At 40.8% G+C, this 72,089-nt stretch overlaps 2 protein-coding genes across 2 annotated transcripts in view; one reads left to right on the top strand and one right to left on the bottom strand.

Annotated features, from left to right (window-relative positions):
- Positions 1–38,935: 38,935 nt before the first annotated feature.
- On the top strand, positions 38,936–43,238 carry LOC110925303. The gene is made up of 2 exons (XM_022169259.1): positions 38,936–39,706; positions 43,119–43,238. The coding sequence occupies exons 1-2, from the start codon at positions 38,936–38,938 to the stop codon at positions 43,236–43,238; spliced, it is 891 nt and encodes a 296-aa protein (XP_022024951.1).
- Positions 43,239–71,024: 27,786 nt separating this feature from the next.
- The window catches only part of LOC110921425 (DELLA protein GAI1), a 2,331-nt gene continuing 1,266 nt past the window's right edge, over positions 71,025–72,089 (bottom strand). Inside the window, exon 1 of the mRNA XM_022165748.2 lies at positions 71,025–72,089. This exon is cut by the window's right edge and continues 1,266 nt beyond it. Within this exon, the coding sequence (XP_022021440.1) occupies positions 71,356–72,089 (734 nt within the window). The 3' untranslated portion in view covers positions 71,025–71,355.

The raw sequence follows: 72,089 nt of genomic DNA, 5'->3' as shown, positions 1-72,089 counted from the left end.
AGATTTTATGTCAAAACCTTATACCCACTGTTATACAATAATATTTTGGGAATTTTAAAGATTTTTATTTATTTTTAGGCTAAGCATAACTTAAGGTTTTAAGCTTAATTCGGCTTATGCCGGTTTTGCCATTTTCAGCCATAAAATGAGTTTTACAAAACCTTTTGACCCCTTTATTATGTTAAATATATTATTTTGAGCCTTCTGGAATTATAAAAATATCAGCTTTTCTTTTAAAACCCGGAAAAGGCTCCAAATCGCCTTTTTAGGCATTTTTACGATATAGTATATGTCAAAACTAGTTTTTATACTAAAGGTCTAATACCTACTGATATATTTAGTAAAATTTCATGTTATAACAGTAAACTAAGGTTGAGGACTCAGGTTTCCCGTTTTGACCTTTTAAGCCTATGTAAAATTACCAAAATACCCTTATGAGGCGTAATTGGAGTTTAAAATCATTCGGGGCATAATGGGACATACCATACTGATATTACAACATACTTGGTGCATATAATCTCAGGAAACATGTATATGATTTATATGGTTAACCGTTATGCACTTTCGCGTTCGGATCGACTTATGTGACTAGTTTACGCACATTAGCCGAAACGGGTCAAACCGTAACATCTTAGTCTCTAAATTCAGAATGTGTTTAGTTTACCCATCTTATACAAGTATCCAAGCTTGTAGGGTCTAAGTCACATTCCTTTTCGGTTTTCGCTTTCCTCGCGATTAAGCCATATTTATTCTTCGAAACTAACCGGTCTAAGCTTAGGCTATGTTAAAAGACCCGTTAGGATTCTAATAGGTTATTATAAACCTTCGTTCCAGAATAGGAGCCCAGTAAAAGACACTTGCATTTTTGCTTTTGTGGTTTATACATTGCTCAGGTAAATACTTTTAACTTATTTTCCCTTATACGGGCTTGGGGGTACGGTATATAAAATACCGCTTGGTCGGGCAATTGACCCCAACTCATTAGTAGTTGGGTATTATCAATGTGACCCGTTTGAAAACTAGTTTTGTTTGTTTTACGCCTTTGGGAGCTTAATGACCATGTTCCGGATATCCTTGGCATCATTTTTGGCCACGAACTTGACACCCGGGTGTAGGCGTACACCCGGTAATATGTCCATATTATTAAGGTATAAACGTTGGCTTCCCGCCGCGGACTTATACTGAGTGGTGTGTCAATTAACCTTAAACCCGACACGACTCGGGCGACTGAACGCATAACGAACATGTAATTCTTTTACAAGTTTAACTTTGATTAATTATTCCCAAGTTATAAAATGTTTTGTGCCTTGTGCATTTAAATCAATTTTAAAAACCTTTTCAAAATGAGTCAGTTAAATTGTATTTACCAGTGTAAACTGACGTATTTTCCCCAAAAAGATTAAGTGCAGGTGCTACACGTAATAGGCTGGTTTCTCCTTAGCATCATAGAGTCTCGCAAGCTTTGGGATGCATATATCTGTTGAACAATTTTCTTCTTTTTATTCCGATCCGCCTGTGGATCTATTTCGACTACTTGTGATACTTAAATATTACATTTGATGGTTGAAATAAATCTATTTCTATTGCTTCCGCTGTGCATTATAATTTGTGTTGTTTGACAATGATGGTATCAACTAAGTCACGATACTCCCCCACCGGGCCCACCGGTGACACGTGGAAAATAGGGGTGTGACAGGTTGGTATCAGAGCCAACACTGAGTGAATTAAACACTAGCCTTTGTGTTTAATCTCAGTGCACAAATTGCACATTCTTCGAGTTCCAAGTCTAGACATTGAACATAGGACCATCTCTGTTTTGTTTTATTTTGAGTCTTTTTGTGGTTGTTATCTAAATCAAGTATGCAGGTCATCATGCCACCAAGATTTCTTCGCGGTCGAGGCAAGGGACCCGTCACGGGTCATGATCACGAAGCCGGGCCTTCGCATCGGCGTACCCCATCCATTACTATGAGCACAAGCCCGCAAGAGCCATGGAGGCTCTATGTTGAACCTGGAAGATGGTCTGTCTCCCTTAGCTCTTCACCTTCTTACCAGCATTCCTTTGGGCCCCAATTGGAAAACGAGCCCAACAACCAACCACCAGCCTTCATACCGCTACAGAGATCCAACTCGCACCATGCGTATGGCGATCCCACTCCGATCTTTCAGAGCCGATTCAACCCGGCTAACATCTTCCCTGAACTTGTGGGTCATAACCCACTTGGTCCTGAGGATCATTTCCCAGGCGAACACGCTGATGATATGGATGAAGACACGGATCCAGTGGAGCCCGCGTCCGGAACACCCAATCACCCGATAGAGATCTCTGACGGGTCATCATTTCACGGATCACCTTAGCGTGGTCCAGATAGCTTCCAGGAAAGGTTTAACCAGTATGACTGGTACTTCACCCCGTCCGAGCACTCGTCGTCCCATCAGCAGCACCAGCAGCAGCAGCAGCATCAGCAGCAACAGGATCCTTCCCAGGATTCTCGATTCAGGACAGTTACGCCACCACCGCCACCGCCAGTAGAGCAGCAACCGCCTCCGGAGCCACCGAGGCGGAGAAGGTCGAACGCACGGATGTCCGTGCGAGGAGGAGTTCGATTCAGTACTCCCCAGCCTTCAAGTGGCAGCCATTACCCGCCACTTCAGGAAGAGGACCCATAGATGGGAGGTCCATCAAGCCCTATTCCAGAAATCAACTCTGTACCTGTGGCACCACCATTGGGGTTCGATAACCCAATTCCTGCATACGCTGGATCAGCGGCGTACAATCCCTTCGAGCAGCCGGCGCATACCCACTACAACTACAATTATGCTAGTGTGGACCCGTACCAAGAGGCATGGGACTACAACGCTAGTCACCCTGAGGGGCCTTATGGAGGACTCTGGACTACTGGTTACCCGACTTTTGGGTACCAGCATCCGCCACCTCCTCCACCTGTGTATCAGCCGCCGCAGCCACAGATTATTCCACCTGAGCGCCAGCAGGAAGTCCTTGAGAGACTAGACCGTTGTGAACGGGAAATTCAGACTGAGCGCAGGCACAACAGAGGATTCTTCAAAGGACTATCAGATCTGATCAAGGGAAAGTCCAAAAGGAGGGACTATTGAAGATCCTTGTTATTTTTATTTAGTTGTAATTCAGTCCCTGCGTGGACTTTTTGCTTCAGTATTCAGCTCCTGCGTGAGCTTGTCATTTTGTACTCTGCTCCTGCGTGAGCAAGTTTGGTTAGTTAACCCCTGCGTGGGTTTGTTCTTGATTTCCGCCCCTGCGTGGGCATTTATTTTTGGTAGAAGTCCCGTTTTGGGCAAATATTGTACTTGTTTAAGACAATTTATGGGATGTTCTAGTTAAGTTTTCATTTTTGATAATTATATGCATAAAATATGAAAATAAATGAAAATTTAAAAAGATCTGCCATTATATTAAATTGGTAAAATCTAAAGAGAACAAAGACCTAGCCTTATGATTTATAAAACAAGGCCAAGATGGTAGTTCCATAATTAGGTTAAGATCCATAATTAACATCTCAATTTAGGACTATTTTGCGTTTATTATTAAAGAATCTTGGAGGTAAAACCTAGCCTTTATGTTATCGCAAACATGGCCAAGATGGTGTAACCCACATAATAGATTCAAATTATTAACGTCTGTTAGTATGATAATAATCTTGGCAAACTGTGAATCAGTAAAGTCACACAGGCCATCCATCATAAAGGGTTAATCTTAAATTCCCTTAAATTAATTAACCACTTCTTTGAAGTGAAGTGCCTGTGGGCAATAATTATATGTCCTCCGTGACTAAGGACAGTGGTAGCTTATGACTCCCTGTTAATAAATGATTTAACCTAAAACACCTAGATACTATAAAATCTTGGTTTATTAAATATCTTAACTGTCCTTTTGACTAGGCCTTATGTGCTAGTAATAAAGTATCATAGGATAATAATAAAATCCTAATGTTCTAACGAATTAACCTAAAATGGCAATTTAAAACCTTGGTTAATAAAACATAAAATACTATAAGAGCCTTTAAGTTAAAAACCTTGTCCATCATTTATATGTAGCAATTGAAGCTACACGGCTGGATCAGATGAAGTCAATAGCCATCCGGTAGGGAACCGTGATGATGCTAAATTCCTAGTAACTGGTGCTGAGTTAAAAGCAATTGTGAATGATGCGGTTGCAAAAGCCTTAGAACGGCAGTACGGTGAGTACAGTGAGACCCGCAGTAGAACCCTATCTACACCACATGCTAAACCAAAGAATCATTCTGAGGCTCACAACAAACTACCACCCACTCCACCCAAATCTAAGAAAGATGATGACCGACACTCTCAAATGAAAACAGTGTTCACCCCAAGAAGATTGTGTTTGATGAAGCCCCACGTGCTAAGGGTTGCACGTATAAATATTTTGTATTTTGTAAACCTCGAGAGTTTACTGGAGAAAAAGGGGCAGTAGACTGTATGACATGGATTGATGAGATAGAGACAGTGGTAGACATCAGTGGTTGTGCTGAAAGGGATATGGTTAAGTTTGCATCCCAGTCTTTCAAGGGTGAGGCTCTAGCTTGGTGGGGGGCGTTGATCCAGGCTTCTGGAAAAGTTGCCTTGTACAATATGTCTTGGAAGCAATTTGTTGCTCTTGTCAAGGATAACTACTGCCCTCAGCATGAGGTTGAACGAATAGAATCTGAATTTCTATCTCTGGTTATGAAAAACCTAGACTGCCAGGCATACCTCACCAGTTTCAACACTTTGTCCAGAATGGTTCCTTACCTGGTAACCCCGGAACCCAAGAGAATCGCACGCTTTATTGGGGGTTTGGCCCCAGAAATCAAGGGCAGCGTGAAGGCCTCTCGACCTACCACATTCAGATCTGTCACCGATTTATCTCTGTCTCTCACTCAAGATGCAGCGAGACAAAGAACATTGAGAAATGCGCATTCTGACAAGTGGAAACGTGAAGATGACAGTTCACGTCGATCAGGCAAGAAACATAGGGGGGACCATGATAGTAAGAAGGGGTTTGAAGCCAGGAGGAATGAGCAACAGTCGGGCGATAGGCCCAAGTGCAAGGTCTGTAGGAAGCACCACTTTGGGAGGTGCAGGTATGAACAGAAATCCCAGCCCAAGGCATGTGGGATATGTAAGTCTTCTGAGCACCGAACTCTTGAGTGCAAAAAGATGAAGGATGCAACTTGTTACAGTTGCAACGAAAAAGGGCACATCAAGACCAATTGCCCAAAGATTGTCAAGAAAACCGAAGAAGGGAAGAAGACCAATGCTAGGGTCTTTCAAATGAATGTGCAGGAGGCCATCCAAAACGACAACGTCATAACTGGTACGTTTCTCATTAATGACGTTTACGCAAGAGTATTGTTTGATTCTGGAGTGGATAAATCTTTTGTGGATGGTAAATTCTGTGAACTGTTAGGATTGCCTGTTAAAGCCTTAAGTGCAAATTATGAGGTAGAGTTAGCAGATGGGACTTTAGAAACCGTCTCAACTGTGTTAGATGGATGTGCTATATCCATTAGGAACCACTCTTTTCCTCTATCCCTGCTACCCTTTAAGTTAGCCGGTTTCGATGTAGTATTAGGCATGGATTGGTTATCGCATAACCGAGCCCAGATTGTATGCAGTAGGAAGCAAGTAATAATCAAGACTCCATCTGGTGAGTTTCTCACCATTCAGGGAGATACACATCATGGACTGCCTGAGCAAGTGTCTATGCTCAAAGCATCCAAATGTTTGAAGAATGATTGTGTTATCTATATGGCACAAGTGACCATTGATGAGTAGAAGCCCAAGATTGGGGACGTTCCCATTATATCGGAATACCCTGAAGTTTTTCCGGAAGAACTGCCTGGTTTGCCACCAGACAGGCAAGTGGAATTCAGGATCGATATCATTCCTGGAGCTGCACCTATCGCTAGAGCGCCTTATAGACTAGCACCAACGGAGATGAAGGAATTGAGAACGCAGCTAGACGATTTGCTAGCCAAGGGTTTCATTAGACCTAGCTCGTCTCCTTGGGGAGCGCCGATCTTATTTGTCAAGAAGAAAGATGGCTCGATGCGTTTATGTATCGATTACCGAGAGCTTAACAAGGCTATTATCAAGAATAGGTATCCTTTGCCCAGGATCGACGATCTATTCGATCAACTTCAAGGGGCAAGTTACTTTTCCAAGATCGATTTGAGGTCAGGATATCACCAATTGAAGGTTAAGGATGAAGATGTGCACAAGACTGCGTTTAGGACTCGTTATGGTCATTACGAGTTCCTAGTGATGCCTTTTGGACTCACTAACGCACCTGCCGCATTCATGGATCTCATGAATCGCGTCTGCAAGCCATATTTGGACAAATTTGTCATCGTCTTTATCGATGACATTCTCATTTATTCCAAAAATCAAGCTGATCACGAGAAGCACCTCCGTTGCATTCTGAAATTGCTTCATCAAGAAAAGCTATATGCAAAGTTTTCCAAATGTGAGTTTTGGTTAAGAGAAGTCCAATTTCTTGGACATGTGGTCAGTGAGCGTGGTATTCAAGTGGATCCCGCTAAAGTTGAAGCTGTCATGAATTGGCAGGAGCCAAAGACACCAACGGAAATCCGCAGTTTCCTAGGTTTAGCAGGATACTACAGGAGATTCATCGAAAATTTCTCAAGAATTACAGCACCCCTGACTTTGCTGACTCGCAAAAATAGCAAGTTCAATTGGGGACCTAAGCAGCAAGAGTCATTCGATATTTTGAAGCAGAAATTGAGTAACGCTCCCGTGTTGACGTTACCTGATGGGATTGATGAATTTGTAGTTTACTGTGATGCATCACACACCGGGATGGTTTGTGTGTTAATGCAGAAAGGCAAAGTTATTGCCTACGCTTCAAGACAATTAAAGGTGCATGAGAAGAATTTCACCACCCATGATTTGGAGTTGGGTGCCGTTGTATTTGCACTAAAGTTGTGGAGGCACTATTTGTATGGTACTAAATGTGTGATCTATTCGGATCACAAAAGCCTCCAGCACCTGTTCAACCAAAAAGAATTGAACATGAGGCAGCGACGTTGGATGGAAACTCTGAACGATTATGATTGTGAAATCAGGTACCATCCAGGCAAGGCCAATGTAGTCGCAGATGCCTTGAGCAGAAAGGAGAGAGTGAAACCAATCAGAATCAATGCCAAAATCATTGAGGTCAGGAACAGTCTGAACGAAAGGTTGTTAGCTGCACAGAAAGAGGCAGTATTAGAAGCTAACTACCCTAATGAAAAGCTAGGAGTAACTGAAGAACAGTTATCCTATGGCAAAGATGGAATCCTTAGACTAAATGGAAGAATATGGGTTCCTGTTTATGGAGGACTTCGAGACGTCATCCTTAAAGAAGCCCACATTTCCAGATATTCCGTCCATCCTGGAGCGGATAAGATGTACCAGGATGTAAAGGCAAATTATTGGTGGATAGGCTTGAAAAAGTCTATAGCCACCCATGTGGCTAAATGTCTGACGTGCGCTCAAGTTAAGGCTGAGCATCAAAAACCGTCAGGTTTGCTACAACAGCCTGAAATTCCCACCCGGAAATGGGAAATGGTAACGATGGATTTTATCACCAAGTTACCTAAGACGCAGAAAGGAAATGACACTATTTGGGTAATAGTCGATCGACTGACTAAGTCAGCACATTTCCTACCCATTAAAGAGACTTTCAGTTCCGACATGCTAGCCCAACTGTACGTGGATAAGATTGTATCCCTGCATGGCGTACCAGTATCTATCATCTCTGATAGGGATACCAGATACACATCTCATTTCTGGAAGAGTTTCCAAAAGTCTCTGGGTACGCAATTAAATTTTAGTACAGCTTATCATCCTCAGACGGATGGGCAAAGTGAGCGTACTATTCAAACCTTGGAGGACATGCTTCGTGCATGCGTGATTGATCTAGGAGGAAGTTGGGATAGGCACCTACCTCTGATTGAGTTCTCCTACAATAATAGCTACCACCCCAGCATTAAGGCTGCGCCTTTTGAGGCACTATACGGTAGAAAGTGCAGAACACCCATTTGTTGGGCAGAGGTAGGAAAAGTTCAATTATCAGGACCAGAATTAGTCCTGGAGGCAACGGACAAGATTACCCAGATTAGTGAGCACCTAAAGGCTGCCCGTGATAGGCAGAAGAGCTATGCTAATGATAGGCGAAAGCCCCTCAAGTTCGAGGTTGGCGATAAAGTTTTGCTCAAAGTATCACCTTGGAAAGGGGTAATGAGATTTGGCAAGAAAGGTAAGTTAAGCCCAAGGTACATTGGACCATTCGAGATCATCGAATGTGTAGGATCGGTGGCTTATAATTTGAACTTACCAGAGGAGCTTAGTGGTATTCATAACGTGTTCCACATCTGCAATCTGAAGAAATGTCTAGCTGATGAATCGCTAGTCATACCGCATTCAGATGTGCATATAGACGAAAGCTTAAAGTTTGTAGAAAAACCTGTGTCGATTGAGGACCGACAGGTAAAGAAGCTTCGGAGGAAGCATGTACCCATTGTCAAGGTCAAATGGGAGGGCCGCAGAGGTCCTGATTATACGTGGGAGTTAGAATCCACGATGAAAGAGAAATACCCTCAATTGTTTCAATAAATCTCGAGGTCGAGATTTCTTTTAAGGGGGTGAGGATGTAACACCTAAAAAATTCATGTCCATTAAAATAAAGACACGTGTCACGTTAGACAGAGGTGTCAGAAAAACCGGATTATATAAAAAGATGTTTGGTAGGATTTTATAGGGCGTCATGTTATTTAAAATACCTCTGAACGACCCAAGGGCGACATGTTATTAAAACACCTCTGAGCGACCCAAATTGTCATAAATCCCAAGATCCTTAAATCATTAGATAATCATCTTATATGATAACCGACTGCTCTCAAATAAATAAAGTTGCATCTTTATTAAGGACTTTGGAATTATAGGTTGTTACTACTGAAAATGTTAAATAAAATCCTTGTAAAAAGGAATCAATATAATTAATTTCCTTGGCCAACTATTATGAGAATCCAAGACTCATTCTTGGTAATCTCCGTCACTTTGCAAGACCCTCGTGAGTTGAAATTGAATGGGAAACATGTAAGAGCATGCTAGGCATGCAAAGGCTGATCAAGATGGTCCCACATATGAAAAAGAGGGACTGATTTCGGAGTTGGTTTGATTGCATGGTTAAGACTTAAAAGCTCACAAAATTTTGTCCTCTGGCCATCGGTTACGGACCGCAAAGCCTTAGGCTTACGGTCCGTAAGGAGGGTATCTGGGCATGTTTTCAGCAAGGTCGGTTACGGACCGTAACCATTTCAGCTTACGGTCCGCAAGAGGTCCTTACGGACCGTAAGGCCTCAAGCTTACGGTCCGTAAGACCGTCGCTGGCAGCAGATTTTGGACAGCTGCCTGTCCAGCCCGTTGCACCGACTTTGAATGATGGTTTTTGAAATCAGGGGCTTGCTAGGCAGTATTTAGGCTCTTAGGGACACCTGGGGTGATCTTGTAACTATCCTAGACTTCCATGTCTTGATCCTAGAGCATCTTGGTCCCTATATAAGGAAGTGAAGTGGTGAACTTTGATCATTCATTGTGTCACTCACTTGGAGCTTATTCTCTGGAACTTCCTTGGACAGCAACAAGTGCTCATTAAATCCCTAATCCTATTTAGGATCCTTGTAAGTAACCTTAACCTCCCCTAATCCATTTTAACTTAGTTAATTAAGTAAAAGTCAAACCGTCGTAATTAAGGTTTGACTTCGTGATTAATCATAATGTGCTCTGTCAAATCACGAATTAAAGATACCTTTAAGTAGGTAATTAAGTGGGTAACAAACCCTTAAAAGGGTATTTCCAGATTCCCACTCTAAGCATGTTAATTGTCGAGTCAAAGTTAACTATAAAAAGTCAACAGAACGCTTAAATTCAAATTAACTTATAATTAGCAATGTAGGATGCATGCAACCTGTTTTATCACTAATATAATTTGGTAAATGATGTAAGAACATGTTCCAACATGTTCAACTCGACAATTTTCTGTTTAGACTCGGTTCGGAACCGAAAGTCGCATAGTTTGACTTTCGCTTTGACTTTCAGTTCTGACCCGTTTTAGTCAAAATTAAGATTGCCTTAGAGCTTCTTTTGGACCTAATAACATGTTAGTATATCCTCCTGTGATTATACAACTTGGTTCATTAGATATCTTGTTCACATGCATGTTTCCGTTAAATGCCCATATGTTGACCCTTATGCCCGAATGTCTAAAAATCATGATTTTTGAAAATGTAAAAGGGTAGACATCTTAGTTACTGAATTATAAACTTGTCCCCAAAATTTGACATCAGTTTAAAGTCTAGGTTGAGAGTTATGCTCATTAGCGTAATTAGAAGCTTTCTTAGTGAATAATTAGCGTAATTAACGCATAGCCTAATTAAACTTAGATTTTATGTCAAAACCTTATACCCACTGTTATACAATAATATTTTGGGACTTTTAAAGATTTTTATTTATTTTTAGGCTAAGCATAACTTAAGGTTTTAAGCTTAATTCGGCTTATGCCGGTTTTGCCCTTTTCAGCCATAAAATGAGTTTTACAAAACCTTTTGACCCCAAACCCTTTCCTACTAATTTATTATGTTAAATATATTATTTTGAGCCTTCTGGAATTATAAAAATATCAGCTTTTCTTTTAAAACCCGGAAAAGGCTCCAAATCGCCTTTTTAGGCATTTTTACGATATAGTATATGTCAAAACTAGTTTTTATACTAAAGGTCTAATACCTACTGATATATTTAGTAAAATTTCATGTTATAACAGTAAACTAAGGTTGAGGACTCAGGTTTCCCGTTTTGACCTTTTAAGCCTATGTAAAATTACCAAAATACCCTTATGAGGCGTAATTGGAGTTTAAAATCATTCGGGGCATAATGGGACATACCATACTGATATTACAACATACTTGGTGCATATAATCTCAGGAAACATGTATATGATTTATATGGTTAACCGTTACGCACTTTCGCGTTCGGATCGGCTTATGTGACTAGTTTACGCACATTAGCCGAAACGGGTCAAACCGTAACATCTTAGTCTCTAAATTCAGAATGTGTTTAGTTTACCCATCTTATACAAGTATCCAAGCTTGTAGGGTCTAAGTCACATTCCTTTTCGGTTTTCGCCTTCCTCGCGATTAAACCATATTTATTCTTCGAAACTAACCGGTCTAAGCTTAGGCTATGTTAAAAGACCCGTTAGGATTCTAATAGGTTATTATAAACCTTCATTCCAGAATAGGAGCCCAGAAAAAGACACTTGCATTTTTGCTTTTGTGGTTTATACATTGCTCAGGTAAATACTTTTAACTTATTTTCCCTTATACGGGCTTGGGGGTACGGTATATAAAATACCGCTTGGTCGGGCAATTGACCCCAACTCATTAGTAGTTGGGTATTATCAATGTGACCCGTTTGAAAACTAGTTTTGTTTGTTTTACGCCTTTGGGAGCTTAATGACCATGTCCCGGATATCCTTGGCATCATTTTTGGCCACGAACTTGACACCCGGGTGTAGGCGTACACCCGGTAATATGTCCATATTATTAAGGTATAAACGTTGGCTTCCCGCCGCGGACTTTTACTGAGTGGTGTGTCAATTAACCTTAAACCCGACACGACTCGGGCGACTGAACGCATAACGAACATGTAATTCTTTTACAAGTTTAACTTTGATTAATTATTCCCAAGTTATAAAATGTTTTGTGCCTTGTGCATTTAAATCAATTTTAAAAACCTTTTCAAAATGAGTCAGTTAAATTGTATTTACCAGTGTAAACTGACGTATTTTCCCCAAAAAGATTAAGTGAAGGTGCTACACGTAATAGGTTGGTTTCTCCTTAGCATCATAGAGTCTCGCAAGCTTTGGGATGCATATATCTGTTGAACAATTTTCTTCTTTTTATTCCGATCCGCCTGTGGATCTATTTCGACTACTTGTGATACTTAAATATTACATTTGATGGTTGAAATAAATCTATTTCTATTTCTATTGCTTCCGCTGTGCATTATTATTTGTGTTGTTTGACAATGATGGTATCAACTACGTCACGATACTCCCCCACCGGGCCCACCGGTGACACGTGGAAAATAGGGGTGTGACACAAACATCCATACCTTATGCATCCATATCCCAAAATCCTCCCTTTTACTCCATTCCCAAAATTAACCATTTTACCCAGTTTTGAAACAAAGTTACTGAGTAAGCTCCTGTCTCCAGTCATGTGCTTGGAGCTTCCAAAATCGCAGTACCAGATCTGCTGCACATGATGGTCTTGAAATGGAAAAATTAGAGGGTTTTTGGTACCCAGACTTGCTTGTGTCACACCCCCAAAATCCACAAGCGGAGTACTACCGCATGGAGGCGTGACTGACCAGGATCAAGCCACCAATCATATTGAACAACGTAATTAAGTAAATAAAACCAAACCCAATATAATTGGTGTTCAAAAGAAACCAAACATGTTTAAGTAATCAGCGGAAGCATAGTAATGTTTAAATAACCAAAACATAGTTTTAAGTTTAAATGTTAAGCACGGGACATAACAGTCCATATCCCACAACGTCCTCTCCTCCTCGTGCAAGCTCCATAAGTACCTAACGACCTGCAAGGCATGTAACAACGAGTCAACAACAAAGTTCAAACGCTTCAGGTCGGTTCAACGTGATACGGATAAAATGTAATCATTTCATCAAATAGTAACACGTATGATTTAAAAAAAATGAAACGAACAGGTTTTTACCTCAAAGTTACGGGTTGTCACAGCTTGGATACTCTTTCTGATGAGATTTTAATCAAATTGTTTTCTCTTGATGGTCTTTCATCAGAATATCTGTTACATGCTGATCCGTGAACAGATTTTTCACTTTTCTTTTGGTGATGGTGTTGAACCAGCTTCAGTATATCAACACACATACAAGAATCTTTATCAGAATTTTCTGATATCTTTTCTTGTGATGGAATGAGTGGATAATTTTGAAAAAAGAGTGAAATGCTTCTGGAATGTTTAAAGATTTTTGTTTGATTTCACTCCTTTTTGCTTTTAAGTTGGGTTTTGAAATTTCAAAAGAGTTCTCAGAACTGGTTGATCTGCATGATTCAGAATCAGATTCTGATGTGTTGCTTTCACAAAGATGATGGGTTTAATTTAACTTGTTTTTACGTACCCTAAACCCTCTCCTTTGTTCTTTAGTGTGGATTCAATAAAGTTAATGAATTCTTTAGCTTGTTGAAAACCTCTTACATTGATTTTCTTATCATGAATTTTCTTGTAAAGATCTCTTCTTTCTTTTTCATAAAATTCAATTTTAGCTCTGTGATCTAAGCTTTCTTCTATTAGTAACTGGTTTTCAAGTATAACTTTATTCATGGTCTTTTGCAACTCATTAGATTTTTTACTATCTGATTTTTGTTTATCTTGCAGATTTAGAAAATCTAACATGAGTTTGTTTAACTTGTGTTCAAGGTCAAGATTATCTAAATTTACATTCTGTTCTGAAGTTTCTGGTAATTCATCAGAAAGTGCCATAAGGCAGAAATTTTCCATCTCTTCTTCTTCTTCATCAGAAGAGTCATCAGACAGCCATGCATCTGTCCCTGCAATCAAACTGACTTGTTGTTGCTTCTTTGCTTCTTTGCTTCTTCCAGCTTCTTCTCATAATATGCAACATCCTTCAGTTTCTTGGTCTTGCACTTTGATGCATAGTGACCCTTTTGTTTGCATTTGTAACACACAACTTCAGCCTTTCCCTTATCCTTAGATCTACCTTCTTCCCTAGATCTTCCATCCATCCTCCATCTGTCACTTTTCTGGTATCTTTGGCCTCCTCCCCTCAACCTCTGCTCAAAGGTTTTAGTGAGCAGTGCAATTGCTTCAGCAAAAGCTGAAAAATCTGATGATTTATCATAAATTTCAAGATTTTGACTGTTTGAAGATTGTGGATCATTGGTAGGTGTTCTTTGTGAGTTTGAGATTAAAGCTAATGATCCCCCTCTTTGAACTGATTATTCAAATATTTCTTCTTCTCTGGGGACCAGAATGCTATATAAGTCGTGAAGACTCATATTATCTAGTTCTAAGGTTGGGGACAAAGTCATGGTTAGACTTCTCCATTCAGAGGTGAAATTTTATGTTTCTTTCATCATTTGATTTAGTTATCCCAAATTTCTTTAGCTCATTCAAAAGTTTTGTGAATCTTTGATATGTTTCATTTAGTTTTTCATTTGGTAAACTTTTGAATCTATCATATGAGGAAACATTTTTTGTTCTTTTGTTTTTTTTTCATCTTTTCTCCTCCTTCACAAAGATTTTCCAACTGATCATATATTTCCTCGGCCGATGCACATGCATCAACTTGAGAAAATATGTTATTAGGGATAGCCATTATTAAAAGTTTTGCCCTTTCATCTGCAGCCACCAGATCCTTGTCTTCTTGGCTCCTAAGTGTTTCGCTTTTGGGAGCCCTAGAAGCAGGGATTCCTGGTGATTGATTAGTTGCTGGAATAGCTGGTATTTCAGTTATTGGTACATGTGGACGCCTTTCAATGGATTGAAACAAAGCTCGGTCATGTCCATTAAGGAAGTTGACCATCCTGATTTTCCATTGTGGGTATTCCTCTCTGACCAGAGTCTGAGGTTTAGACATAGAACTAATATTGAAAGCATTATTCCATGTTTGAAAGCTGACCATGTTTAGAGAAAAGAAGATGAGCGATTGATCGTTTAAAAATGATTTATTCAATCTGCTCTGATATCAATTGTTGGTCCCAGTTTGGACTTAAAAACTTCTTTTCACGTAATATGGCAAGTGATTTCAACAAATGTGAAAATAGTGTGCGGAAATAGAAATCAGACTTTCAAGAAACAAGACATACAGAATTATCAAGTTTATATCACTTTGAAACAAAATGGTTTACAAGGTGATTGTAAGATTATTATCTGTTACAAATGAATACTTGTGAATTCTGAGGTGAAAGGACAATGGAGTTTGTAGTATGTATTGAATGCTAGGCTTAACTCATTGTTCTCTGTTTGATGAGCGTTCTATTTATAGACGGCTTGAATACATGAGTAAACATTTGTTTATTCATGTATATTCCCTGCATAAAGTAGCTTCTTGACATATTCATTGAATACAATAATCAAGTTGCCTTTGTCATCATGATATCCAATAATGTCAAGTTGCTTCAGTTATTATATCAGGATAGAACTGATTTCTAGATAAGTGGGGTTTTATCAGAAAATCTGATGATCAAAATCGTCAGAAACTGATGATATTTCATCAGAAATATCATCAGATCCATCAGAAAGACCTTCTCTGATAATCTTCTTCAGCTCTTGATCAACTTATGATACTTTAAAGTAGATATTGTTCTTTTCAGTTGTCCTATCCGATCTTCTTCTTGTTGTATTGATCTTCAGGACTTTTATCTTCTTCATAGATCAAGCTGAATCTGATTTTCTTCAATACTTACAAATAAAGTTTCCTAACAACAATACATTCTGGATTTGAAACTTGGTGAAATTTTCTACCCACCGAGCTCACAACTAAGTCCATAGTTGTGGGTTTGTGTTGAGGTTGATTTCCACCAAGAATTGAGATCAAAACAGAGAAAAGTAGTACGAACCAAACTCTATCGCACGAACCAGTCCCTTTGTACGGACTGACTTCACTTCTACGACTGAGTCCATTCACACGAACTGATAATATGTTATTTTCCCTTCATACAAAATTCCTAGTGTTGAAACCGTCCAGGATTCACCATCCTCAATATGGATGAACCTGTGTTTAGGGGTGAGCAAGTTTAGGTCTGGACCAAAAATAACCGAGAACCGAACCGAAAATATACCCAACCCGACCCGAACCCAAGTACCAAGGTATTTAGATCGGTTCCAATTTTTCATATACAATAGAGTCGGGTCGGGTCGGTTCTCGGGTTCTTTTCTTGGTGAAACCCGACTTGGACCTATGGACCAGAACTGACCCTATATTTAGGGTAGTGAATTGGTTCTGTATTTTATGTTTGATCAGTTCCCGAGTCGGGTCGGGTAATGGTCGGGTAGGGTCGAGTTTTTCCTTTTGCTCACCCCTACCTGTGTTTTGGTTGAAGTGTGAACCGTGGGAGCTCTGACTTTCCAAACTAGTTCCACTACCTCACTTGTGTACCTTGTAAACGAATACCCAAGCAGTTTCCTAGAATCAAAGTAAGTTAACCCCGCCTCGCCTTCAACACTTGCAATGTTGGGTATGACACGCCCAGGTTATCCTTATTTGACTGCTTGGTTAATTTAGTTATTTATTTATTAGTTATCCTTATTCATGACCAACCGGGTTTATCAACTATGTTGATAAACTTTGAGCTTTGGTGAATCATACAATGAGGTGTTCGTACCTCCTTACTTGAGTTCCATGAAATCTGTGACAATACTGGACGGATAATACCTAATCTATAAAATATAAAATATACGTACATTAGCCGAAATCATAATATTAACCACTTTATGGTTAAGTGTCACTAAAGTACTGATCCCATTCGCACGAACATGCCCCTTCACACGAACAGACCCTTTCGCACGAACTGGAATCCTTTCGCACGACTGACACCTTTCGCACGGATGAATCCTCACCTGCACGGACAGTGTTATGGACTTCGGTTATCTTTTTATCTTCGTTCTGAGTTCCTCGTTGATGATTCTAATGGGCAAGTCAGGACCATGAAATCACACGAACTTAGTGTCTGAAACGAGTGCTTAGACGAGATACACTTTCGTGTTTATATATATACTTTTTGTACTTAAATTCCAATCTGGATCCTTCGTCCAACTCCGTAAACTCACACACCTCCGTTTACCCATTGTAGGGTAATCTCAATGTTCCAACTCTCGCCATCATCAACTTGCGGATTTTAAAAAAGGAAAGCTTTGCAAAACCATGAATATACTCAATACCCTTTTTACTTTTTACACTTTTGGGTGCAATACATTCATGCCATCAAACTCACACAAACACACATACTTCATGCTTAAACACAAACAAACAATTCGTTATACATGCTTGATACGTTATGCTTGAATTGGTGTATGCTAGAGTATTCTTATGCTTTATACATGTCATTAACTTTGTACAAGCCTCCCTTAACATATAGCGCTATAGGAGTAACGCACCGCCCGTATTCTTGAGGTCATGTTAAGTTAAACAAAACAGTCTATTCATTGTTGTAGTTGCATACTAGTATAGTACGTTAATTCTAGATAACAATTATGCATGTAGATTTGTTTAAACTTTTGTTACTTATGCTAGTAATTAAACTTGTATACTCGCTAATACCTTTGTATTGAGCTATACTTTGAAGCATGTTGTAGGAATTTGATGATGATGAAATCTAGTAGGATTGACTAGAAACTCATTTTAGAATTTTAGTATTTTTGTTGTATTCGTTTCATGTACTTGTATTTTTCATGAACCTCGTTGTATTTTGTATCAAATGTTGTACTTGAATCTTAGAAATGAATTGAAATTCTGTTTTATTAAATATTGTCGCAAAATAGTGTTATGAAGTCTCTTACAATCTCGTTTTCGTCTCACTCCGATGTTTCCGCCATCAGTTGGGGTGTGACATATAGGATGGGGTTTGGCTACAAAGTCTAATCTTCTAAAAAGTGTACAAAGTCATTAAACAACGTAATTTCCGCCCTAAAACATACACCTAAAATAACGTAGTGAAGATTACTAAAAACTATATTTAAACCCTCGTAAAACTATGAATATAAAACATAACATGATAATTAACATAAAACACATAATGTTATTCATTGGATAATCAGAGCCTTATCATCCAAAACACAAAGCAAAACCCATAGATATTGTGTTTTAGTAATCTTCATTATGTTATTTGTGAGTTTTGGGTGTGTATTATAGTTGACATTATAGTGTCTTATGACTTTTTACACTTTTTATGAATTTTGAACTTTGTAGCTAACTCCTAGCCTATATATATATATATATATATATATATATATATATATATATATATATATATATATAGGGAAAGGTTAACATACAAAAAGGCTTATCGTACATTAACGTAGGCGACACGCGTAACCGTTGGATCAATACCCTAATCACGCATAAGACACAAAAATAACGCATGGGATCCATTTTTTGGTGATAATTACGCATGGGGTGATAATCACGCTTGGAAAAGTATAATAACGCACGTTATAAAGGTTAAAAAAATCACGCACGTTATCATGTTTGTCGCGTACGTTAATGTAGGTTAAGCATTTTTGTACATTATACTTTCTATATATATATATATATATATATATAACATAACATAACATAATTCAATTATAAACACAAAAGTTAGACTTGGACCAGTGGTTGTTTCGTCAGCAATCACATAACGCACCTTGGTTCGATACATGGCGCGTATATTTTTCATATTTGTTTTGGGATTATATCAAGCATTGATTGCTTTATGTGATAATTTATTATACACTAGGTTAAGTATTCGTGTGCTACACGGGCTTATCAAGGGAACAGCTTTTAAATGATAAATGAATAACAAAAATATTCAATCGTTTTAAAACAGTTGTCACACCCCAACCGATGGCGGAATCATCGGGGCGCGGCGCTAGGCGAATCAGATTGCTCAAGAGAATCCATAACAACTATATTGCGATAATATTTATTACATTTGTCATCCCATACTAACAAACAATACAATCACGTAAGTTATCACAGATTTCTTGTCCTCTCGAACAATCCAAATCCGACAACCTAGATTTTAGATGAGTTTCTAGACTTCCTAGCTTGATTCGATGTAAACTTCGGCTAAACCTGCAACATACGTTAAAACTTTGTCAATACAAAAGTATTGGCGAGTATACAGGTTTGGTATGTGTAGTATGATAGATTAAAAGTGCTGCGAATTTCCACATGCATAAACGTAATACACGACATATATACTCACAAAACTGATACTACCAGCTAAGTCCTCGATGCTCGACTCTTGATGGCATAACTAGACCCCGTCGGGCGAAATAGTACTATACTAGTCTTGGTGGGACGTCACGAGTATAAGTCCTAGCATACATGTACTAGCATCACGTATATCTATGCAAACAGTTATTCGCAAGTGATAAATAGTCCAATTAAATCATTCGTTTGATAAGTTTGGTTTTTATGGAACGTATGTTACACCCAAAATTCGATAAAAGGGGTCAAGTATACTCACAGTGCGTATTCGATTAGGTTAGCGGAACCGGTGCCGGAGAATATCCTGATTTCAGATAATTTACGTGAGTGATAGGTTACTATGCGTTAAACGGTATCGATTTGCGTGAAATCGGGCGAAATTGGGTTAAAATCGGACAAAATAGTGAAATTGGGCTGGCCCAGTCGAACAGGCCACTCAATCGAGTGGGCCTGGTCGGTCGGACGGATGTGCCTGATCGATCGGACGGATGGGCCTGATCGATCGGTCGGCTTGATCGATCGAATGGGCCGTTCGATCGAATGGGCCACTCGATCGATTGGCCTGTTCGATCGAATGGGCCACTCGATCGACTGGTCTGTTCGATCGATTGGGCCACTCGATCGACTGGTCTGTTCGATCGATTGGGCCACTCGATCGACTGGTCTGTTCGATCGATTGGGCCACTCGATGGACTGGTCTGTTCGATCGATTGGGCCACTCGATCGACTGGTCTGTTCGATCGATTGGGCCACTCGATCGACTGGTCTGTTCGATCGATTGGGCCACTCGATTGGCCATCCTGTTCGGCTGTTTTCGATGATTTTTCGAGCGTTTTTCGGCGTTTTGGGTTAGGACGTTACGATGAGGTGTTAAGCAACTGAAATCCCGTCGATTCCGACCTGTTTTAACGGCCGGGAATCACCCCGTTCGTCGGAACTGGTCGTTTTTGTCGGTTTTTCCGTGTTTAACTCGAAATCGATCATTTTATCACTAGATCTGATGTAAAAACCTTGATTTTACTTAGGAAATGCCCTAGATCTAAGTTGTTCTTGATGATATGAGGTTAACACTTTGAAGTTCATAAGAACTTGTGATGAAATCAGTCAGAACATCTCAGATCCATGACCATCTTAATAGGAAAACACTGATTTGGTTGAGATTCATGAAAAATCGTATGTAAATCGTCCGAATCTGAGTTGTTCTTCATGGGATGACATCACCTTTGAAGAACTTTGTGGTGACATCACCTTAGAACAGCCCAAATCCGTTGATTTCACGGTTGAAAATTGGGATTTGAAAGATAGAAAGATGAAGGATTGCATTTGGATCAAGAAAGTACAAGATTCGGGTTGAAAACTTACAAGAATCGGAAGAAATCGAGAGATTTGAGGGCTGGAGCGTCTTGGTCGGTTAGGAGCAGCAACACAAGTGTTTGGGAGTGAATGGAGGGGTATTTATAGGCAAGGAAGGGGAAAGGAAGGCAAAACAGTGACTGGATCGGCTGGCCCAGTCGATCGGCTGGCCCAGTCGATCGGCTGGCCCAGTCGATCGGCTGGCCCAGTCGATCGGCTGGCCCAGTCGATCGGCTGGCCCAGTCGATCGGCTGGCCCAGTCGATCGGCTGGCCCAGTCGATCGGCTGGCCCAGTCGATCGGCTGGCCCAGTCGATCGGCTGGCCCAGTCGATCGGCTGGCCCAGTCGATCGGCTGGCCCAGTCGATCGGCTGGCCCAGTCGATCGGCTGGTCCATCCGATCGGCTGGTCCATCCGATCGGCTGGTCCATCCGATCGGACTGGCCTATCTGATTGGGCCGGTCTGACCAATTGGACTAGTCTGATCGAATTGATCCGTTCGGAAGCCTTTTGATCCCGTTTTTGGTGCGATCTCGACGGTTTAAGCCATATTTTTATATATTTATATAATTATTAATTTATTTATTATAATTAATCACAAAAGGGCCGTATATACGTATTTATGTATCCAATTCTCAGTGCGGTGATCGAGTTACGCGTGCCTTCGAGTGCGTTCTTCGATGTGATGTGCCACAATGATTATCGGGGCACCACTTACTCATATTGCCATCATCGTCATGACGGTTAGAGTCATAGTACTCACCCGATAACCCTCGTTAGCGTTGATTACTCACATTTTGACACCTCACGCTCATCGAGAAGGGTAGTTTAGGCCCATATTCGACATCATCGTGAGTGTTATGCAAAATAGGTTTGTAATAGCGATAGATTATGCGTAATTATTCGATTATACTTCGATTTAGCGATATAACTGGTATGATTTCATTATGATCCGAATCTCCGGTGCTAGGCGTAACGAGTGTGTCGAGTAGTAACAACGCACGAAGGTGCGGGTTGTTACAGTATCCCTTCCTTTAGGAAATTTCGTCCCGAAATTAATCCAATAGTAGGGTCGTAAGAGTTGATGCGATTGAGAGTAGAGATTAATAGCGTCTAGATAACGAGCGATCGATTAAGATTTGACGAGTGAGAACGGAGAGAAGATACGATTCGATTAGTTAAAAGTGATAACACACACAAAAAAGCAATTCCATAGCGTTTTAAACTTACCAATACTCGATTAATTTCCGAAGTTAATTAAGAAAAATCTCCTCATGGCGCGGTGTCGACCGTTTTGATGTCCACACCAGCGCTATGTGGAGGGTTTTGTTATTTGATAACAGGTTTTGAGTTTTACATTTTAAAAGAATCAGGTGGCAAAATAAGTTTTAAGAAAACTTTCCTACAACGTGGGTTCGAGCAGAACTCGACGGCCGAGCCCTCGTTCTCGGGAAGATTCCTGTCGGTCATTGCAAAGGTTTTTAAGAAAAGAATTGGACTTATGAAATTTTCATTGGGCACGGAGCCAAACTGATTCAATGTTTTCTCCATGTTGTAAGGAATTTCATTTGTCCAACGGTTTTAGTAAAAATTTTATAAAAATAGGTTTTCCTTAATACTATGGAAAAATAACTTACATCGGGCCCCACGTGGCACCTTCCCACAAAAGTTCGTTAATATGGTTAAAACACTTATATATAGGAAGTACCAGCGGCGTATCCACCATGCTTTACCCATATTAACTCTGTTTCATGAGGCAGTGTCATGCGTGCCGATAAGACACAGATAGAATTTCGATTCCCTTGATCCTAGCGATGAGGTGCTAGACCGAGTTTTGAATAGAAATAAGTTGGATGCAAACCAAGCGTAGGCAGCGGGTGCGAGTAGTCCGGTCGCACAACGCTGATATGGTATGCTTGGTTGGGCAACGAATGACACGATTTTGATTCGGGTAAATGAGATTTCGATTTGATTCCACACGAAGTTCGCATGGCACGTTTCCACAAGACTTGCTAATATGACAAACACCATGTTTCCATATTAGTTTTATCTTGTGAAGCAATGTCATGCACCCTAACATTACACCACCTGCGATGACTTCCAAGTAACATTCGAACATCGATAGACAATAGATTTCAACAGATTGATAAGCGACGATTGTTGCGTTGCGAGTGATAGACGATTGATTGAACTGATTACACCACGAATAGTACTAAGGCTAGCCCACACGGCCTTTTTCCACAAAGTCAACTAATATGGTCAAAACATCACCATGTTTCAACCTTGTTAGTTTCGTCTCGTGAAGCGAGGTCTTGTGCGCTAACATGACACGTAGAATGCGTGCATTGATAAGTAATAGCGAACCACGTTAAGAGTATCGAGTTGATGGATTAGGTGCGAGGCGCGTTAATAGTGGAAGGCGGCGAGTGATTGTCGATACTCGTCTAGCGAATCCACAATAGGCGATCCACACCAGCTGATAGAGGTTCACACAATTGACAATAACTAGCGTTAGAGATTTCTAGACAAACACATGATGCGATTGCGATTTCGAGCCACTTATCGAATGATTTGATTGCGAGATTGATCCGGCAAAACTGCGATTAAGTTGCGTTCTAGACTTTACGACCAGTCTCGCGTTGCTCCAATTGCTCTTCGGGGTGAACTTACCTAAGTTCATCGATGTGGCAATTTGTGTACGCGGACTTACGAGAAGCCTCGCAGTGACGCGGTTTAGTTTTGTTACGCCTTGTGATTGATGGTAGAGTGTCAAATTAACCATAATAGTATAATAGGTCTAATAACGTCCAACTCCACATGGCACTTTCTTCACGAAGTTTCGGTAGTATGGTAAAGCGTACCCCCGCGTCACCCCTACTACTTATGCCCCGTGCTTTGGTGTCACACTTTGTTGACACGGCCTTGACCGTGCTTTTAAACGTTATGGCACCATTAGAACTTCACTACGATCTCCGTGCACTGACCAAGATAATCCCGTGTGCACCCGTGATTAGTTGTCCCTTGCACGTATACCGTACCTCGTTCTAAGAGTGTTATAGGGATAAAATACATAATATAGTACATAGTGCTAGCGTCTAGATAGTGCTCGATTGTAAGAGAAATAGAATCCACACACGATGATATATGAAATAAGTTCCAGAAATGATAGCGATAAGTCGGATTATTACAACAACATTAGGATCAAAATAACGTTGTTGTGGATACTTGCGGAGACGGCGGTTGCTGATGACTTCCTTCCAGGTCACGGTCCTGTACGGCACTGCGACGTATAATGCCCATACCAGTTGCAATTTGCGCAATAGCGACATTTTGCTTCTAGCGGGTGATGATACGTGCATGTGAAACACAGGGGATGAGATCCATTGTAAGCGCGTTGTGACTGAACTGGGACTGATCGGAGAGGTTCGGGTTGCGGCAGTCCAGTTGTTGAAGAGTCTGGGCTCACGGTCTTTCGTTTGCGGCTCGGTTGGGCTTCCTGAGTTGATGCGGCGTCGTCTTCGGATTCGCCTGACGATTTAGCGGAGGCATTGTCGGAGTAATTCTTAGAAGAATCCTCCGAGGAGCTGTCAGATGATCCATCGACCGATTCTCCAGAGGAATCGTCGGACGAGTTGATGATGATTGCTTGATGAGCTCGTGTGACAGGCTTCTTGGAGAAGGATCCGTTTACGACTCGTTTGCTGTTGAGCTCTGCGGCTAGACGGTAGGCTTCTTCGATGGTAGTAGGTTTTGCAGCTTTGACAAAATCACCCACACACTCTGGTAAGCCACGAATATACTTCGCGATAGCTTTCTTCGGAGTGTCGACTTGACTTGGGCAGATTATGCTGAGCTGTTTGAACCTTGCTGTATAGCTCGCATTGTCACCTTCGGTTTGCTTGATTTCCCAAAATTCGTTCTCTAGCTTCTGGGCTTCGTGAGGAGGACAATATTCTTCTTTCATGAGTTCCTTCAGCTCGCCCCAAGAGAGGGCGTATGCTGCGGAGATCCCACGTTTGTTGCGTTCGGCGGTCCACCAGTCGAGTGCTCGCGATTGAAATACTCCGGTGGCGCAAGTAGTTTGAAGGTCCTCGGGGCACCCACTCTGACGAAGGGTAACCTCGATGGCATCGAACCACTGGAGTAATTGAGAAACATCTCCTTCACCCGTGAAAGGCATCGGATCACAGGCTTTGAAGTGTTTGTAGAGGAATGCAGATTCCGTCTTGACGTCTTCCGGGGCTCGAGAGTGGCTTTGAGAGTGCACTTGCGCGACAATTTGAGGAATGAGCTTGACCACTTCCTTGGTCACAATTGAGGCAATCCTCTTATCGGCGCGTCGTTGGGCTCTTCTCCTAGCTACTCGTCTCGAGATCGAGTTGTTGGAAGGCATCTAGACAGAAGGATTCGGAATGAGATTCGATCATAATGATTTCTGAATTTTTGATGCGATTTGATTCGATCAAAACTTGTTATAGAATTTAATTTAACACATAGGAGCCACATAGGAGAATTCTAGGTTCCTAAACTCTCACATAATTGATTCGTTTTGTATTTAATACATATAGATATAGTTGTAGGTTATACATAGATATTGATTTAGAATTTGCGAGGACGCGACGAGAGAAATGGCGTAAGCGAATTCGAGTACTTAGGCGTTTGTTTTGTTGCGATCATTCGGTCTTTGTTTTAGATTGCGATGGCTGTGCAAGTTGTGCGCTTTGTAAATCTAGGATCGTAAATCCGATAAATCGAGAAATCGGTAAATCGTAAAGCTTAAATTTGAAAACTCATAGACGTAAACCATACACGTAAAATTTAGATGGAATGCCTTGGGTGTTTAGGCGTTGACTACCCAAGTAACCCGACTATAACCAACAGGTTCGGGCATACGCGTTGACCTAGGGGACTCATGCTTCCACTGGGATGCAGCTCCTGACATTCGTCTCTCTAGTCTTCGCGTAGCCTGAGTCGTTGTTATGGCCGTGACCTTGGTGAGAGCTTTTGTAAACCATTTTATGGAGTGGAACAGTTGATTAAGGTATGGGTTTCACCCCTGGCTTAACAACTTCGTTCCCATTTGTGGTTGTGCTCATCGAATAAATCCGAGAGTTCCACCAGAATTTCGAAATGGAGACCTTTTGTCGAGATGTGGATGTCACTCCTAGCTCAACGAAGAGTTCTCGTGCTAGAAAAATACGCTGAGTGAGTGATCCTATCGAGAGTTATTGGTTTTCACACCTGGTCTCGACTAGATCACTCGGTTTTGTTATGCGAGTAGTTTTGAAAACATGTGTATTGTGTCAGCCTTAGGAAAGGCTAAGTAACCTTCTAGCCTTAGGAAAGGCTCTTTGTGTGAAGCTGTAGTATGCGGTGTTCACACAATAGTTGTAACTTTTCAACAAATTCGATCGAGAGTAGCAAGTTGGCCCAAACAAACCCTAACGAGTTCGTAAGAGTCGGCCTGTAGGTACTTAGACTATAGACTAGGTCAATTTTTCTAAGACATCGACCCGGACTAGGTCGAGTCTCAAACTTTGCCTAATTCCCTATAGTTATGGCTCTGATACCAATCTGTCACACCCCAACCGATGGCGGAATCATCGGGGCGCGGCGCTAGGCGAATCAGATTGCTCAAGAGAATCCATAACAACTATATTGCGATAATATTTATTACATTTGTCATCCCATACTAACAAACAATACAATCACGTAAGTTATCACAGATTTCTTGTCCTCTCGAACAATCCAAATCCGACAACCTAGATTTTAGATGAGTTTCTAGACTTCCTAGCTTGATTCGATGTAAACTTCGGCTAAACCTGCAACATACGTTAAAACTTTGTCAATACAAAAGTATTGGCGAGTATACAGGTTTGGTATGTGTAGTATGATAGATTAAAAGTGCTGCGAATTTCCACATGCATAAACGTAATACACGACATATATACTCACAAAACTGATACTACCAGCTAAGTCCTCGATGCTCGACTCTTGATGGCATAACTAGACCCCGTCGGGCGAAATAGTACTATACTAGTCTTGGTGGGACGTCACGAGTATAAGTCCTAGCATACATGTACTAGCATCACGTATATCTATGCAAACAGTTATTCGCAAGTGATAAATAGTCCAATTAAATCATTCGTTTGATAAGTTTGGTTTTTATAGAACGTATGTTACACCCAAAATTCGATAAAAGGGGTCAAGTATACTCACAGTGCGTATTCGATTAGGTTAGCGGAACCGGTGCCGGAGAATATCCTGATTTCAGATAATTTACGTGAGTGATAGGTTACTATGCGTTAAACGGTATCGATTTGCGTGAAATCGGGCGAAATTGGGTTAAAATCGGACAAAATAGTGAAATTGGGCTGGCCCAGTCGAACAGGCCACTCAATCGAGTGGGCCTGGTCGGTCGGACGGATGTGCCTGATCGATCGGACGGATGGGCCTGATCGATCGGACGGCTTGATCGATCGAATGGGCCGTTCGATCGAATGGGCCACTCGATCGATTGGCCTGTTCGATCGAATGGGCCACTCGATCGACTGGTCTGTTCGACCGATTGGGCCACTCGATCGACTGGTCTGTTCGATCGATTGGGCCACTCGATCGACTGGTCTGTTCGATCGATTGGGCCACTCGATTGACTGGTCTGTTCGATCGATTGGGCCACTCGATCGACTGGTCTGTTCGATCGATTGGGCCACTCGATCGACTGGTCTGTTCGATCGATTGGGCCACTCGATTGGCCATCCTGTTCGGCTGTTTTCGATGATTTTTCGAGCGTTTTTCGGCGTTTTGGGTTAGGACGTTACGATGAGGTGTTAAGCAACTGAAATCCCGTCGATTCCGACCTGTTTTAACGGCCGGGAATCACCCCGTTCGTCGGAACTGGTCGTTTTTGTCGGTTTTTCCGTGTTTAACTCGAAATCGATCATTTTATCACTAGATCTGATGTAAAAACCTTGATTTTACTTAGGAAATGCCCTAGATCTAAGTTGTTCTTGATGATATGAGGTTAACACTTTGAAGTTCATAAGAACTTGTGATGAAATCAGTCAGAACATCTCAGATCCATGACCATCTTAATAGGAAAACACTGATTTGGTTGAGATTCATGAAAAATCGTATGTAAATCGTCCGAATCTGAGTTGTTCTTCATGGGATGACATCACCTTTGAAGAACTTTGTGGTGACATCACCTTAGAACAGCCCAAATCCGTTGATTTCACGGTTGAAAATTGGGATTTGAAAGATAGAAAGATGAAGGATTGCATTTGGATCAAGAAAGTACAAGATTCGGGTTGAAAACTTACAAGAATCGGAAGAAATCGAGAGATTTGAGGGCTGGAGCGTCTTGGTCGGTTAGGAGCAGCAACACAAGTGTTTGGGAGTGAATGGAGGGGTATTTATAGGCAAGGAAGGGGAAAGGAAGGCAAAACAGTGACTGGATCGGCTGGCCCAGTCGATCGGCTGGCCCAGTCGATCGGTTGGCCCAGTCGATCGGCTGGCCCAGTCGATCGGCTGGCCCAGTCGATCGGCTGGCCCAGTCGATCGGCTGGCCCAGTCGATCGGCTGGCCCAGTCGATCGGCTGGCCCAGTCGATCGGCTGGCCCAGTCGATCGGCTGGCCCAGTCGATCGGCTGGTCCATCCGATCGGCTGGTCCATCCGATCGGCTGGTCCATCCGATCGGACTGGCCTATCTGATTGGGCCGGTCTGACCAATTGGACTAGTCTGATCGAATTGATCCGTTCGGAAGCCTTTTGATCCCGTTTTTGGTGCGATCTCGACGGTTTAAGCCATATTTTTATATATTTATATAATTATTAATTTATTTATTATAATTAATCACAAAAGGGCCGTATATACGTATTTATGTATCCAATTCTCAGTGCGGTGATCGAGTTACGCGTGCCTTCGAGTGCGTTCTTCGATGTGATGTGCCACAATGATTATCGGGGCACCACTTACTCATATTGCCATCATCGTCATGACGGTTAGAGTCATAGTACTCACCCGATAACCCTCGTTAGCGTTGATTACTCACATTTTGACACCTCACGCTCATCGAGAAGGGTAGTTTAGGCCCATATTCGACATCATCGTGAGTGTTATGCAAAATAGGTTTGTAATAGCGATAGATTATGCGTAATTATTCGATTATACTTCGATTTAGCGATATAACTGGTATGATTTCATTATGATCCGAATCTCCGGTGCTAGGCGTAACGAGTGTGTCGAGTAGTAACAACGCACGAAGGTGCGGGTTGTTACAACAGTAAAGCGAACTATAAGTACAATCGAGTATTTAACATAATACATGAATTTTTCATAAATCTCTAAATACTTCTTTGTACAATGCATTAGATGTTTTATTAGTAACATTGCCTTCCTTATCTGTTATTAACAACTTTAAACTAACCTTACTTTTTAGGGTTATTGGATTATCTCACCACCAACTTATCTCTTTTGGTCGCTGCCACTCCCAACTTTCACTTTGGCTCCCACCACTCCCAACTTAACACTTCGTGTATCTTGTACCCCGTCGTTAACTAAACACTAACTCTGTTAGTGGTTTTTGCTGATGTGGCATTTTTATCTGATGTGGCATGATGATGTGTAAAAGATATATTTGTTTTCAAAGTCTGTTTTTTTTAAATCTCAAGAATAAAAAAAATAAATTTGCATTTTTCAATATTAAAAAAGTTATAGATTTTTTTATAGAACCCCACCCAACCCCCTCCTCTCTCCCTCCCCTTCTCTAACGCCACCACCACCACCACCACCACCATCACCTCCACCAACCACCACCCTTACCACCTGCCACCACCGCCCCAAAACACCACCACCATCATCAGAACCCTAATTGTGGCTGCGGTGAAGGAATGGCTGCGATTGACAACTGCGACGGTGGCCATGTTTACCTTCTTCTCTAATAACCTATGGCTACCACCACTCTACACCCACGCTTTCTCGCCTGAAAGTGAGTTTGTAGCCTTTGGCAGCGTCCCCATAAAAATTGGATCCAAGAAGAAGGATAACATCAGCAGTGGATCGATGAATGAACCTTTGAAGCTGGATCTTTTGTCTCCACACTATATTGAACAATCATACCAGATGAGGGATAATTTCAGGATGGAATGGTGGGTCATGGGTCCCAAAGTGCTCTCCTAGCTGCTGATATTAACAAAAACCGTAATGATTCTAGCAGCTCTTCAAGCTGGTCTCAGTGGATGTTGAATGCAGCCTGGCCGTTATCTGGGATGTCCTTTACGAATGACTCTATTTTCATAGGGGCTTCATCGTCATTCTCGCGGCCCTCACTGGAAGAGACATGGTCTTGTTAATAATGGCATGGATTCCATTTTCCATATTGAAGTGTATGTATTGAGGTAGATTCATGGAGGATTGGATGGATTAAAGAAATTAGAGTGGAAGATTGATTGGAGTTAGGGTTTGAGAAAGGGGGGAAAAGTGAGGTGGTGGTGGAGAGAGGGGGTGGGGCTTTACCTTTTTAAATATTTAAAAACATTAATATATTTTACATGTCATCATACCACATCAGATAAAAATGCCATGTTAGCAAAAACCACTAACGGAGTTAGTGTTTAGTTAACGACGGGGTGACAGGACACACAAAGTGCTAAGTTGGGAGTGGCAGTGGCCAAAATGGATTAGTTGGGGATGATAAAATCCAATAACCCTTCTTTTTACCCTTCACATAGCGTCATACAAGTGTTAGAAACGTTTTTAAAACTAGTAACTATTGATTTTTGTAATAATTTATCTTCTAACATGCGTGTTAGAAACGATTCATAAAAAGCGTTAGTTTGAAAGCAATTTTTAATTGTTTATTTTATAACGCATGTGTTAGAAATGACTTATTTATTTGAACCATGTATGTGTTTATAACAAGTCGAATTAACTTTTTGTGGAAATGTTAATATTTCTAAAGTACGCATAATAATTTCTTTCATTTTAACATGACTGTTATAAATGGTTAAAATACAAATGCTTTGAAATGTTTTATGTAAACAGTTTATATAATTAATTTGTTGTATCATTGATTTTAATGAATATAAACACTTTATATTATGCTTTGTATGGTTTAGAAATGAAAGATCATACATTAAAGTTGATGTTTGATTGGCTTCAAGAATTAAATCACAATAAAGTGATGGTGTAGTTGTGTGAGATTTATCACCAACTTTAATTTGTGATTTCTAAATCCAAATGGTCATGTTTTGTATATATAAAATGACTTAAATTTTCTAACACGTGTGTTAGAAAATGTGTATCACGAATACAAGGTTAGAGATTGTTTATTTTATAAGCCATAATGATCGGAAATGTTTTATGTAAATATTTAATTACCTATGTGTGCATTAAAAACAATTAAAAATGGTTTATTTTATAAACTATATCCTTGGAAAACGTTTTATGTAAACGTTCAATTTTATAATGTGCCTGTTATAACAATTTTTTTAACATGCGTGTTAGAAAACTTTTAGTACATGCGTAGTAAGACTAAACAATATAAAACCATTTGATATTTTGGGTTTTGATCTTTGTCATCATAAACTCTAATTGATATTATTAATACTGTACATTGCAAAACTAAGGAAATATTTTAAAACGATTTTTAAAACAAAGTTTTGCATAGTATTGAGAATTTAAATGGTTTGATACTCTTGCTAGAAATAGCATTTGTTGAACAAAGTAACAATCTCGTGTATATTATTTGGTGGAAACAACTTGGTGTTGTTGTGAACAAATTTAATTGTTCAAGTTTACAACTTAGATGTAGCCTTTGTAACAACTTGGTGTAGTTTTGAGCAGAATTGTCCAAGTTTAAAGTTTCAAGATGAATTGGGGAACTTGTTCTTTCAAGTGCATTGAGTCTTATTGAGGGAGTACCTCAAGACATGCCATGGGACGATATCATTGAGAAGATTTCGGTCAGATTCTAAAGTGTTGAAGATAAAAGCACTTTTATATTTGATGTCTACATATCGTCTATGTTTTCGTTTAAATTTCAAAAGTGTTTGACACTTATGATTTAGTTTCCAATGTATTTTATTGTTGTGTGTTCAATATCTTCGGATAACACATGCAATTTATTTACAAAGAAATAACTCACTAATATTTGTGACGTATAAATTATTTTTGTGGAAAGTAATTATAACGTCAACTATACATTTTTTAAAAGAATATAGTTTTAAACGAATAGTACATGAAAATTCTTGGACAAAAACAACTTAGGAGTTGTTGCATTGACTAAATGTCAAAGACGAGACATCAAATGTGTAACCACATCATGAGAGAGTAATGAAAGAAACCAGTGAACGTATTGAGATAAAATACACAAAAGAGATACATGTCGAGATACTTCGTTAAAATTCATTGGAAAATTCACAAATGTGAATTCTAACATATGAAAATAAAAGTACTATACCTTTGATAAATCTTGCAAGATTTGTTCCGAGTGATCTATACGTAGATGCGTCTACCACTTGATTATTGTTAGAATTATATGGAGATTTTACCTTCATTTGGGAGAGAATCCTCAATAGACATATCTCCTAATGAATAACAATAGATGTGTGAAAATCACTTATGGCAAAATTATGAATGCCATGTTGTTGTGTGTCGATCTAGTTGACTCTATCTCACACATAATAGTGATTGTAGACGAGGAACATTCATCTTGTTGGTGATGAATGTGTTCACCAAGTGACTTAGATTAAGACTTATGTTTAAGTCCTTATGAGTCAATGGAAAAGCATTGGAGATCAAAGGTAAACAAGTTATGTTCCTTAATTGAATGGTAAAATTTAGCTATGTTCTATATATAATAATTTGTTAGACCTTCCAAAATATTGATTTTTTAGGATTATGAAAAGACACAGTAACTTTTGAAGAACTTGTTTGAAAAGCTAGTGAGGAGAACTCACTGTCTAGGATTATTCAAGATGGTAAATTAGAATTATTCTAAGTTTATGATAAACTTATGACAATGGCATGTGTTGTGTTGGTCATCTTGGAAGCTTATGTAAGCTAATGCAATATAAGTTGAATTCATTGATACAGTGAGGTTGATCTTGATCAATCATATGTGTATAAATGTCGTCATAAGTGAAGTTACGAAAGTGTTGGTCAAATAACATGAAGTGCGGGGGATGAGCCACTTAAGAAACAACCATCTAAGGGTATGTAGAAATGGTTTTCATTACCCCATTTGAATGTTATCCAGTAACACTTAAATGTGGGGGTGTCTTGCGTTTGTACCATAAAATTTTGGAAATAAGGATTTTGTAATCCAATCTAACATTGCAAACAGACGACTAAGTAGGGGACATAAAGGTCGTAGTGCATAATGGAGATGTGTTTGCCTTAATTGATAAATGTATCATTATAAGACAAATATTATAACTAGATTCAGGTGGCCATTGAGGTTATAGTCTTAGAAGTTGACAATAGGCAATGTTAACGTTCGAGTTACGAACACGTCATGACAATTGATCTCAACTGCAAAGTTATCTTCAATGACTTGTCAAAGACAAAGATAATGTTATGGATCCAATAACCTGAGGGTTTATTAGAGATCAAGTTGTGGAATGAGACTAAAGCCCATGGAAAAAGGGTGTGTGAAGGAAACCTAGCTTAGTTGACTAGAGATCCCAATATCTAAGTTCAATTGGACAACTAATTCATATGCCTAAGGGTGGTCACTGTGGGGGCATAACTGATATGCATAAGCTAGTATATACGGTTACACATAACCCTTAAATTATAAAATGGTGTTTAAATACGTCCTAGTCCTTCCTATGAAATTTAGTGACAAATTGTGAGGCTAAGCATATTATGTGGTAAATGATTTGCATAATCATGGTAACCACAATGCTTTTAATGATTTAAGGAGAATCACCTATGTTAGAGAGAAGTGAGGTCGCTTCGAATGAAATTGGGGGCACAATTCCTAGAGCTCTCGCAGAACCAGGAAAGTGTTTCACGACCATTACTGGACACGAATATGAGGGGATAACCCGGCTAAGGTGAGTATTGTGTGAAGTGTATTGTCGTCTACACAAATGGGGGTTTGCTCAAGGACATCGCGTCTATAAACTGTTAGGAGGCTAAGTATGCTTCACAACGGAAAGTTCAAAGGCAATACCTACTTATCCGGCAATACTCAAATGTGGGGGATTGTTGGAAAATTACAATGTGGTTAATGGAAATTAATTCTTTGAAATTAATAATATCAAACTTTTCATATGGTAAAACTCTTGAGTAGAGTTTTATTTATGACATTTGATTAGTTTTTATTAAAGTGACAAGTCTCAATTTAATTGAGACTCTTAACTCTCCTTCAAGTTGTATAATTAGTTGGTTATGTGCCTTATTTGTTACTAGAAGAAATATACATGATGCATACATAAAGAATACTTGAAAAAGAGGAATACTTGAAAAAGAGGGATACTTGAAGACCAACTATAGAGAGGAGTACTCTCTACTCGTTTCCACCACCATTGCCTGCTTATCCGTTCCACAAGTTTAAATACTACAATTTTACCCGATGTAACCTCGGGCGCGTGAGCCATCTTCGGCAGTACAAACTGATTCGGCTGTTGTACCCTGGGAGACAGACGCGTCGTCTTTAGTAGAGGGGCGAAATCTGTTTTAAAGGAAGCGTGTTGAACACGTGCCTCAGCCACAACCGTCAACATCAGTTTGTTCTTTTTTGCAGTCAAGAAGGATCGCGCAAGGAGACGCGGTTCAGTTCTCGTAGCGGAAATTGTACAAGAAGACGTATCTCAAGCTCTTGTCAAATACAACGATTTGAATCGATTTATTTAAATATGTTGTATTTCATACTTAATTTTGTATGGATTTGTACACGGTACGGATACGACAATTTCCCAAATTTATGTAAAGAGGGTATCTTTACAATTTTTTATATTTATTTATATAATTTTTATTATAATTGTAACCCACGTCCTACAGAGGTCTTAACCATTCAGACTCGGTATAAGTCTTAACCATTCAGAGGCAAATGTCCAAACCATTCAAACATTTGCTCGTAAGAAAAACAGTCTGAACCACTAAATGCTAAACCAGAAAAATGTCTGAAACATTAAGAGTCCATTAAGAGCTAAAGAAAAAACAGCCTCTGACATAAATTAATGTTCACTTGGATTTTTTTTTAAATGGCCACGATAAATATCATTCAAAAGAAGATGGACTATCAAGTAGATAGGATACCCACAGCCAATGAGTTGGTGGTGGAGTGATAAGGGAGAGAATTGTTGTTCTAATGGACCCAAGTTCGATTCCTGCCCTCCCCATTATTTTCTGCGGCACATGGTGATGATGGGAGACTATACGATTAGGTGGAGATTGCTAGTTCGATCCTTGAACTGAGCAGGTTTTATCTCACCGCATTGTCATGCCTTCGGGCGAGTGTTCACGGGCTTCGGCCCTAGGTGAGGGTTTTCCCCGATTCGGAGACGAGTGTATCCCGATGTGAATTTCACCAATAACTCATTTAGAGTATTCGTTAGCCGTTAAAAAAAATAGAATACCCACAAGACACTAGGGTTATAACAGACCACCTATTGGTTAAGATACATGAAGTAATTTTCTATCTTATGAAAGAGAAATTATGTTCCTACCAATAAAAATTTCTGTTAAATATATATGAAGAAATTTTAATATACTGTAAATTACTATTACACATGCTTTTGTTATTGAAAATGCTATTTATTTATTTCATTATGATTTGACCTGATGTAATGATACAAGTGTGAAGCTGACCATGGAGTGGGACTGTGGAAGAAGCATTGTTTGTTACAAAGATTGTCAATTACTATTTATTCTGCCATGAATGTTTGTTACAAAGATTTACAAGGATATATTATTATTTTATAACATAACTTACATTTTCAATATTGAGAAATAATATATCTTCTTATTAATTATGCACTATAAGACATGGGCTGGTAATTGGTCACATTTAAGACATGATTAGATCTTTTTACTAAAAGAAATACATTATTTGATTTTTACCTTTTAAAAGGAAGTTAGTATTCACACACTCATCTTTTATATCTCTCTCTCTCTATACATATATAGATTTAGGAATAGGGATGTGAAAATAGTGGAAGCCTTTTAAAAAAATAAATAAAGTTAGAAGATTATGATCCATCATTTCTTCTGTTTTGATACATAAAACATACATTTGTGTTATAGACATGAGATATAAAGTAGTTAAACGAGTTGTATTCATATTTAATACTTGTATAATTTGCGTCGTCAGAGATATGTTAAACCCAATAAGATACGATTTGCCAGCCATAGCCAAGGCGTTATTTTAGTAAAATATGATTATATAATGAATGACGTAATCGAAAGTCCAAACATTATGAAGTATAAAATATTTATAAAAAACACATTGGGTTTTAATGGTATAAACTCTTTCAAGCTAACAAAAATAGATAGAGGTACCTCCACAGACAAGAGATATTCACTTTTCGATTCGGTCGGTTTTGAAAAAAAAAAGAATTAGGCCAAATCTCTGACTAGGATTTATGATTTTGGGGAGTGAAAAGCTAAACCAATCATGTTGAGCTGGTCCGCTGAATTGTTCGCTTTTAGGCTAGGGGGTGTGGTTTAACGTCACTCCGCCACATCACATATTTTAGCGCCCCATGACGCTATTGACCACACCCAGGGAAGTAAATGGGGGATGCTATAGTGTACTCATCATTGTGTTAACGGACCGGATTTGGGATTTTCGAAATGTTTGGTCAAAGATGACCGTTGCTCAACGTTCATTTTAAAAAAAAAAAGTTTGTTTTTAATTCTAATATACATACAAACCTATCACAAACTAAAACACACCAATCACAAAAAAAAATATATAAATTCTATCCAATCATTTTTAAGAATGTCATCCGATTCGTCGAGCTCTTCATTCGATGGTGAAGGGGTATGGTCCCAAAAAGTCGCGCAAACCTCGTAACAGGTTGCACGTGAGACCATACTCCTTAGCATAACAACTTGATAATAACAACCTCGCGCAGCTCACATCACATTATGACTTACCCCCGCGCGAGGAAGAGCACATAATAAAATCAGATAGCAACACTTAGCATAAAAACAATGGTATAAGTGAGCACACTAGCCCCGCGCGGGTTAGTTGCCATCAAACAAAATCCTCTCCATATGAAGACGCGCTGTTACCTACAGAGGTACACAGGGTACAAGTGGCAGTAAAAAGAGCCAATGAACGTTCAGCAGGCTCTGTTCAATCGTGCGCCACGATCTTCTGACGATAAGTACACAAGGACGCCTACATGGCACCAATCAAGAGACGGGGACAACTGTCCCACGATCTCCACTTGTCTGCTGATGACAGAAGGGACAACAAGGCCGACAACAATGACACGTGGCTCCAATCAAGGTGCGCCAGCACCGACGAGCATCTAGAAGCCACTAAGCAGTCGAGGCCAGCGAGGCAAAGAGCATATTCGTTGTTGTCCGTTTCTGGCCCAAGGCCCATCAGCCCACAACCTCTTACACCTCTCCGGCTATAAATAGAGACCTTCATTCCTCAGGTTATTCATTCTATTCTCTCGGCTCTTACTCTTAACTACTTAATTACTCTCAAAGCAGTCGCTTATTCTCACGCCGGAGCCCGGTTAAGAGGGAAACCCCCACATTCCCCTCTTAACGAGTAACGGTGTTCTGTTTTGCAGGTTGATTAACCAGTCGGAGCTCAAATACCTAAAAGAAGATTAACCACTATGATAGGAACATAAACCCACCTAATTAATACCTTAATTAGATCTCTGTTTCTTCATTGGCGCCCACCGATTTTTTCTATAACCACCCTCATCTTCTTTATTTGAGCCTTTGACATCTTTTCATCCTTCGACTATGACTGGTCAAGGAATCTTTCCAGAGTTCGGCTTCGGAGCCAACTCTAACACGGTCTTGGGTGAAGGAGTCCAAAACCTCCAAGCCCAAGTCGAAGAAATAGGTGAAGTTGAGATCACCAACACGGGGGGTCAGCGCGGGAGCGTTACCCGTATCACACAAATGGTTACCCCAGGTAACAACGGCGACGGACCGTCCAACCCAGCGCCACCTCAAAATGTATCTGCATTACTTGGCTTACCAGAGGGCGAAACCCCAGCCTCGTGGTATGCCAAGAACATCGCCACCATCAATGCAGCATACCAATCGCTCATCGCGCAGCAGGCAGTTTTGACGGCAGAACCGTCCTTGGTCACCCCTCCGAGTCAGGGGGTGCGCCAAATGCCACCACCGGCCAATATACAAGGCAGAACCAACAGGCCTCCCCCTACAAGGCGTTTAAGCGTACAAGACACGCGCGATACAAGAGGGGAAACGGATAGTTACTATGAGTATCCGTCGAACCTTCAACGAGGCCCTGTGCACAGCCGGCTCACGCCGCGCAACATGAACAACGAATGGGAAGAAACCGACCCATATGATCCTACATGGGAAGGTGATGAAGAATCATCGGTCTTTAATCGTTTACCAAAGAACCATGAGTACTATAAGCCAAGACAACACATTGGCTATACAGAAGAAGCTGAACGAGATTTCCGCCTGGCATACAGACCAGCGGAAGCTGCGGAACACTCCAAGTTTATCCCGAAAATCGCACTCGCACCACTCTCACGAGAGAAGCTACCCCCAACCGTTGGGAAGTTCAATGGGTTGACTGACCCAGACGACCACGTCAGAACATTCACGAGTGTGGGCTGCATGGGAGGTTGGAACATGCCCATGTGGTGCCACCTGTTCATTCAGACTCTCACCGGAGCGGCTCGCGCCTGGTTTGATAGCCTTCCGCCCGGAAAGATTAAGTCATGGACAGACTTCAAGACACAATTCTTAAGCTATTTTAGCCAACAACGTCGCTATCAGCGTGATACGGCGGAAGTAGAAGATATATGGCGAAGGGATGGTGAAGGTCTGGAGGACTTCATCACGCGTTTCAACAAAGAATGTTTAGAGATTGGCGGCGTCAGTGAGCAACTCATGCGCTGCCACTTCAAGAAGGCTATACGCTGTGATAGCCTCATTAGAACCATCACAGGCAAAGATGGGATGCCAAAAGAGTGGGATAAACTGATGGAAGCAGCAAAGATCGTCGCGTAAACCGAGGAGTCCCTTGCTGGTAGAAAGGGTTATTATTCCGAAGATCGATTCTCAAGAGCAAGCGAGAGGCCGCGCGACAACAATAACAAGCGCAACAAGTACAAGAGTCATGACTGGAAGTCTGAGAGACCCAGAGGCCGCGACGACAGGCCACGTTACAGAGAAGATGCGCGAGAAACGATTGACCGAATCGGTTACAAGAAAGCGGTCAGAGACGAGAATCGTGACAAACACTGGACTCCGCTCACAAAAACTCCAAAGGAGGTATTGATGACGGAGAATGTCGATTTCAAGGCGCCAAGGCCAATGACAAACAAGAAAGGACAAGACCCTAACTTGTACTGCGATTTTCACAAAGATTCAGGGCACCTAACCGACGACTGTTACAGCTTGCGCCAAGAAATCGAAAGAGCGCTCAAAAGCGGCAAACTAAGCCATTTAGTGAAGAATGTGCGCAAGGACACCCGTCAACTCCAACGTCACGATGAAGGTAGCCACAAAAAGGTGAGACGGCTAGAGACTCACATGGTCAACGGACCAAGATACACCGCGAGAGAAAAAGGCAAACGGCCCTACGAGCCTTCTTGGCAAGAACAGCAAGTCATATTCCCAGTAGTGCACGGCGGTCCTCGCGCCACACGACCCGTCGTCATTACTGGCATAATTGGTCACTATGAAACAGAATACATCTTCATCGACCCAGGAAGCACAGCCGACATCATCTACGAACAATGTTTCAATCAGCTGGATGAAGAGGATAAAGCGCGACTCGAACCCGTCGATTATCCTTTGTCTGGATTTTGCAACGAAATGGTTTTTCCTCTCGGACAGATCAGTTTCCCTGTCACGCTCTCTGACGGGAAACATTCAAGAACAACAAATGTGAACTTTATGGTAATGCCAGTGAAATCAAGGCATGATGTGCTTCTTGGGAGGGAAACACAAGGCGAGCTAAACATGGTGACGTCAACGCCTCATTCTGCAATAGGTTTCCCAACCAAAACAGGAGTAGCAATCATATACGCCAAGAAGGAAGTAATGTCAACTGACGAGCTGCGCCCAACAAAAGCGGCAAAGGTCTCTACGACTGAGCCGGAAAAATGGGTTTTAAACCGAAAATACCCCGAGCAGACTGTGACAATTGGCCACGCCATTTCGTCAGACATCAGAACACGTCTAAAGCAACTGCTGTTTCGAAACATGGATATATTTGCCTGGACGCCGGCAGACATGACCGGTGTCCCGCGCAACATCACCGAGCATTGCTTAAACACGTACCCATCTGTCGAGCCAAAGGTCCAAAGAAGGCGCAGCCTAGGGGCAGACAAGACAAAAGCAATGAACGAGCAGGTATGCGAGCTGCTTAAAGCCGGGATCTTGCGAGAAGTAAGATACCAGAGTTGGGTGGCGAACCCTGTGATGGTCGAGAAATCAAATGGCAGATGGCGCATGTGCGTAGACTACACTGATCTCAACAAGGCGTGCCCAAAGGATTGCTATTCCTTGCCTGAGATCGATAAAAAAATTGATTCTCTCGCGCCATACCGATGGAAGTGCTTTCTGGATTGCTATAAAGGATACCATCAAGTGCAGATGAAACTAGAAGATGAAGACAAGACAGCATTCAGAACAGACCTTGGAATCTTCTGCTACACAAAGATGCCTTTTGGTCTAAAGAACGCAGGCGCGACTTATCAACGCTTGATGGACAAAACCTTCGCAGGTGACATCGGAAAGTACATTGAAGTTTATATCGATGATCTAGTGGTGAAAAGTCCCGAGGAGGACCAAATGTTAAAAGACATCGAAAAAACGTTCAACTCATTGCGCAGCGTAAATATGAAGCTAAATCCAGCCAAGTGTTCCTTTGGCATGGAAGAAGGGAAGTTTCTGGGCTTCATTGTCACAAACGGCGGTTTCAAGGTGAATCCAGAGAAGGTACAAGCTATAGAACGAATGCCCTCACCAAGAAACATCAAGGAAATGCAACGACTAGCCGGCCGGCTGGCCGCGCTAAATCGTTTTCTCTCCAATCACGCCGCAAAGTCGTATCCCTTCATTAGCACGTTGCGCAATTGCGTAAAGAAGCAAGAGTTCAAATGGACCCCGGAAGCCGAAACAGCTTTTCAACAAATGAAAGCGTGTCTGATCGAACTCCCTACGCTGACGGCACCGTTTGAAAAAGAGCCCCTTGTGCTGTACTTGTCCTCCTCGGATAAGGCAGTAGGGTCAGTATTGTTGGTAGACAGGAACGGCGTGCAAACCCCGATCTATTACGTCAGCAGGGTACTCACAGACCCAGAAACAAGATATTCCACAATGGAAAAGCTGGTTCTTGCGCTACTACACGCCTCCCGAAGATTGCGCCGATACTTCACAGGCCATGTGATAACTGTGCTTACCAACTTCCACATTGGCACTATACTTCAGAAGCCTGAGACATCAGGCAGGTTGGCAAAATGGGCCATTGAACTGGGCGGCCATAACATCTTGTATAGGCCGCGTCCAGCCATTAAGGGGCAGGTCCTCGCCGACTTCATCACAGAAGTGCCGGCTGATAAAATCAAGGAATGCGAGATGATAGAGACTCCCAAGGAAAACACAACAGAGGAGACTTGGATGCTTTACACTGACGGGGCATCAAATGAAGATGGCGCGGGAGCAGGTTTACGTCTAGTGAGCCCAGAAAAGCACGAGTTTACTTACGCCATTAAGCTCGACTTCAAAAACACCAACAATGAAGCTGAGTACGAGGCTTTTCTGGCAGGCTTACGCCTCGCCATCAAGATGGGAGCAAAAAACTTGCGCGCACATGTGGATTCACTCCTGATAGCCAGTCAAGTAAATGGCATATACGACGCGAAGGGTGAAGTCATGGCTTTATATCTGGAACAAGCGAAAGAATTGCTCCAACAATTCAAAACCCACGAAGTCATACATATCAATCGCTCAGAAAACAAGCCCGCAGATGCCCTGAGCAAGCTCGCCTCGACTTCCTTTCAACATCTCGCCAAGGATGTAAGGATAGAGGTACTCAAGAACCCATCGGTTTTACTGCGCCAAGTTAACGTAATCGAAACAGGGCAGACATCATGGATGACCCCCATCATCCAATACTTGCAAGAGGGGGTGCTTCCCGAGAACAAAGCGGAAGCAAGAAAGATCCAAAACAAAGCCCTACAGTACGAAATGAACAGCGGTATCTTATACCGAAAATCCTTCCTGGGACCACTACTGCGCTGTGTGGACCCCCAGGACGCGAATTATTTGATAAGGGAAATCCACGAAGGGATTTGCGGCATCCACTCCGGACCAAGGATGGTTGTCGCGAAGATCATGAGCGCCGGTTACTACTGGCCTGGTATGCATGTTGACGCAATGAAGGAGATCCGCAAGTGTGACTCTTGCCAGAGGCACGCTCCAAAAACGCTGCGGCCTAAAAATGATCTAATCCCCGGGTCCACCGCATGGCCTTTTCAGCAATGGGGAATTGACATGGTGGGACCCTTCCCGGATGCCCCCGGCGCCGTAAAGTTCATCATAGTAGCTGTCGACTACTTCACGAAGTGGGTAGAAGCCAAAGCCCTTGCATCCACCACAGCTATGATTGTGCGCAAGTTCATATGGGAGCACATCATATGCAGATTCGGCCTCCCGCTCAAGATCGTGACAGACAATGGCACCAACTTTGCTTCAGACGATCTTAAGAACTGGATGAAGGAGATGAACATTGAACACACTTTCACCTCCGTTGCGCACCCACAAGGCAACGGACAAGTGGAAAGTGTGAACAAATGCATCGTCGAAGGGATAAAGGCCAGATTAGGAACAAGGCGGCGCGGATGGGTTGATGAGCTCCCAAGCATTTTATGGGCTCATCGGACCATGCCAAAGACGAGTACCGGCGAGACCCCTTTCAGCCTGGTCTATGGCTCAGAGGCGGTAATCCCGGCGGAGATTGGCCTACCCTCGCCACGAATGACAACGGTCAACACGGTTGACAATGAAGCGAAAAGGCGTCTAGACTTAGACTTGTTAGAAGAAAGACGCGAAATCGCAAGAATCAGAGAGGCCAAATACAAAACCCAGCTGGAAAGGTACTACAACACAAGGGTTCGCATTTGTACCTTCAATCCAGGGGAGTACGTCTTTCGCGACAACGAAGCATCAAATGCGGAACGCCCAGGGAAATTGGCACCTAAATGGGAAGGCCCATATCTGATTCATGAGGTCCTGGGCAAAGGGGCCTACAAATTGCGCACCCTAGATGGCCACATCTTACCAAGAACTTGGAATGCGCAACAATTGCGCAAATGCTATATGTAATCTTTTCGGCCTTACGCCATCTTTCAATTAACTACGCCGGCTACGAGCCACTGGCAAATATGTATCAAGGCCTAAGAGCCAACTTCTGACTTGAATGAAAACATACGACATGTTCTTCCTATTACATTTTTTCGTTACAAATGCATGTTAAACTTTTGATTAGCGCGAAAACACTACAGCATTTCAAGATGGTTCAAACCACCTCCAAGGTCCTCCGCAAACAAAGCGCGAGACCGGACGATCACCTAAATACTTACAAAACGCTTCCATTTATTCGAGCTAATTTAGCATAAAGTTTTATAACAATGCAATAATTGCAACGGAAAAAACAAAATGTTTCATTAACAACTTGCGCAACCGCGCAGCATCATACATAACAATATTCAAAGAAATTACAAAGGCACAAATGCCTACCAACTAACTACCCAACAAACTCTCCTACTCTTCGCGACGATCATCACCATCATCTCCGTCATCTTCACCGTCATCATCGTTGCCATCATCATCACCATCACCGCCATCATCACCAGCTGGCTCTTCGTCGGACAACTCGACGGTAACCGGTGGATCGAGGATTGCCTTAAGACGCTGGCACCAGTCGTCTTTCTTTAACGATTCAACAACCAACTCCATGATAGGCAAGGAGAGGTTGTCATAGGAATTCTCAGCACTTGCCAGCGCAGCATCGGCACGTTCTGTTACTGAGCAATGGCTTGTGTCAAATTCTTGCCCAAGCATTTGCTCAACATGATCAGCACACTCCAGGTAGCCTCCTCGGTGACCCACCGCACGCGCCGCATCTGTCAGAGCCGCCACGGCGCGATCTAGCTCGTTCGCATTCAGAATGGAGTTGGCAACCTTCAACAAAAGATAAGCATTAAAGAAAAAACTCTTCAAATCAACTTACGAACAAAGCACAAGGCACTTACCAACACTACTCCACGAGTGCGCATCCACTCCGCTTCTGAGACAAGTGTATCGACGATACCTTGAGCCTCAGAGTAGTTGGTTTGGGCCACATTCAGCGCGGCAGTGCTCACAGCACGCGCCTCCTCAGCATCAGCAGCCTTGACCTTCTCAGCCTCAAGGTCAATCTCCAAGGACTCGCATCTGTCGATTTGCTCATTCAAGCGACGTTTGAGTTCCGCTATCTCAACGTCCTTGGCATGGAGATCCTTGTCCTTGTTAGACAATTGCACCTTGGCTTCAGTCAACTCAACCTAAAAATTGACAAACGCCTTGAGAATTGACTTAGAGAAATCTCACAAACAAAAAGGAAGAGCGATAATCAGAAGAACTAACCTCCATCTGCTGCTTGGCAGTTTTTTCACCCTGCGCTTCCTCCACCGCTGAGGTCAAGTCCGCAACTTTAGCCTCAAGACCAACGATCTTCTGTCGTAGAGCATAAGTACGCTCGTTGTCTTGGGCGCATATACGCTTGAACTCGGCCTTCTCCTTGGCCAGTTGCTCCTCAACATTGTGGAGTTTTTTCTGCAGCCCCTCGCGGCCCCACTCCTCCGCCTTCTTGTCGGCCTCAAACTTGGCTCTTTCTTCGTCGAACGCAGCTTTCGACTTCTCAAACTCCGCAATTCGCTTCAGCATACGCTCGCGATAAGCCTCCCAGTCGGCACGCTCCCGAACCATCGTTCGCCATTCGCGAACGATCTGGTGGTTGGCAGCACGGGCATTGGCCTCCCCAAGAATATAAGTACGATATAACATCTCATGGGGTTTTGCCCTTTGCCGATTGACCTCGCCAGGGGGGAAGGAATTCAAAAACCATTCACGCGAAGCGCCAAACTCAATAAATGTATCCTTCTGTTTTAAGCTCCAGGGGGCTTGATGGAGGACATCACCGCGCTCTTCTTCAGTATATGTCTTGTAGTAGATATCTCCAACAGTATCTTTCGCCCCTATCACGTTAGGGTTATAACCCCCGGCTCCACCGGAGCTCGCGCCACTAGAAGAGTAGCGGCCAGACCCTTTCGAAGTGAGAACAGGGCCGGTGCTGGTTGGCCTGGTGACCTCAGGACCTTGAGACTTCAAAGGCTGATCCATAGCCTTTTTCGCCGCCATCTCCTTCTCCAAGGCCTGCTTCCTAGCCACCTCAGCCAGCCTCTCCTGCTCCGCCCTCCGCTTCCTATCCTCCTCCTCCTTTTTCTTCCTCTCCTCCTCCTCCCTTTTCTTTCTCTCCTCCTCTACCTTCTTCTCTTCTTCTTTCTTTCTCTTCTCCTCTTCTTTCTTACGCGCCTCCTCCACCTTTCGCTGCGCCTCTGCCGCCTTCGCGGCGTCCTGAGCTGCAGCGTCAGTGGACTTGACGGTTATCTTGGGCCTTTTTACACCCGCCTCACTGAATGTAACCGCCTTTTCAGGGGTCTTCTTCTTGATCTCTGCAAAATAAGGCAAGTGTAAGCAAAGAAGTTTTTTAGAAAAGAAAAGAAAAGCAAAGAACATACCAGGAGAAAATTGATACAACGAGCGCAGCCTGCTCGTCTTCCCTATCGTAGGGATCACAACAGATTGAGGCGCGGAAGCCACACCAGTGGTAGCCTCGCTCCTACCCCTTTTCCGCCCAATAAGTTGAGCAGCAGCATCTTCCTCTTCCACCTCTTCATCCTCTGGGAAAGACGGAGTCGCGCCAGCTTCAGGGTTGCGAGAACCCGCGCTCCCGGAACTCTTCGACCCACCAGCACCAGCTTTTCCCTTAGCTACATGTGATAAACCTTCATATGAGTCACTGATGATCACATAATCATCCAAGTCACGTTGACGAAGGCGAAGAGTACCTTTGCCAGCAGCAGCTGTTGCGCGACTAGGGCCAGTGCCCTTGCTGGTCACCTCCGGCTCCGCTTTCTTCTTCTTCTTCACCGGTTTCTTCTTTTTCTCCTCTGGGTCAATCCCCAGGTCGCGCAACACACCTGCAAATATTTTAGACCAAGAGCTTAGCTCGCCGCTGGAAGATCCTACGGACTCCTCGCTGGAAAGATAGAAAGTTTCTTTCCCAGCGAGAGTCACAGAGCGCAATGGACGAGGTTTTGGATATTGCGCACCTTCAGTAGCAGTTGGCGGCGAAGCGAAGGCATCAGCAGCTGGAAACATGAAGTTTCCTTTAATCTGGTCATACCAGCCTTCTTCATCATCGCGCACTGGGCGAACGCCCATGGAGCCTCCAAAAGTAGAGAAGGCAGCTTGGTAAAGTTGCGCTTCTATAAACGGAGATACATAAGTAATAATCAAAGAAATCATACTTAGACAAAGAACAGAAAAACGACTAACCTTGATCGCCAAGCTTTAAAACGGGAACTTCCCTACTGCTAGGTGACCACTGGTCACTCATCTTTGCTGCAACTAGAACATTTTCCCCAAACACCCGGTTAGGGGTTGAGGTCAGCTGCTGGTACCACAAAGCCGTTTTTGGGATCGGCAGATCTTCCTTGGGTATGGCCTCAGTCCATTCCCTAAAGGTCATAGCGACCGGCACGACTTCTTCCCTGATGAAGAAGAACTTGGGTTTCCAGTCATGGAAACTCTTTGGTGGATTTAACAAGATCTTCTTCGCCGCACCTCGGCTTGCAAACGAAAAGAACCCCATCGTCCTTTGCAGTTGGTAGAATGAACGAAATTTGTCGACAGATGGCTCGATGCCATGTGACTGGCATAAGAACTCGAAGTGCCTCACCCTCACCATCCCAGGTGGACTCATCTGAGATATGTGGAACTGGTAGTAAGAAAGGATACTACCCAGAAAATTGGTCGCCGGCAACCGGAAATTACCCTGAAGAAAGAAATCTTCATAAAGGGTAATATAGCCGGGCGGTGCATCAGCCGCGGTCTGGCCCTGAGCCGGGTACCGGGCATCCCACTCCGGTGGGAACCTAAAACTTCGAACAATCTGTTCGAAAAGACCTAAATCCCACTTGAGGACAGGAACTGGTCCCTCCTCACTAACAGGAGCCTCTTGATGTTCTTCACTCATATTTTTAAGAAAATCTGGAAAAAGGCTTGAAGAAAGTTTGAAGATTTAAAGAAACCTTGAAGAAGACGAGGAACACTTTGAAGATTCAAAGAGTTTTGAGAGGAAAGTGGAGAAGAAACGAAGAAAAGTGAGAACCTCTCACCTTCTCTTCGGATATATATACCCATCGCATTTAATGCGATGGGTAACCGTGCCGCACTCACCGCAAGGGCAACCAACGAGAGGTTGCCACGTCAAGCGGAAAACCAGGGGTGACGGTTACCACGCGCGCGTGGGCCTCACTCTCCTGACACGAAGTGCAACCGCCGCAGGCGATATGATGACACCCGTGCCAGGGGTCAACTCAAACGTCGCCCTCAACGACTTCTCCCACCAACCTGTCAGAAGTTCAAATTTCGAAGTTTCCCGCCACAAAACGTGCAAGTAACTTCATGCAGAAGTCACATGAGTCGCGCCAGATATACGTCAACTACTATAACCTCGCGCACTTAAAAGGCCAAACAAGAAATCACTCGACACCTGCCTAGTACCTGCGCATCGAAAACAACAGTTTTCTACATGCGCCTTACAAGTCAAGACCAAAAGGACAACTTCCCCTTCTCTTATTTTTATCAAGTCCAGAGCTCCAACCACTTGCGTTGCGCATGGTGCAGCACTGGACTGGGGGGACTTGAAGGGGTATGGTCCCAAAAAGTCGCGCAAACCTCGTAACAGGTTGCACGTGAGACCATACTCCTTAGCATAACAACTTGATAATAACAACCTCGCGCAGCTCACATCACATTATGACTTACCCCCGCGCGAGGAAGAGCACATAATAAAATCAGATAGCAACACTTAGCATAAAAACAATGGTATAAGTGAGCACACTAGCCCCGCGCGGGTTAGTTGCCATCAAACAAAATCCTCTCCATATGAAGACGCGCTGTTACCTACAGAGGTACACAGGGTACAAGTGGCAGTAAAAAGAGCCAATGAACGTTCAGCAGGCTCTGTTCAATCGTGCGCCACGATCTTCTGACGATAAGTACACAAGGACGCCTACATGGCACCAATCAAGAGACGGGGACAACTGTCCCACGATCTCCACTTGTCTGCTGATGACAGAAGGGACAACAAGGCCGACAACAATGACACGTGGCTCCAATCAAGGTGCGCCAGCACCGACGAGCATCTAGAAGCCACTAAGCAGTCGAGGCCAGCGAGGCAAAGAGCATATTCGTTGTTGTCCGTTTCTGGCCCAAGGCCCATCAGCCCACAACCTCTTACACCTCTCCGGCTATAAATAGAGACCTTCATTCCTCAGGTTATTCATTCTATTCTCTCGGCTCTTACTCTTAACTACTTAATTACTCTCAAAGCAGTCGCTTATTCTCACGCCGGAGCCCGGTTAAGAGGGAAACCCCCACATTCCCCTCTTAACGAGTAACGGTGTTCTGTTTTGCAGGTTGATTAACCAGTCGGAGCTCAAATACCTAAAAGAAGATTAACCACTATGATAGGAACATAAACCCACCTAATTAATACCTTAATTAGATCTCTGTTTCTTCAGATGGTGTTCTTGACGATATGATTATTGTAGTGACGCAGGAGACGATTAATTATTTGCGGGAAGAAGCCCAATCGTCTACATCGCGTACCAGACAACCCGCTCTTGAACAAGATCGGTTAGGTGCTCATGAACGTTTAATGCAAGATTATTTTTGTGTTGGTTTTGTAGAGCCGTCGTCTTTTCCTAAAAATTTCTAATGATCTTGCGGACGAATTCCCTTTTTCACACAATGAGAAAGTGCTAGTCGAAAATTGGTTTCTTTGGAATACAAAAGTGTATTGCCGCAACTAGGCAACTAGCGTACGACACAACGAATGATACGTGAGACGAATATTTAAGGATGTCGGCCAGAAGCTGTCGTGATTGTCTTGAAAATTTCTGTGAAGGTATTTTTTATTTACTTACAGTTTATTATTATTGTTATTATTATTTTTTTTATTTGCAGTTTATTATTGTTATTATTATTTTTTTATTTACAATTTATTATTTTTATTGTTATTATTAATTTATTAACACTATTTTATTAGGTGTTATCTTTCTGTACGGGAGGCGATATTTGAGGATGCCAACCGCTGCTGACGTTCCACTTTTATACAGTCCCATCAGCGGATACACGGGTTTCCTGGGATCTTGAGTAGTCTTGATTGCACGCACTGAGTGGGCGACATGTCCAACCGCTTGGAAAAGGGCAACACCATCGTGGTGACCACGATGGTTCTACCCTAATATTACAAGCGGTCGCGTCTCAAGATTTATTGTATTTATCTGGAGGGGGCGGCGTTTGTGAAAACTCTTTCGTGTCCAGATAACGAGAAAAGAAAGTATTACAAGAAGAAACAAGAGTCAGCAAGAAAAGATATCGAGCGAACTTTCAGTGTGTTAAAAAAGAGATGGTCTATCATTGCCCAGCCGTCGATAATAGCTGAAAAATGTAAAATGAGAAACGTCATGTATACGTGTATCATCTTGCATAACATGATATTTGAGGACTCAGGCAGAGCGTTTTGTCAAGAAAGTTATGATGAAAGTAACTAACCGACGAACCCACTACTCACATACGCTGAAAAAGAAGTTATCCGAGCGAAGATACGTGACAGGAACACACACCATAACCTTCGAGCTGATCTGACCGAACACCTATGGTTTTATCGTGAATAAGGAGGAGACGACGAGTGATTTTTAGTGACATTGATTTTTTTATTAAAATTATGACATTGTATTTTTTATTTAAATTATGGCATTTTATTTTTATTATTTAAATTATGAGTTCTAATTATATATCAAAATTAAATAATGCTTAAATTTAAATAAAAAAAATAATTAGGTAATGATGATGGGGGCTTTAAACCATTGCATGCAAGTTAAAGAAAGTGGCTTTAAAGCCCCCTGTGTGACGTGGCGGTAAGGTGGCGTGATAAAGCCATACGGGCTTTATACCACACCCTATAGCCTTACTGGTGTATAGTTTAACGGTTTGGCTTTTGCATCATTTGAACAATTTAGATTCTCTAAATTTACAATATGAGTAATCTGCCAAAATAGTCTTTGAAGTTTGGTCACTTTTGACATATTAGTCCAAAATTTAAACCTTTGGAAATGAGTCCTTAGGATTTCAATTTTGTTGCTATTTTCATCCAACATCAAAATCTGGTCAGATTTTTCAGTTAATATCCAGCTTTTCTTTTTTTTTTCCTCTCTTTTAATGAAGGGCAAAATGGTCTTTTAAGGTTTTATTATAATAATTAAAAAAATTGACTATTTTGCCCTTCATTAAAAGGGAGAAAAAAAAAGACAAAAAAACTGGATGTTAACTGAAAGTTTTGACCAGATTTTTTGCTTTTGAATGAAAATTGCAACAAATTTGAAACCACAAGGAGCCAGATTCAAAAGATTTAAGTTTTGGACTAAAGTGAAAAAAGTGACCAAATCTCATGAACTATTTTGGCAGTTTACTCTTTACAACATTATGCTTTGGGAGGTTTTCAATAAAAATTGATTTTTCACTTTTAACTCAAGATTATTTGTTTTTTTTTACTTATAACACCAAACTTTTATCTTTTGCAATTTAACCTCACAACTTTTGTACTTTCAACTTTGGTCCCTATACTTTTCGTTTTACGCAAATTTTTCGTTTTACGTTTCGTTCTAAATTTTACGAGTTAAACGGTGCAATGTGTGAGTGGTTCAACTTTTTTACATCGTCTATTTTTTCCCGTTTGACAGTTTCGTCGCAACACGCGGTTCCTAGATCAATTTGGTTGTTTTTTCTATGCTTTACGTTTCGGTCTAAGTTATTCGCATTAACACGCCACAAGTTCAGTGTTGATGGCCTCGCCGCGATATAGGATGTGCTTAATACTAGTTTTATAAGACTTGTGAAAGTTTGTATTAAAAATTAAATTAATAAAGACATTCATGACCATAATTCATATAACAAATAGATATCCTAAACATGGAAAAAGATACAAATAATAAAGGTTAAAAGTCAATTCGGCTTATGTGACAACTCGAATTTCCAAGATTCTATTTCGCATTTATTGCACGTTCTTGTATTATTTAGTTGATTGATTTCACAGTTAGTTGTTATGGAATTGTATATGTTTTGATACAATGAAGTGTGTTGTGTGATTTTGCATGGTTGTTTGTTAATTGTGATAGACTTGTCAAATATGTGAACTTGGTGGTGAAACTGTGAAATTGATTGAGAGGGTGTACCTTTGTAAAATAGAATAATTGAGGGTGTGAAGAGTTATTAGTGAAAACTTAATTATACTTAACCCTAATCCCCTTTTCACTAATCATTCTCTCAAAATCAAAACACGTACTTGTAACTCTCTAATCCTCTAGTAAGCATCATCACCATCATCATTGGCACAAGATAATCATCACACTTGATTCCTCTTTCTCTAGAATCATTCAAGGTAATTGTGTAATCATTGTTAATTGATTGTTGATTGTATAGATTCTTGATTTTGTGTTTCATACAAACCCTAATTCTTATGTGATAGTTCTGAGCTTTGATTGATTCCTGTTTATCATGATTTATTATGTAATGATTATGGTTGTATGTTTATTCGACTGCCTAATGCCAATCCGCTTGATATGATGAACATGTAAATCGTTGAATTGATTCTGCTATGAATGTATGAGGTAGGGTTTGATCGTATGAACATCAGAACGTAACCGTTCTAATCTTATTGATTATGTGAAATGTTGGAATGCACGCATGATGGTTGTCTGAGTTTTATCATGATAGTCCGAGTTTCATAGGAAGCATTAAGTCCGAGCTTATATACATAGCACACCTGGTCCGAGTTTAAAAAGAAGTAAATGCCCGAGTTTTTGTGCTTGTGGATCATGTCCGACCTTTGCATGTTTAAGTAATGTCCGACCTCTTTGAGAAGTTGTATCCGAGTTTTTAAACAAGCAAGAGGTCCGAGTTTCATGTGTCGAATAGGTCCGAGTTTCTTACTTTGATGATGTCCGAGTTTAATTCATATGGCTGGACCGAGTTTAGTTATGATGCATGGTCCGAGTTTAAGGCATTAGGGAGGTGGTCCGAGTTTGGCTTGCAACAAGGGGGATCCGAGCTTTAAACCCCACCCCTTGGTCCGACTTTTATGTGAAGCCTCCTGTCCGAGTTTGTTTAGGGACTTGTTTGGTCCGACTTTAATCATGTATATGTCCGAGTTTCCTTTAAAATGTTATATGTCCGAACTCATTGACTTGTTATTGCTCCGAACTGTTTACTTGTATGTATGGCCGTGACAGTGAGCAACCAAATTCATAATGTTATTGCCTGATGAGCTGTTATATTAAGGATTATGCTTATGATGTGATTTCATGTTTATATACAATCTGAGTTGAAGGTGATACGTAATCTAAGCTTCCTGTTAACACTAAGTCTAAACCCTGGAGGGTGAACATGCTGCCTGCTACCTGTTAATTGTTACTGCATGTTAAAACATTGCATGTCACTGAATAATACTGCTTAGTACTGTATGATATTATAACTACTACTGTGTGATATGATTCTGCAACTTACTGGTTGAGCATCAAGAACCTGTAAACCCTAATTGAATATCGACGCTCATCATGAATTCATGTGCAATATACCCTAGGTCGTGTGTATCGGACTTAGAGATTTATAAACCCTAGAAGCAATAACATACCGAGCAAACCAAGGTGAGTTCACACCCTTACTAAGGCATGGGATTCCCAAGGGCTTGGGAATGGGATTAAAGGAATGATATTGACTAGATTCGTGTACACACTGTTACTAGACTACCATACCACTGTCCTCGGTTGTGAAGGATACCTATACTTATTACTATCCTCGGATGTGAAGGATACTTATACTTACTACTATCCTCGGTTGTGAAGGATACCTATACTTATTACTATCCGCGGATGTGAAGGATACTTATACTTACTACTATCCTCGGTTGTGAAGAATACCTATACTTATTACTATCCTCGGATGTGAAGGATACTTATACTTACTACTATCCTCGGTTGTGAAGGATACCTATACTTATTACTATCCTCGGATGTGAAGGATACTTATACTTACTACTATCCTCGGTTGTGAAGGATACTTATGGTTACGAGTAGTCTAGTGGTTATACAACATGGGAAGCCCCCACAAATAGAACGTACTAACGGCCCAGTAGAGCCACCTGTTACAAACGAACTTACTATTACGCATTTACTTTCTGTGAACTCGCTCAACTAGTTGTTGATCCTCTGTTGCATGCCTTGCAGGTCGTTAGGTATATGGAGCTTGCACAGGGAGGAGCAGGTCGTTGTGGGCTTGGATCGTGATTATCCTGTTAAACACTTTTGATTATTTGATACTTATTTACGATGGGTTTTTATTAATACGCTTCCGCTACACAATGATATTTTACTTATGTTTTGGAAACACCTTTCATATGGAATTGGTTTGGTTTATGTTGCAATCACTTTTACTTTATACAATGTCCTATATGATTGGTGGCTTGATCCTGGTCATGTCACGCTCCCAAGCGGTGGTACTCCGCGTGTGGATTTTGGGGGTGTGATAGATTGGTATCAGAGCCATTGGTTATAGAGAACTTGGTTTTAATATGGGAAAACGTTTTTATTAAAACCAGACTATAACCAGAACAGTGCTCTCAACGATCCACAACGACGCTTCGCTCCACGTGCAAGACTCGACATACTAGGTAATAAGGTTTATGTTTATTGCCTACATGCTAGAATTACATAGAACTTTGCTCGTGGTATGCTTAGATTACATTGCTCACTACTTGTTATTGCTTGAGAACACCTACGTGCTTACACTCTTCTGTCATCGCACTATTCGCGAACCTCTCTCACTCATGTTCTCCTTGATATCAAGATCATGAGTGGACACGTTAACCTAACTCAAGCCCAGTTGGCGGCTTCGATCACTGAACAAGTTACTGCAGCACTCGCAGCTGCCCAGGCAGGAGGTGTAACCTGCCATCACCACTTACTCTCGGATCTTTAGATTCTACTCTCGTAAACCAACACTCGCGCTCAAGTATGTTTACTCTTACGCACACGACAGGTCAACACGCTCAGCCACCTGTCTGCACATTCAAGAACTTCATGGACTGTCGACCAAGCACGTTCAGTGGCACGGAAGGAGCAGTGGGACTACTCCATTGGTTTGAGAAGCTCGAGTCAGTATTCGAAATGTGTGAATGCCCTGAGGCTCGCAGGGTGAAGCACGCCACTAGCACTCTCGAAGGAATAGCGCTAACTTGGTGAAACGCGCAAGTACAGATACCAGAGTTGGCAGGTGCTAACGCCACCCCCTGGAACGAATTCAAAGAACGCATTAAAAGGGAATATTGCACGCGTGATGACATCCACAAGTTGGAAGTGGAGCTTTACCATTTGAAGGTGACGGGGTCAGAAATTGGAGCCTATACGAAACGGTCGAACGAACTGGCCAACTTGTGTCCAACCATGGTGGACCCTCCGATCAAGCGTATCGAATTGTACCTCAAGGGTCTAGCCTCAGAGATTCAGAGCCATGATACATCGGCTAACCTTAACAATATCCAAGACATTCAGCGTCTTGCTCATCGCCTCACGGATCAGGCAGTGGAACAGAACAGGCTGCCTAGTTGTATCAGCGCTATTACTACCGCTACCACTTCTTCTACTCCCGCTACTCCTAGTGACAACAAGCGGAAATGGGATGGGTATTCCAGCGAGGGTTCCGCTACCGTTCAGTCCCAAGCACAGCAGCAGCGCAAGAATAGTGATCACCAGAGCCCGAGTAAGCTAACTTCTGGTGGTCAGGGCAGGGTGGATATCGGGGAATTCACCCAATGTGTAACAAATGCAACAGACACCACGGTGGTTAGTGCAACGAGAGACGTTGCCAGAGGTGTCTCAAGATGGGCCATGAAGCTAAGGATTCAGGAGCCCACGGCCTGCAAATCAGAATCGCCAGCAGCAACGGCAAGCAGAAATCCTATGCAAAGAAAAGATTGTTCGCATTCCTCATTCTGGTCAAGAACCTCTCGAAGTTCAAGGCGACAAGAGTGGTGCCGTGGTTGGCATCACCTCTTTCTTGAAGGCTCAGAAATGTTTGTGGAAGGGTCACACCGCAATTTTGGCTCTCGTTACTGACGCATCAACGAAAGAAAAGAAGTTGGAAGACCATCCAGTTGTACGCGACTTTCCTCAGGTGCTTCCTGAAGATTTACCTGGTTTACCGCCTCATCATCAAGTCGAATTTCAGATTGAGCTCGCTCCAGGAGCAGCACCTATAGCTCGCGCACCGTATCGTTTAGCTCCAACTGAGATGGAAGAACTTTCAAAGCAACTACAAGAGCTCTTGGATAAGGGCTTTATTCGTCCAAGCTCTTCGCCTTGGGGAGCTCCAGTACTATTCGTGAAAATTAAGGATGGCACTTTCAGGATGTGCATTGATTACCGCGAACTGAACAAGGTCACAGTGATGAACCGCTATCCTCTTCCTCGTATAGATGACTTATTCGACCAGTTGCAAGGGTCAAGTTACTACTCCAAGATAGATTTGAGGTCAGGGTATCATCAGCTGAGAGTCCGGGATGAGGACGTCTCCAAAACCGCATTCAGAACTCGCTGCGGTCACTACGAGTTCCTTGTCATGCCATTTGGGTTAACGAACGCGCCTGCAGTTTCCATGGATCTTATGAACAGGGTGTGCAAACCCTATTTTGACAAGTTCGTCATTGTCTTCATCGACGACATACTGATCTACTCCAAGAGTCAGGAGGAACACGAGCAGCACTTACGTCTTATCTTGGAACTTCTTCGAAAGGAGCAACTGTACGCAAAGTTTTCAAATGCGACTTCTGGCTTCGTGAAGTCCACTTCTTAGGCCACGTAGTGAACGAGGACGGGATCCATGTTGATCCATCCAAGGTAGATTCGATCAGGAACTGGCCTGCACCGCGTACACCAACAGAAATACGCCAATTCTTGGGTTTGGCGGGATACTACAGGCGGTTTATCAAAGACTTCTCCAAGATCGCGCAGCCGCTTACTATGCTGACACAGAAAGGTGTCGTTTACAGATGGGGTAATACGCAGGAAACTGCTTTTCAGTACCTGAAGGATAGACTATGCAGCGCACCTATCCTCTCACTGCCCGAGGGCACGGATGACTTTGTGGTTTATTGTGACGCATCGATACAGGGGCTTAGTTGCGTATTGATGCAACGGGATAAGGTTATTGCCTACGCTTCGCGGCAACTCAAGATTCATGAACGGAACTACACGACGCCCGATTTAGAGCTGGGAGCTGTTGTTTTCGCGCTTAAGATATGGCGACACTACCTGTACGGTACCAAGTGCACAATTTACACCGATCACAGGAGTCTCGAGCATATTCTTAAGCAAAAGGATTTGAACATGCGTCAACGGAGATGGGTTGAACTTCTGAACGACTACGAATGCGCCATCAAGTATCATCCAGGCAAGGTCAATGTTGTGGCTGACGCCCTCAGTCGGAAAGACACTCTACCTAAGCGCGTGCGAGCGCTACAGCTTACGATTCAGTCCAGTCTTCCTGCACAGATACGAGCTGCTCAGATAGAAGCATTGAAACCCGAAAACGTCAAGGCTGAAGCCTTACGTGGTTCAAGGCAGCGAATGGAACAAAAGGAAGACGGCGCCTACTATGTAACGGGGCGTATTTGGGTCCCACTTTATGGCGGTTTACGAGAGCTTGTGATGGACGAAGCGCACAAGTCTCGCTACTCAGTACACCCAGGGTCGGATAAAATGTACCACGATATCAAAACAACATACTGGTGGCCAAGTATGAAAGCCCACATCGCCACCTATGTTGGCAAGTGCTTGACCTGTGCAAGAGTCAAGGTTGAATATCAGAAACCCGCAGACCTACTTCAACAGCCTAAGATACCTCAATGGAAATGGGAAGAAATTTCCATGGATTTCGTTACAGGCCTACCTAGATCTCAGCGTGGGAACGATACAATATGGGTAATCCTGGATCGACTCACCAAGTCTGCACACTTCCTAGCTATAAAGGAAACGGATAAGTTCTCCACTCTCGCAGACATTTATCTTAAAGAAGTTGTTTCGAGGCACGGGGTGCCCACCTCCATCATTTCGGATCGGGATGCACGATTCACGTCAGAGCTATGGCAAGCGATGCACAAAGCGTTTGGCTCTCGTTTAGACATGAGCACAGCATATCATCCCCAGACGGATGGGCAGTCTGAGCGAACGATCCAGACTCTTGAAGACATGCTTCGGGCATGTGTTATTGATTTCGGCAACGGTTGGGAAAAACATCTCCCTTTGGTGGAGTTTTCGTATAATAACAGTTATCACACCAGCATACAAGCCGCTCCATTCGAGGCGTTGTACAGACGTAAATGCCGGTCACCTCTCTGTTGGGCAGAGGTGGGGGATAGTCAGATTACGGGTCCAGAGATTGTAGTGGACGCCACGGAAAAGATTGCACAGATACGACAACGCATGGCGGCAGCACGCGACCGTCAGAAAGCCTACGCGGACAAGCGTAACAAGCCTTTGGAATTTCAGGTCGGGGACCGGGTTTTATTAAAAGTCTCACCCTGGAAGGGTGTGGTTCGTTTTGGTAAACGAGGCAAACTCAACCCACGGTATGTTGGACCGTTCGAAATCACTGAAAGAATAGGCCCAGTAGCCTACAGACTGAATCTACCAGCTGAACTCGGTGCAGTTCACAATGTATTTCACGTGTCGAATCTGAAGAAGTGCCTGTCAGATGAGACCCTCATAGTTCCTTTTAAGGAACTCACTATCGACGAGCGGTTGCAGTTCTTCGAGGAGCCAGTTGAAATCACGGACCGGGATGTGAAGGTCCTCAAACACAAGAGAATCCCTCTTGTCCGAGTTCGTTGGAACTCCCGACGTGGCCCGGAGTACACCTGGGAACGCGAAGACCAAATGAAAGAAAAGTACCCCCAGTTATTCGAAATCAATGCAACCACTACTGAGGCTGAAGCTACTACTACTGAATTTCGGGACGAAATTCCAAATCAACGGGGGGATGATGTGACACCCCAGGAAAACCAGTGAACAATACAGCTTACCTAGCTTCCTCAGTGAGTGCGTACCAAATTTCGGGACGAAATTTCTTTTAAGTTGGGGATAATGTGACAACTCGAATTTCCAAGATTCTATTTCGCATTTATTGCACGTTCTTGTATTATTTAGTTGATTGATTTCACAGTTAGTTGTTATGGAATTGTATATGTTTTGATACAATGAAGTGTGTTGTGTGATTTTGCATGGTTGTTTGTTAATTGTGATAGACTTGTCAAATATGTGAACTTGGTGGTGAAACTGTGAAATTGATTGAGATGGTGTACCTTTGTAAAATAGAATAATTGAGGGTGTGAAGAGTTATTAGTGAAAACTTAATTATACTTAACCCTAATCCCCTTTTCACTAATCATTCTCTCAAAATCAAAACACGTACTTGTAACTCTCTAATCCTCTAGTAAGCATCATCACCATCATCATTGGCACAAGATAATCATCACACTTGATTCCTCTTTCTCTAGAATCATTCAAGGTAATTGTGTAATCATTGTTAATTGATTGTTGATTGTATAGATTCTTGATTTTGTGTTTCATACAAACCCTAATTCTTATGTGATAGTTCTGAGCTTTGATTGATTCCTGTTTATCATGATTTATTATGTAATGATTATGGTTGTATGTTTATTCGACTGTCTAATGCCAATCCGCTTGATATGATGAACATGTAAATCGTTGAATTGATTCTGCTATGAATGTATGAGGTAGGGTTTGATCGTATGAACATCAGAACGTAACCGTTCTAATCTTATTGATTATGTGAAATGTTGGAATGCACGCATGATGGTTGTCTGAGTTTTATCATGATAGTCCGAGTTTCATAGGAAGCATTAAGTCCGAGCTTATATACATAGCACACCTGGTCCGAGTTTAAAAAGAAGTAAATGCCCGAGTTTTTGTGCTTGTGGATCATGTCCGACCTTTGCATGTTTAAGTAATGTCCGACCTCTTTGAGAAGTTGTATCCGAGTTTTTAAACAAGCAAGAGGTCCGAGTTTCATGTGTCGAATAGGTCCGAGTTTCTTACTTTGATGATGTCCGAGTTTAATTCATATGGCTGGACCGAGTTTAGTTATCATGCATGGTCCGAGTTTAAGGCATTAGGGAGGTGGTCCGAGTTTGGCTTGCAACAAGGGGGATCCGAGCTTTAAACCCCACCCCTTGGTCCGACTTTTATGTGAAGCCTCCTGTCCGAGTTTGTTTAGGGACTTGTTTGGTCCGACTTTAATCATGTATATGTCCGAGTTTCCTTTAAAATGTTATATGTCCGAACTCATTGACTTGTTATTGCTCCGAACTGTTTACTTGTATGTATGGCCGTGACAGTGAGCAACCAAATTCATAATGTTATTGCCTGATGAGCTGTTATATTAAGGATTATGCTTATGATGTGATTTCATGTTTATATACAATCTGAGTTGAAGGTGATACGTAATCTAAGCTTCCTGTTAATACTAAGTCTAAACCCTGGAGGGTGAACATGCTGCCTGCTACCTGTTAATTGTTACTGCATGTTAAAACATTGCATGTCACTGAATAATACTGCTTAGTACTGTATGATATTATAACTACTACTGTGTGATATGATTCTGCAACTTACTGGTTGAGCATCAAGAACCTGTAAACCCTAATTGAATATCGACGCTCATCATGAATTCATGTGCAATATACCCTAGGTCGTGTGTATCGGACTTAGAGATTTATAAACCCTAGAAGCAATAACATACCGAGCAAACCAAGGTGAGTTCACACCCTTACTAAGGCATGGGATTCCCAAGGGCTTGGGAATGGGATTAAAGGAATGATATTGACTAGATTCGTGTACACACTGTTACTAGACTACCATACCACTGTCCTCGGTTGTGAAGGATACCTATACTTATTACTATCCTCGGATGTGAAGGATACTTATACTTACTACTATCCTCGGTTGTGAAGGATACCTATACTTATTACTATCCTCGGATGTGAAGGATACTTATACTTACTACTATCCTCGGTTGTGAAGGATACCTATACTTATTACTATCCTCGGATGTGAAGGATACTTATACTTACTACTATCCTCGGTTGTGAAGGATACCTATACTTATTACTATCCTCGGATGTGAAGGATACTTATACTTACTACTATCCTCGGTTGTGAAGGATACTTATGGTTACGAGTAGTCTAGTGGTTATACAACATGGGAAGCCCCCACAAATAGAACGTACTAACGGCCCAGTAGAGCCACCTGTTACAAACGAACTTACTATTACGCATTTACTTTCTGTGAACTCGCTCAACTAGTTGTTGATCCTCTGTTGCATGCCTTGCAGGTCGTTAGGTATATGGAGCTTGCACAGGGAGGAGCAGGTCGTTGTGGGCTTGGATCGTGATTATCCTGTTAAACACTTTTGATTATTTGATACTTATTTACGATGGGTTTTTATTAATACGCTTCCGCTACACAATGATATTTTACTTATGTTTTGGAAACACCTTTCATATGGAATTGGTTTGGTTTATGTTGCAATCACTTTTACTTTATACAATGTCCTATATGATTGGTGGCTTGATCCTGGTCATGTCACGCTCCCAAGCGGTGGTACTCCGCGTGTGGATTTTGGGGGTGTGATAGCTTACATGGTCACTTACAACTTTCAAACCGGATCAAATCATTAACCACTAGACTATGAAAGCCAAACCATGAACCAAAACGTTTGAATCTCAAACAAGCCAAACTGGCTAACTTGTTTTGGTTTAGACGGTTTGGTCAGTTTCAACGGTTAATGAACATCCTTACAAAAGACTATTAATTTTTCCATTGTTATATACGTATAATAAAAAATTGCGCAAATTAATATATTCCGTTTTTAATGAAAATGATATTAGTTGATAAGAATACACTTGAGATTCCAAGTGAGATTATGATAGTTGATAAATTGAAATGCATATGGTACAACTACATGTGAAAAATGGTTGAAACAATATATATAAGAACAAATTGTCCATTTTGTAACGATCAAGTAGTCATTACTCGTAATCACTAATGTTGGTGAACTAATGTATCCTAGTGTTGGCTTGAAGACTGATCTAAGTAGTTTACTCTAAATGGGTTTCAATAGGTAGCTGAATTGGTCGTGTTCACTTCGACATAACCGGTTTTCTGAGAACTTATTTTCTGAACTTTTAAAAAATATTTCATGTCATAATTAAGTTAAATTGAAATAGTATTTTGTATCATAGTTATTAAAATAAGAGAAATGAGAGTCCGGTTTTGGAGTTTAAATGTAATTAATTTATATATTTTTAGTTTTATTATTAACATGAACAAATAAATTAAATTCATGGTCAAACAGACTTTGTTTGTTTCTTTTTTTTATACTGAATTTAAATAACTCAACTTTCACCAATTTGACGATAATACTCCTAACTTTCGATTTGTACACCAGCACTCCCAACTTTCAACTTATTGGCCGATAACACCCCCTAACTAACTGAACTCTAACCCAGTACACCAGCACTAAACCTTACGAGCTAAACCCTAAAGGCTAACGCTTAAAAGCTAAAAACTAAATATTAAACCCTAAAAGCTAAACCTCAACCTCTACAAATTAAACCATAAAAACTGAACCCCTGAAAAAATTCAACAAAAATCTTAATCGTTTGATAGAGTTTTCTCCTAATCATATCCGTATAAAGATAATTGGCTAAAAAATAACACATTGACACAAGATTTACGCTATTTAAATTGGTGTTCTCGTGATCCTCTTCGTATAAAGATAACCAGCTAAAAATAACGCATCGACACAAGATTTATGCTATTTAAATTGGTGTTATGTGATTTTGCATTTTTTTATGCGGCTTTAAGTCTTTTTAATGAATAAGAACATGACATGTCATGTGTATAATCACATTAAAACGGGCAAATGTAAGATAAGCAAGATCACGACACAATACGTATTGCAATATTATCATTTAAAGGGTAAAGATCATGCACAAATACTCTTTATCGTATAAAACATATGAAAGACATGAAAAGGTAAAAAAACAGGGTGACATTTTCGTAATTATTTTACTTGTAATTACCCTATAGGATCAAAATTACCCTACAATATCAAAATTGCCCTACGAGATCATTTGTAGAGTAATTATGATGCTCTACAAAATTACCCTATAATATCATTTGTAGAGTAATTATGACACTCTACAAAATATACACATTACATTCTCTAAAATTTTAGGAACTTGAGAGGCGTACTCTCAAGAATATCTTTTCAACTTGATATTTTCCACAAAAACAAGAACATAATACCCGGTGCCATCTCGGGCGCGAGTGCTATATCCGGCAGTACACACACTGTTCTAGTTATTATACACTGGGAGACAGACCGTCTGAGAGGAAATGCGGAATCTATTTTAGGGGCCCTGTGTTTTTCAAACATGATCCTCAACCAAAACCGTCATCTTTTTAGTGTGTTCAATGTTGCCGTGAAGAAGCAAAGTTGTAGACTAAACATGGTGAATAATCGAGTGTAGGATGCTTCTAAATATGCGAGTGTAGGCCTTGCCTTTGCCAATGAACCACCAACCCTTTGATTTGTAACTGGTATTGTACTATAATATTTCTTATAATCGGAGCAATCTGCCTAGTCCTTCGGAGTTCGGATACAAGTAATTTGATCTCAAAAAGCTTTAATCAGATGGACTCTTTGACGATATCAAAACAATACTCAAAGGCATCAAAAAGAGTATTATATTCATGATTTGGTATATATGGCAAGCTCAACATGGCAAAACGTTCAACAAGGAAATCAAGTCGAACTCATACTCATGGTTGCAAAAGTCGTTAGACGCTCCCTAGTCGGTCGACCGGGGAGTTGAGAGTACTCGGCCTAGGTGGAGAGTACACGGGGAGTACTCGGACATGCCAAATTATAAAGAAATTAGTTTTTGGAAATTAAATATATGTCAAATAACATAAATTTACTAATATTTATAACAAAATACGTGAAATTGATATTCATTCTTTAATATGATAGGCAAAGAAATTATGTTTTATTTTCTTTTCAGTCAAACTCGGCCCAAGTTGACTTACTAGATCCGATTTTGGTCGATGTTGACTGCATTTGATCAATTCTGAGTAATTAGTCGGAGTTGAAGAAAGTCGCCTCGGCAACCTACCTTAGAGCGACTACTCGGGGAGTACTCGGCCTTGGAGACCTTGTTTTACAACCATGCTCATACTTATGGGTGAAGTATAAGGGGAAGTTTCCAAATCTTGAATGAAAATTATGATGTAATTTAACGACGAATTTAGATTACTAGAGTATTATCGTGTCACCAGCAGAATAACCCGATTATATCCATCTTCACTAGACATAATACATATAGAAGTTTTCTCTTGACAGCCTCTAACATCTGACTAGTCGTAAAAAAAAGGTCAAAATAGTTTTATTCATGATTTACCGGTATTTTATTAAGTTATTGAGACCTGCGTGTAACTTTTCAACATCGGGAAATTGCACATTATGTATACATGCACTTTTCTATTGTTCAATCGAATTATATATAAAAAAATATAACATCGTTTTCATACTTTTCATATCAAATTATATATTAATCTATTAGTGATTTAAGAAAACAATTTTCTTCTTAAAAAATACGTCGATTACTATCGTCACGACGTTTATTGAAAGAGAATTTGGGTCATTTCCGGTGGACAAGTTGTCATGTATTCTATTAATAATACGCCTATTATTTTATTTATTTCCTTAAATTATAGTAAGATATTTTCTTTTCTTTTTTTTATCGCTATTTTATACACGTTCAAATAAATATAGTTGAAATTATTAACCTATAAATAATAAATTTAATTGTACTTAAGGTTGTTGAACCTTTAGCTTTGGGGTTTTTTTCTAAAAAGAAATAGAATTTTACTTTTTAATCCTAAGCTTTTAATCTTTAAAAATTTAAGCTTAAAGTTTTAATCTTTGTTAGTTTAACCCATTTGATTAATTTGATTTATTACTTTTAATTCAAAAGTTTCCATCTTATACAATTTAACCCCTTTGATTAATTTGATTTTTCACTTCTAATTCAAAGTTTCTATCTATTGCAATTTAACCACATTGATTTTTTACTTATGTGTTGTAATATTTGCTTTGGGGTGTTTTCAAAGAAAAAATGGTTATGCATATGGTTGTTGTAACCTTGGCTTTGGGGGTTTTTCAAAAAAAAATTGATTTTTTTACTTTTCACCAAAAAGTATTTCATAAATTACTTTTAACCTAAAACTATTTTTTTTTACTTTTAACACAAAACTTTTTATCTTTTGAAATATATCCTCACAACTTTTTTTTTACTTTTAACTTTGTTCATTTATAGTTTTCATTTTCCGCAAATTTTTTGCTTCGTTTTAAATTTTGTGACTTAACACATTGCAACGTGCGTCTTTGGTTTAACGTTTTTACATTTCGTTCTAAATTTTGCAAATTAACACGACGCAACGTGCGTTTGTGGGTGAACGTTTTTACATCGTCTATTTTTTTCCCGTTTGACAGATTCAACATAACGTACGTGTCTTAAATCGACTTACTTATAATCGGTGGGTCGTAATTCTAGTTTAAGTAATTTTTCATTTTCAAATTACCCTTCAATATAGTTGAAATATAAGTAATTTTTCATTTTCCATTTGCTATTAGAAAGTTAATTTATAATTTCTTGTTAGAGTAAATTTGCAACATTATGTTATTTTATAAATTAAAGTTATTTAATTATTATACTATAAACTTTATAAAGGATATAATTTGGAATGTAAAATTTGAGAATTCTTCATTTTCAATTTACTTTTACCGAATTTATGTAATGTTTTTTATAATTTTTTTATATTTTGTTTTTGTTTGGAATTTAATGTTTTACTTTATCATGATAACAATAAATATTTTTTACCCATAATAAGCTTATGGGTTTATTTTTTTGTTTACCAGAGTGAAAACTTCATATAAAGCTACCGATCAAACCCAAACATATAAATGTTAAATTAATACAATAGTGTCTAGTTCTTTATCTTTTATATTTCATATTTATACTAATAATATTTTTTTTATGTTTCATATATTTTTACACTTAATAATATACACTCAAGTCATTCAATGAGATAAAACATAAGAATAAGATGATAGATATATGATCAACATGAGTTATATTCTTCTCATTGTTTTTCTTTGCATCAAGTTTATCGCTCAAGAGATAGAGACACCTTTCTCAATTAGATAATACCATCACAATCATACTGAGCGTATTAAAATCATATTCTATGTATTTATATACGACTAGATATAAAGCAGATACGTGTGAAATCAAACTATTTATAATCGAAATTGTCCCGTAACTTATACATAACACATATCCATAAAGAGGATGGATAGAAAGAAAACCCATGTGAGTTACAAAAACTGTAGAAACCTCATCTCCATCATCCATTTTAAAAAAATAAGGGTTGAGATTGGTTATGTTACACTTTTTGTTTTTTAAAAAAAAAAACTGAAAGTCTGCAAAATCTATTACATGACATATATTGCAATTTTTAAGAGTTACACATAACACGTCTGCAAAAAATGTAACATATGACAAAAAAAGATTCATTTATTTGGGTTTCATAGTTTTATAAACTAATATCAAAATTTCTTATTATAGTTTAACTATACATAAAAGGTTAAGTTAGTAAACAGGACTGAACATTTTTTCAAACAAATTAAAATTTCTATAGTTTAAAAAACACGAAAACCGAATAATTCTTTAATAAAATAATAGTGTACTTTTTTAAAAAAAATATATATTTCAGGATTTATGCATTTCATTTCCCAACACATAAAATTATAGTTCCAACATTTCAGTGTTTTTAAAATCATGGAATCATGTGCAGATAATAATTCCCTGATAAAAAATATAATTTTTATAAAGATACGTTCAACTACAATAATATAATAATAAGTTACGTTTTATACAATGAAAGTATTCCTTCCTTCTCAAAATACGTGGTAAATTTTCGAAACTCGTCAATAAATATTATGTTCTCGAGCTCGACTTAGTTCTAATGTTCGATGAACGAGATTACCAATAGCAGAGAGAATTTTAAAATAATATTTCTATACTATTAATTTAGAACATTTGTATGCTTTTTAAGTTGTAATTTGTGCTAATGTGGTTGTACCGTATTTATTCTATTAATATTTGGAACATTTATATGCTTTTTTTATTGTAATTTGTGCTAAAGTGCTTGTACTTCATTTATACTATTAATTTGGAAAATTTATATACTATTAATTTAGAACATTTGTATGCTTTTTAAGTTGTAATTTGTGCTAATATGGTTGTATCATATTTATTCTATTAATATTTGGAACATTTGTATGCTTTTTTATGTTTGGTTGTAATTTGTGCTTAAGTGGTTGTACCTTAATCAAATGATGGTTTCATTACCTTACCAAATTCAATATGTTTTGTATGCATGTATGCTTGTAAATTATGCTTAAGTGATTGTACACTAATCAAATAATGGTTTCATTATGTTACCATATTCAATCGGTTTAATCCATTCAAAGTTGTGTTTTTTATTTGTAAATTACTATTTATAATAATCAAATTAATTTAACCAAAATCTTGTATAAATATAATTTGCAACATATTGATGCAATGGTTGTTGTAATGTATGCATTATGGTTTGTATAATGGTAATGATATATATTATATATAGATTACGATGAAACTGTCAAACGGGAAAAATAGACGCGGGTTCATCGCAACACGCGAGTCCTAAATCAACTTAGTTATTTTATTCTATGTTTTACGTTTCGGTTTAGTTTTTTCGCATTAACACGCCGTAATTTCAGTATCGGTAGTCGCTGGCAGTAGTGTGGCATTAGTGCTTGCCCCCGCCGCAACGTAAGGGTGCTTAATACTAGTTAATATTCAAAACAAAAGATAAATTCTAGATTTAGTTACTAGATCTCAAAATTTAAAGTTGAGTGAAAAAAAAAAATAGAAATTAAATGAATAAATAAACATGTTTTTAAAGGATTAAATTACTAAAAATTTGCCTTTAATGGAACTCAAACCCTTCACCTTAAGCCTTAGGGGAGCAAAACCTTAGACCGTAGGGTATGGTGGGGCTTGAGGCATGGGGTTGACACGTGGCTTGGATGAGCTTCGCTGGGCTGATCCACATTGAAGACGGTATGGTGGGGCGGGGGTTTGGGGCGTGGCCAGCCCAAACTGCATATTTATATTTTAAAACAAATTTAATTTTTTTAATAATATTTTTTAAATAAAGAAAATTACATAAAAAAATTCCTAGTACTTGTAATATTTTTTCTTTATCTCTTCTCTCGTCTCCAACATTAGTTCCAACTCTTCACCTGATAGGTGATCGGTGGGCTGGGCTAGAAATTTCATATCATCTCGTCTTTGTTTCAGGGCATCCCTAGCTTCTTTGTTCTTTCAAATTTCGGCCTTTTGTTGTTGGAATACGTTGAATGTGTCTAACTTGCATGCAATGTCTTCCAACTGAGCGCTGTATACTCCCCTACGCGAGCCCGAACTCCCAACTGAAAGCGATGGCGTACCCGGTCTTGATTTTTGAGCGCGCCTTTTTGCGGCATCCCTTCCGTATTCTGGCCGGTTTGGCGAATCATCCACAAAGTCCTCCAACTCTTGATCTCGTGCATCCGATTGGGCTTGGGACGAGGGTATCATTGACCTTTTGGAAGCCGTGTTAGTTTCGCTACCACTAGGGATATTCGCCCACTTGGGATGGAACTTACAAATGTCCCAACAATGCATGAAACGGAAGTCGCTCTCCACATTCGTTTTGTATGTAACCAATGCATTTGTCACAAAGTCGGCTTCGGTTTCACCAATTTTGGGGTTTTCCTTTGCTTTATGTAAATAACCACTAAATTTGGTGAGTTGCCCGCTTATCTCGGTCCACTTCGAGGATAAGCTATCATTTTCACGATAAAGCTCCCTTTCCATTTCTCATGGAATGCTTTACTGATCGCGTCCCACAAATGGTTTCTATGTTGAGAATTTCCTATTTTAATAAAAACAAAATTTAATATATTACAAAGTTATATAAAAAACATAAATATTAAAATAAGGGCTACAAAATTTTTAAAAATACCTAAAGTTGGATGTAGAGATTGTTGAACCGAAGCCCTCGCCAATGCAACTTCTTCTTTAAGGACCCATCTTTGTTGTTTTCGTTTGGCGCTTTCAAGTGCTTTCTCGGCATCGGTTTTTTTTTTTTTTTTTTTTTTTGTGACTTCTCTTCTTGATAGGTTTGGATGCGGAAGGACCATCGATGGGGGGTTGAGTTTCGGGGACGGTTTCGGTTTGGGAAAGGTTGATGGACGTTTGTGAAAGGTTGATGGGCGTTTGTGAAATCGGGCTAGGTATAGAATCGTCGGTGTGAGGGAAGTTAGTATACACACGATTCGAGAGAAACAGTACGTAACCCGCCATATCGAGCATAGAGGAGTGTATTAAAAAGGGAGCAATTGGACGATTGGGTGGTGGGCTAGGATTTTCTTGTAATGCCCACGGGTTGTTCGGGTCAAAACCACGATTATGAGGATTCATTTTTCGTATTGTGGTTGGATGAGATTTTTTTTTTAAATATGATAGAGATAATTATAGAAAAGGTTGAGTAGTTGTGGTAAAAAAAATGAATAGAAATGTGAGTTTTTATAGTGAAAAAATCATTTTTTTACCCATAGTCGTTGGCCAACGGCTAGCTCAAACGGCTAGTTGTCTTAGCCAATCAGATCCCGCCATGTCACCTTAATAACCCCGCCCAACGCCCGGACTGAATCCCCCGCCCAATGGGCTACGCCGAAACCCCAAGCCCACCCAGGGTGATGACTTGGGCGTTTGTACTCAACCCACGCCCCATACCCAATAGTCTTAACTCCAATGACTTTGCCAATTGAACCTGACCCCACCCGATTAAATAAACATGTAATTAATGAAACTAATGATCTACGTGTTTTAACAATCAAAACAACATAATTAAATTTGCTAAAATTGAAGAAGAAATTATAGTTTGAAGTCAGAGCTCGTCTTTTATGAAATTGAGATTTGAGGGTTTAGGTTATCTGCTTTTTTTTTAACAGTAAATTACTTTTAGGGTTATTTGATTTTAATAATCCGAAGTTTCACCCGTTGGCTACTAATAATCTCAACTTAAAAAATTCCATGTAACAATCCCAACTTATAAGATTTTGGCCCCCCAATGATCCTTTGTTAACTGAGTTATAACACAGTTAGTTTTTTGCTGACGTGGCTGATGACGTGGACACAAGTGTGTTATTTGTTGACTTGGCTGCTTATGTGGCACCATCACCACCTTCACTTCCTCCTCCTCCACTGCCACCACCATCTCTTCTAGCCATCACCATCACCTTTGACCACCTCCACCCACCACCATCACCACCTCTTCCACCATCACTGCCATCTCCACCAACACCGCCGTCATCTCCACCCACCACCACCACCACTGCCATTACCGCCACCACCTACCTTCGCCATCTCAGATTCATCCCTACCTTCGTCTCTTGACCGACAACCACCCCCGTATCGGCGGTTCTCAAACTTGACCTAACTATCACCGATGAAGGATCCATTAATTCCATTGTTGTTGGAGAGGTTCTGATTTCATTGGAGATTTTGAAGGATTGTGGGAATTGATGGTAGGTGGTGATCGGAGGGGATTGAAGATGGTGGTTGTGCGGTAGGATATGGATGGTCGGAGGGGTTGAAGATGGTGGTTGTGCGGTGGGAGTTGGGTGGTTGTGGTGGTAGTAAGGTAGTGAAGTGGTGGAGGTGAAGATGGTGAGTGTCTGTGTATGTATATATATAATTAAAAAATATATTTTTTCATATCAATATCCACATCATCATCCACATAATGAACCAGCTTTTTTTTACACATCAGCGTCCACGTCATCAAAAACTAGCCCAGTTAGTAAAGGATCATTGGGGGCCAAAATCTTAAAAGTTGAGATTGTTACAGGGAATTTTTGAAGTTGGGATTATTAGTGACCAACGGGTGAAACTTCGGATTATTAAAATACAATAACCCTTACTTTTAAACCTTATCGTCTATGAGAATTAAACTCTAGACAACCCTTCCCCCCCCCCCCCCCAAACCCAGATGTTTAAATGTTTTACCTTTGCCAATGAACCACCACTTCATTAGTAATTTCAGGTTATCTGCTCATTGAGATGTTTCCAATCATTGTTTATGGTTTCATGGCTCCAAACAAAGCAAAAGTTGTGCTTGTTTCGTGGTGTGGTGGGCAAGGGTATGGAGGCAAATCCCACCACGTATCCACCACTAGGCGAGGACTTTGCCCTCCAAAACACAAAAATCATTGGGGTGAGCAAGGGCATGAGACATGTTACTTATTTTCTGAAAACTCATATATTCACTCGGTCAACACAAAGGTCAAAGGCCCCCACGCCTCTTCGCACTCCACACATGAGGGAGACGGGGCGGTATTTGGGGCATGCCCTTCCCCTCTTCGCACTTCGCACTCCGCACCATATAATCTTATAGTTTAAATTAGTTTTTAGCTATATCGAAGTCTAATTAATTCAAATTTGAGTCCCTCAATTCTTGACCAAACACGGTGTGGTTTCGTTTCATTGTTGTTGGCAGCGGTGACTTCCGCCCTCGATCGAAAATCTCAAGATTCGTCACTGCAAACCCCTATCAATTTTAGACAGTATCTCATAATATGTTTTTTTTTTCAAATACTTATATATACTTTTTTTTATATTTAACTTTTTTTTTTGTTACTTGAATCCCACAAAATATAAAGTCTGATCCCTTCTTGTTTCTAGTTTCTACATCACATGCACAACCCCACCAAAAACAGCAAACTTTTTTTTTTATTATTAAGGGTGAGACTGAATGAAGATAATCTCCACCCAATCCACTCATAGAAAGTACAAATTCCAATCCACCCCCTCTAACTTCAACTAATTACCAATTTAAACCCTCAATTTCAGAAAGTAAAAAACCACTTTAATCAAAAACTAAAAAGAAAAATCATAATGTGGGCCATCAGCTATCTCCAATTTTTCCTTATTTCCTTAAAAACTCTTTTGATGTACCGAGTTAATCCACCACCACCACTGAGTCAACTCGGTGGTTTGACTCCGAACCCACCGAGTCGATACTCGAGTTGGTTTCTTCCGAGTTCACCGAATTTTCCAAGCCGAGGTGGTTATGAGCGGACGAGTATGCCACCCGAGCATCAAACACCCATCCTCTTCCACCACTCGGTAACCATCACCACCCGCGAACAAAGCCAACAACATACTCGCTTGCTTAAACGCGTTCGAGCCAAGATGAACCGCTTCAAACCCGGCCGAGTCAAGCCGAGTCTTCCACTGAGTCAACGTTTCATGCCTTTCAACTCGGTCCACACCTTCACATGCAACCACGTTACAGATCTGTTTCCCCAAATACACCTCTGACATAAACCTATCCTCACTGCTCACCGGCGATACACCACCGCCGTTAACTCCAACGTCAACTCCGCCGTTAACTGCGGCACCACCGCCAACACCACCATCGCCGCCACCGCTGCTTTCAAGCGAGTCAAACAAAGTGGAATAATAATGTAACGACTCAGTAAACCGTTCCAGAAAACTCGTTCCATTGTGATTCGCCTCCTGCTCCACCACCGTGAGAATCTCCGGCGACATTTGTTTCACCGCCGATAACACTTTATCAATAGCACCAGGTCTAGCTAACAACTGATGAAGTTCAAAAACCGAATTAACCGCCAAAACTTCGTCGTTTCGTAGATCGAACATAGAAGGTTCCAGATCTGCTAAACTTCCGGCGATGAAACCTCTAAATTCAAACTCAACATGAATCGTATCAGCTAACTGAGCTAATTTCCAACCGACTTCCTGCAAATAATCAG

This window comes from Helianthus annuus, chromosome 17 (genome assembly GCF_002127325.2).
Source record: "Helianthus annuus cultivar XRQ/B chromosome 17, HanXRQr2.0-SUNRISE, whole genome shotgun sequence".
NCBI classification, from domain to species: Eukaryota; Viridiplantae; Streptophyta; class Magnoliopsida; order Asterales; family Asteraceae; genus Helianthus; species Helianthus annuus.
This window is presented reverse-complemented; position numbering and strand designations above follow the sequence as displayed.

Excerpts from the sequence above, each read along its gene's own strand:
- LOC110925303 (XM_022169259.1), top strand. The coding sequence starts at position 38,936 with ATGACAAACAAGAAAGGACAAGACCCTAACTTGTACTGCGATTTTCAC. Across the intron at positions 39,707-43,118 it reads GCCCAACAAAAGCGGCAAAG|CGCGAAAACACTACAGCATT; the intron begins GTCTCTACGACT and ends ACTTTTGATTAG.